General features: G+C 47.7%; 2 protein-coding genes across 6 annotated transcripts in view; both read left to right on the top strand.

Annotated features, from left to right (window-relative positions):
* Window positions 1-6,584, top strand: part of PPP1R12C (protein phosphatase 1 regulatory subunit 12C) — a 45,004-nt gene extending 38,420 nt beyond the window's left edge. For all 5 annotated transcript variants that reach the window (XM_048517077.1, XM_048517080.1, XM_048517078.1 and 2 more), the window contains 5 exons: window positions 1,320-1,419; window positions 1,525-1,629; window positions 2,684-2,734; window positions 4,417-4,467; window positions 4,613-6,584. In XM_048517077.1, coding sequence (XP_048373034.1) covers window positions 1,320-1,419; window positions 1,525-1,629; window positions 2,684-2,734; window positions 4,417-4,467; window positions 4,613-4,699 — 394 coding nt within the window. In that variant the 3' untranslated portion in view covers window positions 4,700-6,584. The remainder of the gene's footprint in view (window positions 1-1,319; window positions 1,420-1,524; window positions 1,630-2,683; window positions 2,735-4,416; window positions 4,468-4,612) is intronic.
* Window positions 6,585-15,424: 8,840 nt separating this feature from the next.
* EPS8L1 (EPS8 like 1) lies at window positions 15,425-53,647 on the top strand. The gene is made up of 21 exons (XM_048517084.1): window positions 15,425-15,556; window positions 23,415-23,468; window positions 24,770-24,807; window positions 26,382-26,440; window positions 27,524-27,685; window positions 27,804-27,953; window positions 28,919-29,001; window positions 29,696-29,832; window positions 31,388-31,440; window positions 33,070-33,196; window positions 34,409-34,497; window positions 34,916-34,990; window positions 36,538-36,686; window positions 37,566-37,707; window positions 39,290-39,318; window positions 44,695-44,788; window positions 46,432-46,602; window positions 47,443-47,542; window positions 49,538-49,709; window positions 50,447-50,579; window positions 51,983-53,647. Exons 2-21 carry the CDS (start codon window positions 23,452-23,454, stop codon window positions 52,049-52,051), a joined length of 2,049 nt encoding a protein of 682 aa, XP_048373041.1. The 5' UTR covers window positions 15,425-15,556; window positions 23,415-23,451; the 3' UTR covers window positions 52,052-53,647.
* Window positions 53,648-54,056: the final 409 nt, after the last annotated feature.

Raw genomic sequence — 54,056 nt, 5'->3', positions numbered from 1 at the left:
GAGCAGTGTTGGAGACCTGCCCTCGCTACCATATGGGATCTAGGGGTGGCAGACATAGAGTGGTGTAGTTAAATCCCTGCTTAGCCAAGAAGCCCCTTGGGGGACCTCCGATGTGCCTCAACTGTTTCCCAGAATTGTTAAGAAGCAACCGTCTGAGCTCCTTGGATGGGGACCGGGACCAAAAATACTATAAACTCCTTAGACCCCATATCTACAGTGCTGTCACAAAATATGTCATTGTCTAGGGCCGTGATGGCGAACCTTTGGCACTCCAGATGTTATGGACTATAATTCCCATCAGCCCCTGCCAGCATGGCCAATTGCCCATGCTTGGCAGGGGCTGATGGGAATTGTAGTCCATAACATCTGGAGTGCCAAAGGTTCACCACCACTGATCTAGGGTGTTGAGGGATTTCCAGGATGTCTGGCCATGTTCCAGTAGCATTTTCTCCTGACATTTCACCTGCATCTGTGGCTGGCATCTTCAAAGGATCTGATGATATTAAAGCAAGTAAAGTATAGATACCTGTGGTAATAAAGCAATTGGATATAGATACCTATGTCCACAGGTACATATACTCCACTTGCTTTACTACCATTGGGTCCTCTGAAGATGGCAGCCACAGATGTACGGGAAACGTCAGGAGAAAATGCTACTGGAGCATGGCCACACAACCCGGAAAACCCACAACACCCTCGTGCTTCTGGCAGTGACAGCCTTCGACAATACATATATCATAGTCTGCTCAGAGTTTTGCTTTTATTTTGTGCTCATGGCTCAGTGTTCAAAGTGAGTATGACGGTTTGGTTTTGCCATTAGCCTTTCCACTTGGTGTGCTTCGTTGTCAGTCCTTGACAGGCCCTTCCGCAGATCGTAAGAACATAAGAACTAGCCTGCTGGATCAGACCAGAGTCCATCTAGTCCAGCACTCTGGTACTCGCAGTGGCCCACCAGGTGCCTTGGGGAGCTCACATGCAAGATGTGAAAGCAATGGCCTTCTGCTGCTGCTGCTCCTGAGCACCTGGTCTGCTAAGGCATTTGCAATCTGAGATCAAGGAGGATCAAGATTGGTAGCCATAGATCAACTTCTCCTCCATAAATCTGTCCAAGCCCTTTTTAAAGCTATCCAGGTTAGTGGCCATCACCACCTCCTGTGGCAGCATATTCCAAACACCAATCACCCATTGCGTGAAGAAGTGTTTCCTTTTATTAGTCCTAAGTCGCCATAGATTGTGCCACCTGCTTGAATTGCAGAGAGCAAGGAGGTCCCTCGCCCCCCTCCCCCCGCCCCCCCCGGTGACTCAGTCTCTCTTTTCAGTGAACACATGAACAGTGTCCTGCCCAACCGGACGGCTCCCTGCCAGAGACGAAACAGCCTATCGGGATGCAGAGAGGAGCCCGATAACTATTACACAAAAGTAAGCGATCATGGGGTTGCTGGAAAGGGGGGGGGTGTTGCCCGGGGAGGCAGTGGGCGTGGCTGTTCGTGACCTCAACACCTGCTTTGTGTGTCTGTCCTGAAGCTGTATGAAGATCTTGTGATTGAGAACGAAAAACTGAAGGAGCAGCTGCAAGAGGCTCAGCTGCAATTGACCCAAGTCAAGCTGGAGCTGGAAAGAGCGACTCAGGTACGAGGGGACGGAGAGGGGGCAGAGCTACCTGATATAAATCTGCCCAAATGGAATATTGTCGATGGTAACAACGCAGGTTTCGGGAAGTGGTGGGTTCAGACCTAGTCTGTGGCTTAGATTGACTAGAGGGCCTCCAGTGTGCTGCCATTGAGAGCCAGCGTGGTGTAGTGGCTAAGAGCAGGGGGATTCTAATCTGGAGAACCGGGTTTGATTCCCCACTCCTCCACTTGAGTGGCAGAGGCTTATCTGGGGAACCAGATATGTTTCCACACTCCTACATGTAGGGTGACCGCACTCCTACATTCCAGCCTCACCTACCTCACAAGCAGAGGTGGGATCCAGCAGGTTCTCACAGGTTCCCGAGAGTAGGTTACTAATTATTTTTGTGTGCCGAGAGGGGATGACTAATTGGTGATTTTGCCACGTGATTTTTGCCTTAGTTACGCCCCTCCTCTCAGCAGTAGCGCACAGAATTTGAAGCAGTCTAGCAGGAGGTGCACCGGCGTGCGTGGCAGCCTGCTCCTGCGTGCATTTGTTTCCCGCCCAAGGACCAGCGCAGCGGCTGCGTCCTTGCCACAGCCCCGCCCAGGAATGCCCCGCCCCTGGAATCCCCGGCCATGCCCCCATCATGCCCCGCCCAGCCCCATTGGCGCTACGCCACAGTTTGAATCCCACCACCATGGGAACCTGTTACTAAAATTTTTGGATCCCACCACTGCTCACAAGGTGTCTGTTGTGGGGAGAGGAAGGGAAAGGAGCTTGTAAGTCATCTTGAGTCTCCTTGCAGGAGGGAAAGGTGGGGTACAAATCCAAACTCTTCTTCATTTCTCTCTGGCTTCAGTCTGCAAAAGCGGGCTTGACAACATCATCTTGCTGTCCAGGTCCTTTGCGAAGAATATGGACAACCCGAAGCAGTTTGATCCCTTGAAATGCTCTGCATGCATGCTTATTTTATTACCACCAGCTTTCTCCCTCCCAGTCGCGCTTCGTTGTTTCGTCGTTACGTGTGTGTGTGTGTCACATTGTGTGTTTTGTTTCGTTACCCCCTCAGAGGCAGGAGCGTTTTGCCGAGCGGCCTGCTCTCCTGGAGCTGGAGAGATTCGTAAGTACTTGTTCGCTCTTCTCGCCTCTCTTTCCCCTGCTGTTTTCAAAAAGCTGGAGCGTTCTGGGAATGTGCCAACTCTGTGACTGTGGTGAGGAAGGCGGTCCTTTGCTGCGGGCTGACAAATGGGGGGAGCTACACTATTCCTCATGTCCTATAGCCGTGGTGGCGAACCTTTGGCACTCCAGATGTTCATGGACTACAATTCCCATCAGCCCCTGCCAGCATGGCCAATTCGCCATGCTGGCACGGGCTGATGGGAATTGTAGTCATAACATCTGGAGTGCCAAAGGTTCGCCACCACTGTCCTATAGCAAAGGGCAAGAAGGTGGGCGCAGTCCACCAATGGAATACTGGCCAGTTTTCCAGCAGATAGTCACGAACTTACTGAGAAACTTGCATAGGATGGGGAACTAGAAGGACCTTGGTCTGATCCAGAAAGGAAGCACTTTGTTCTTACCAGTGTGGCATAGTGGTTAAAAGCAGGTTCACTGTAATCTGGAGAACCGGGTTTGGTTACTCGCTCTGCCACTTGAGCTGTGGAGGCTTATCTGGGGAACCAGATTAGCTTGTGCACTTCCAACACATGCCAGCTGGGTGACCTTGGGCCAGTCACAGTTCTTCAGAGCTCTCCCAGCCCCACCCACCTCAGTGTTTGTTGGGGCGGGGGGGCAGGAGAAGGGAAAGGAGATTGTAAGCCCCTTTGAGTCTCCTTACAGGAGGGAAAGGTGGGGATATAAATCCAAACTCTTCTTCTCACCCAGGAACATTTAGCAGAGGCAAGTTATGCCTTGAAATTCTGAAGCGAGCTTGAGAGTACGTCCTCTTGCTTCCTAACTTTAAAATGCGCCCAAGGGTCTGGAGACCAAGCCCAGTGAGGAAAGGCTGGGGGGCTTGGGGATGTTTAATCTGGAAAAGAGGAGGTTGTGGGGGACAAGATTGCTATCGTTAACTGTTTGAAAGGCCATCGCTTGGCAATAGGGGAAGAGGGCTGTTCTTGTTGGCAACAGAAGATAAGACTTGCAACAATGGGCATAAATCAGTGGTGGGATTCAAATAAGTTAACAACTGGTTGTTTACAAGCACCGGTTTAACAACCAGTTCTGCTGAAGTGGTGCGAACCGGCTGAATCCCACCACTGGTATAAATTATGGGCAGAAAGGTACCGGCTGGATATTAGGGGGAAACATTTACGGTAAGAGTAGTTCAGCTGTGGAATCGTCTACCTTGGGAGGAGGCAAGCCCTGGCAGTCTTCAAACAGCAGCTGGGCGAACGCTTTCCAGGAACTCTTTAGGCCAAGGGTGTCAAACTCACGGCCCTCCAGATGTTCATGAACTACAATTCCCATCAGTCCCTCTCAACAGGAGCATTGGCTATACTGGCAAGGGCTGAGGGGAATTGTAGGTCATGAACATCTGGAGGGCCGCAAGCTCGACACCTGTGCTTTAGGCTGATCCTGCCTTGAGTGGGGGGGTTTGACTAGAGGGCCCGTCTACCCCCTCCAACTCGGTGATTTAAATGGATCAGGGGTCTGCAACTGCGGCTCTCCAGATGTTCATGGACTAAATCCCATCAGCCGGTTGTAGTCCCATGAACATCTGAAGCTGGAATGCAACCCTGAAATGGATACTCAAAACTCCCTTTCCACACCCACTTTCATCTCTTTGCCTCTCCCCACCAGGAACGCCGAGCTTTGGAGAGGAAAGCCGCCGAGCTGGAGGAAGAGTTGAAGGTAATTCCCACCTGGTTACCTCAGCCCTTGGGGTCTCGTCCTTGACGGGGAGGCCTTTTTGACCGGTCTGGGATTGTAAGAAACGAGGCTCATCCCACGATCTCGAAGGCCTCTAAACCTGTGTTTCCTCTCCCCCGCCCCGTAGGCTCTTTCAGATTTGAAGGCGGACAACCAGCGTCTCAAGGACGAAAACGCCGCTCTCATCCGTGTCATCAGCAAGCTCTCCAAGTGACCGCCGCTGCAGCCCCCAGATGCCACCACAAAGCCAGGGCCTTACCCCTCCCACCCCCCAATCCCGCCCACCCTCCTGTCAACCAGATCTTCAGCAGGGGCAGGAAAGACGTGCAAAGGACCACGGGGCGGCCAGTTCCCTCGCCAAAACCCAGACACTCCAAAGGCGGACTCCCGCAACCCCCAGCCAATCAGACGTCTGTTCTTTCCCACGCAGGGCCAAGCTTGTCAACAGAGGTGATGCCTCAACCTCCCCGCTCTCCCCCCGCCCTTTCCTTTTCTCCTCCTTTCTTTCTTTTTCCTTCCCAGAGACAGTATTTATTTTATGGCTTCCTTAAAGTGACATTCCTGACTTGTTTTTTTTTATTATTATTATGTTAACACACGAGGGGAGTGGCGTTACAGGAGCCAGTATTTCTGGGTGCTCAGATGAGTAGGCCAGGACGCAGCGCATTTTTTTTTCCTAACTGTAAGGGAGGAGAGACCAATTATTTTAAGATTCAGAAACAAAGTTCAGACTTGATCATGGGGAGAGAAGGGGGAAATCGTTTCCCTTTTGTTTATTTTTTTAAAAGAAAGAAGGACCCTCAGAGATTCATGCCGCTTAAAGCGTCACCCTCTAGGGGTGGTGTCAGGCTCAGCCGCCTAAGGGTAGAAGCGTCCCCACCCTTGGCTGAGGGCCTCTCCCCCTCCTCAACAAACAGTACTTTAATCATCAGCCTCTGCTGCATTCTCACAGTATATGGTGGGAGGTGGCCCCTGGAAGCCGGGTTTTATGGTGCTTGTGTTGGCAGCCATCCCGAGAATTTAAAAAAACGGAGCAGTCGGTTCAGAACTGGTCAGGCGGCGGTAGCCCAGGAGGGGTGGGAGGTGTCAGCCTGACAGGGCGTGTGATGCCCCGGGGTTGTTTGGGGGCTCGATTGTAAGTGACGCCGTGGGACCGGAACGACCCTTGAATGTAAAACCGGTTTGCCGCGGTTGCCCGCCAGCAGTCGTGGGGAGTAGAATGTCGTCTCTGAAGGTCTGCGAAGAGGGGTGATCCTTTAAGGGCCAAGACGCGATTGGCTGCGGAGAGAGGATCGAAGTGCCGTAGCGGGAGAAGGGGCACTGAAAGCGTGTGGCTGAAATGGCTCCGCCGCTCCGGAAGGGGGAAGGGGAGGGGAACTTCCGCTCCTGTTTGCACTCCGCACAAAAATCTTGATATTTGGAGAGCAGTCCTTGACCCTTTTCAATCCCGGCAGGTTCTAAGCTTAGACCTGCCCCAAGGTCTCTCCTCTCTCTCTCTCTCTCTCTCTCTCTCTCTCTCTCTCTCTCTCTCTCTCTCTCTCTCTCTTTGCCGGAAATGGAAAACCAGGGAGTGCGTTTTCCACGCCTCCCACTCTGCTCCTGGACAGAGCCTAATATCCATCATCGGCGTGGATTTTGCTGGAACTTATTTCCCGAGGGCAGAGAGGGGCTTGCTAGAGGTTGCATGCCAATTCCCCCCAGCCAGTGCTGCCTCTCCACTCGACTTCCACTGCTCCTCTTCCGCCGCCCGGAGCTGCTTCTTGACCGCTCCTGCCCCTCCCCCCCCCCGGACCCCTACACGTTCCTTGAGGACTTGTGGGCTTCTAGCTTTCCTCGCGCTCCTCTTACATTCCTTTCCCTGCACGCACACAATCAGATATTTTTCAGTTGTTTTAAACCTGAGGGCTAGAAGTATTTCCAAGTGAAACTGAGGGCTACAAGTAATTCCAAGAGAAACGGGTCCAAAGTTACTACCCTGAAAAATCCCGTGTGTGTAATTTTCTTACCTGCGCTATCATGAGCCAAGATTTCCTCTGCCAAAAAAGAAAAAATAAGTTACTCCTCCCTGTTTCTGTCATGTCGTCCTCCATGCCTCCCCCCCACTTGTCCTAGTTGGTGAACAACCTCCCCGCCCCCCCGTCCCCAAACATACCTGTACATAACAGAAGTATTTTCTATATGGCTGCATCGCCAACAGAAACAAGAAGGAAAAATGCAGAAAAAAAACTTAAATGTGCAATATCGCATGAGTATTTTTTTTTCCAAAGAAGTCTCTATATTGTACTTGTTATTCAGCAGCGCAGCTGCCTTTGTTTTAAAGAACAGGGAATTGAAATTACCGTGTTTAAATATAATTAAAATATTTTAAAAAAAACGATGAGGCTTCGGAAGTGATCATTTCATAATATGCCGGGAAAGGAAATCCCAGCGGATGGCTGAGGAGTAATGAATAGAATATATTGGCCAAGCGCTGGAGAGGCACGGATTCAGAGCCACGTAAAGCTCACGGCGTCGCCATCCGCCGCTACCTCTCTCTCCGTCTAACCTACCGTACAGAACTGTTGTGAGGAATTTTAAAAATTGTGCCAGTTCCTGAGGGGAAATTCAGGGTTAAAATGTATAATAGACTTCTCCATGTTCAAGAAGTTTACCCATTTGCTCTGGGTTAGTTAACGTGGAATAACTACCACGGATCCTGGGGAAACGTAAGATTCTCCGCTGCTTAAATAATTTGTCTTGGAACAGAACGTTCACTATGTGAACATAAACAGCATAAGCATAAGCATTTTATTGTCATTGTGCAAGCACAACGAAATTTACAGCAGCATTCCTCGATGCACACAATTTCAGACGCATACCCCATCCTCACTTTCCCCTTCCTCCACCCATCCCGACACAGCCCCAAACACATCAACACAAAGCCGCAGAGTTTAGCATAGCCACAGCTCTAGAGTAGAAGCTGTCTCTAAGCCTCTTTGTCCTGGTTTTGATAGACCTGTATCATCTGCCGGATGGTAACAGTTCAAAAAGAGAGTGTGCTGGATGAGACGGGTCTCTCAGAATAGCTGCTTTCGGTTGTGATGGAGCACAGCTAGAGCAGGAGTTCCTGGATCTTTATTCCCCACCAACTTCCTTTCCAGGCTAGAAAGTATAAGCCCGACTCCTTGGATCCCTTCGAAACCAGAGCTTGTGCTCGCGGAACCGAGTGAGCGGGTACCACCTTGGGGGGCTGCCGTTCCACACAAACTCGACACCAGTTTCCTTCTCCACTCTTGACCCGTCCCCAATAGCCACACTTGTTTCCAGCGTTTTTTTCAGCCTGGGCCTCCATTGGAGGCAGTTTCGAGCCATTCCTGACTCCCCAAGAGACTCGGGATACCCATTTGTACCCCAAGGGCTTTCTTTGATCAGGTTATTACTCCATATGTCCCTACTCGCCATCTGCGCTCAGCAGAGGCGAATTTACTGGTAGTCCCCGGCCCCTCTGTGATGCGGCTGGCAGGCCTCCCGCAGCAGACCTGGTGGAACAGTCTCCCTCAGCTGTCGGGCCCTGCGGATCTGGAGTGAGTTCCTTGGGGCCTGTAAGACCGAGTTGTTCCACCCGGGCCTTTGGGAGCAACCAACGCTGAGTATGCGCCCTGTTGATTGCATCAAGATTATCCTCCTATGGAGGAGTCCGATTGCTCCCTAGGGGAGGGTTTTAAAGGAAAGGATTCTCCGGGTGCCTTTATTATGATATTACCGCTGTTTTAATGAAATTTAGTATGTTTTAATGTTGGAGTTTTTATGGGCTGCTGTTGTTTTATTTGTACGGTTTGCCCCTAACTTGTTTGTATTGATTTTGTTGTACGCCGCCCGGAGCCCCTCGGGGATAGGGCGGTATAAAAATCGAAAAAATAAATAAATAAAATGAATAAATTATGCACCAGTTCACCCAACCACACCATTAAGAACATAAGAACATAAGAACAAGCCAGCTGGATCAGACCAGAGTCCATCTAGTCCAGCTCTCTGCTACTCGCAGTGGCCCACCAGGTGCCTTTGGGAGCTCACATGTAGGATGTGAAAGCAATGGCCTTCTGCGGCTGTTGCTCCCGAGCACCTGGACTGTTAAGGCATTTGCAATCTCAGATCAAAGAGGATCAAGATTGGTAGCCATAAATTGACTTCTCTTCCATAAATCTGTCCAAGCCCCTTTTAAAGCTATCCAGGTTAGTGGCCATCACCACCTCCTGTGGCAGCATATTCCAAACACCAATCACACGTTGCGTGAAGAAGTGTTTCCTTTTATTAGTTCTAATTCTTCCCCCCAGCATTTTCAATGAATGCCCCCTGGTTCTAGTATTGTGAGAAAGAGAGAAAAATTTCTCTCTGTCAACATTTTCTACCCCATGCATAATTTTATAGACTTCAATCATATCCCCTCAGGACGTCTCCTCTCCAAACTAAAGAGTCCCAAAGCGGCTGCAGCCTTTCCTCATAAGGAAGGTGCTCCAGTCCCTCAATCATCCTCGTTGCCCTTCTCTGCACTTTTCTATCTCTTCAATATCCTTTTTGAGATGTAGTGACCAGAACTGAACACAGTACTCCAAGTGTGTGGGTGACACCGTCTGTCTTTATATAAGGGCATGACAATCTTTGCAGTTTTATTATCAATTCCTTTCCTGATTATCCCCAGCATAGAGTTTGCCTTTTTCACAGCTGCCATACATTGAGTTGACATTCCCATGGAACTATCAACTAAGACGCCTAAATCCCTTTCCTGGTCTGAGACTGATAGCACTGACCCCTGTAGCGATGTATGTGAAGTTTGGATTTTTTGCCCCTATGTGCATCACTTTTGCATTTTGCTACATTGAACTGCATTTGCCATTTCAGTAGCCCACTCACCTAATTTATCAAGGTCGGCTTGGACTCCTGCATAATCCTTTGTGGTTCTCACCACCCTACATAATTTGGTATCATCTGCAAACTTGGCCTGCACGCTACCCACCCTACTTCCAGGTCATTTTATGAATAGGTTAAAGAGCACTGGTCCCAATACTGAGGATCCTTGGGGACACCACTCCCCACATCTCTCCATTGTGAGAATTTCCCATTTACACCCACTCTTTGCTTCCTGTTTCTCAACCAGTTTTTTAATCCATGGGAGGACTTCCCCTCTTATTCCTTCATTGCTGAGTTTTCTCAATAGTCTCTGGTGAGGAACTTTGTCAAAAGCCTTTTGGAAATCCAAGTAGACAATGTCCACTGGTTCCCCTTATCCACATGCCCTATTTACATCCTCACAGAACTCTAGTAAGTTTGTAAGACAGGATTTGCCTCTGCAAAAGCCATGCTGACTCTTTCTCAGCAGGTTTTGCTTTTGTACATGTTTTATCATTTTATCTTTAATGACAGATTCTACTAATTTACCAGGAACAGATGTCAAACTGACTGGCCTGTAATTTCCCGGGTCCCCACTAGATCCTTTCTTAAAGATTGGTGTGACATTGGCCATCTTCCAGTCTTCAGGGATGGAGCCTGATTTCAAGGATAAGTTGCATATTAAAGTGAGAACATCAGCAATTTCATGCTTGAGCTCTTTAAGAACTCTTGGGTGTGAATGCAATCTGGGCCAGGGGATTTGGTAGCATTTAGTTTATCACTGGCTGCCAGAACTTCTTCCTTGTCTACCACTATCTTACGTTAGTTCCTCGGATTAGCCTCTCCTAAGAAGCTTGGTTCAGGTGCAGGAATTTTCCTCACCTCCTCTTGGGTGAAGACAGATGCAAAGAATTCATTCAGCTTCTCTGCAATCTCCCTGTCATCTTTTAGCACACCCTTTGTTCCTTTGTCATCTAACTTGGGCCTACCGGCTTCCCTTGGTGGCTTCCTGCTTTTGATGTACTTGAAGAACTGTTTGTTGCTGGTTTTGATGTTCACAGCCATGCGTTCCTCATAATCCTTTTTTGCCTCCCTTACAGCTAACTTGCTTCTCTTTTGCCACCATTTGTGTTCCCTCTCATATTCTTCATCAGCCAAACTGGACTTCCATTTTCTAAAAGACATTTTCTTTTTCTGATAATTTCCTCAACCTCTCTTGTTAACCATGGTGGCTTTCTTTTGGACTAGGTGCTGCCTTTTCTAACCTGTGGAACACATTCAGCTGAGCTCTTATTACTGTGTTTTTAAATAACCTCCAAGCATCCTGGACAGTTTTGACTCTCTTGATTTTCCCTTTCAGCTTCCTGCGCACTATCCCCCTCATCTTTGAGAAATTTCCCTTTCTGAAGGCGAATGTAACTACATTAGTAGTTGCCACTTGTTAGCATGCTGAGATACTGAATCTGACAGCATTGTGGTGGCTGTTCCCTATCGGCTCAACAACACTGACTTCCCGCACCAGGTCCTGGGTCCCACATAGAATTAGATCTAGGATCACATCTCCCTGGTTGGTTTCTACAACCATCTGCTCTAAGCCACAGTCATTTAGCATATCCAGGAATGTTCTCTCCTTACTATGACCTGAACATGCATTTTCCAGTTTATATGGGGATAGTTAAAATCGCCCATTACCACGACATTTTTGCTTTTGTTGGCCTCTCTAATTTCTTTTTCCATCTCAGAATCCTCTTGTGCGCTTTGGTCAGGGGGACGATAATATATTCCTAATGTTAAACTATGCTTCACCCCTGGTATTGATATCCACAGTGCTTCTGTAGAGGAATCAGCTCCCCCTGCATTGTCTATTTTATGTGACACTATGCTCTCTTTGATGTAGAGGGCCACCCCACCCCCAATACGCCCTGTCCTATCCTTCCTGTAGAGCCTGTAACCTGGGATAACAGCATCCCACTGGTTCTCCTCATTCCACCATGTCTCTGTGATGCCCACTATATCAATGTCCTCCTTCAAAACTCTGTACTCCAGCTCCCACCATTCCCACTATCTGGGCCTGTTAGGACAGGGCTTTCTGATCCAAGCTTACATAATTATCGTGCTCACGTTTCCCTCCTCGCCCAAACTGCAGGGAGATCATCGGAGCAGAATGTCCCCAGGGGGGTGACTCAAGTCCTCTATAAACTAAAATTAGAGCTGGCCATTGGCACGCCCTTTTTTCCTCCGTAGTCCAAGCCTAACCTGTTGGTAAGGATGCCAAAGCGAGGTGGTGCCACCGCAGGTAAAGGGGAAGGTACCAGATTTGACAGTCTTCCAGGCAGGAATCAATTCTCTGCAGGGCTGGCGTCCCCTGCCTCTCCCCCCAGGGCTGCCTTTACCTTCCCTCCAAAAACCCAGGAGTTTCAGCTAGCTCGGGTAGGAAACCTGCGGCTCGAGAGCCGCATGCGGCTCTTCTGCCCTTGCACTGTGGCTCCACGAGCCGAGCCACCGGCCCCATCCTTGCCAGCCCTGCAGGCAGCAGGGCGGGTGCACCAACTGCCCATGGTCGGCTGGGCCATGCCGCGGGCTTCCCCTCTCGCCTGCCCCATTGGAGCAGGGCAGGTGCTTTCCCGGCGGCCGGCGAGGCCGAGCCACTGGCTTCATCCTTGCCCGCCCTGCAGGCAGCAGGGCAGGCGCATCCATGCGCTTCTCAGAATGAGCAGAGTAAAAGGTAAAAAAAAAACCCTATATATATAGTGTTATCTTTATTTTAAATGTCAAAAATTATTTGCGGCTCCAAGTGTTTTCTTTTCCCGTGGAAAACGAGTCCAAATGGCTCTTTGAGTGTTAAAGGTTCCCTACCCCTGAGCTGGCTGCTTGTAAGCGCCCCAGACCTGTGAGCCCTCTGCCCCTGGGCCGCGGCTCCCGAGCCTTCCGGCTGCATCGCAGCGGTTAGTAAACAGATATATAAAACGCTCCCCGCCTCTTCCGCAGGCCAAAACAAATCACGGTACAAATTATTGCCCCAGGAGAAGAGATCAGATTGCTGCGGTGTAACCACTGGAAAGTGAGAGCGTGTGTGACCAATGCGTTCTGTTCATTTGCATTTACGGCCGGTTGTATTGACACCTGAAACTGGGAGGGTAGTGCAAGCACACCTGGCCTGAAATACCTGCTCAGCCCAGGTGGCTTTTTCGTAAAGCAAGAAAGATCAGAGTTCCAGTTGTTCACCGGATGAATGTTGATGTCTCATTTCCTTGCTACCTGACCAGAAGCCTTAGCAAGTAGCTCCCTGCTCGGTCACTAATTGTTTATGGCTGAATTGTATCAGTGTGCATCCAGGCACAACTGGATTCTGTGCTGTCGTTGTGCGTGCTGTAGCAATTATTCACCGCTGAACAGTGCACGGGAAAATTTAGTTGCAAACAATCGCTATAGCACGGCAATCATGAACATTCCAGCAATAGGGTGGGTTCGGCTCCGGAGATGCGCCCCTTTCTTCACCTCCCAAAACTGGAAATCAATATGATCTTATTCCCCAAAGATCATAGGGGCTCAGCATCCTCTTCTGCTTAGCCAGGATAGTCAATACAGTTTTATGTATTGTCGAAGGCTTTCACAGCTGGAATCACTGGGGTGCTGTGTGGTTTCCGGGCTGTATGGCCGTGTTCTAGCAGCATTCTCTCCTGACGTTTCGCCTGCATCTGTGGCTGGCATCTTCAGAGGATCCTCTCAAGATGCCAGCCACAGATGCAGGCGAAATGTCAGGAGAGAATGCTGCTAGAACACGGCCATACAGCCCGGAAACCACACAGCACCCAACACAGTTTTATTTGCAGAGTGGATCCTTGCGTGCGCTTTATGCGAGCAAGACTCCCGGCACGCTGCAGTTGTTAAAATCTATACATGTGAAGTATTGTCGAATTTTAGGAAAAACGGAGCTACAGAAGGCCAAAGAGCGGAAACCAAGAGAGAGTTCAGCATTGGGGCTTTTGAATCCCTTCGTGGCATTGGGGCAGGTTACCTGAAGGACGGCCTACACCTATTTGTATTTTGTATTTGTAATTCGATTTATACACTGCCCTATCCCCGCAGGGCTCAGAGCAGCTAACAACATAATAAAACGGTATACATTATAACAAAATAAATGCAGATAAAATACATAAAACTAAGAATAAAGATCACATTACAGGTTGCTGCTTAAACACATCAAGCTGAACAATTTGCTAATAATAACACCAACACTATAACAAAACATATCAACATATTTATTTATTGTTTGGATTTGTAGACCGCCCCATCCCCGAAGGGCTCTGGGCGGTGCACAACAATATCCATATATATACAATTTATCATTACAATCAGTGCAATTACTAAAACCAATAAAATCCATTTAAAAGCAGCGGTCAGTACAAAAAATATCGGCATCCCGAAACCCAATTTAATTTAGAGGCCTCCCTAAGACAGGGGTCGGCCGAACTTCCCTCTCAGAGGGTGGCATGATGGTAAATCCAGTATGTGGGGGGGGTGTGTGTGTGTGTGCATATCCATATACATATCCATACCGTAGCAGTGCAATAACAATAGATCAACAATAATTACAGGGGAGACAGCCTTCTTGGTGGTGGCTCCTGGACTCTGAAACATTGTTCCTACAGAAGCCTGGCCTGCTCCTTCCTTGCTATACTCCCTTCATCAGGTGAAGACGTTTTTATTTCAGACAGCATTTAACATGTAGAGCTAACTATTGAGATCCTAGCAGGCATCAATTTAGTTTTTTAAAGTGAATTGTATTGTGTGTTTTATTGTTATATGGTATTGTGTGATTTTATTGCATTTTATTGTATTTGATTTTATTGTTCTTGGTTATTGTTGGATTTCATTGTCTTCTGTGTGCCTCCTTGAATATGGACAATAGAAAGGCGGGGTATAAAATACTTCTAATAAATAAGTAAAGTTTCAGGGGGATCAGAACAAAATTCAGCCTTGGCAACAGCGCTAAAAAAACCCCCAAGCGAGGGCTTCCAAATAGCCTAATCCAGGGGTGTTCAACTCTGGCGCCCCAGATGTTCATGGACTACAGTTCCCATCAATCCCTGCCATCATGAACATCTGGGGTGCCAGAGTTGGACACCCCTGACCTAATCCGACCAGCTCCTAACTAGCTAACTAGACCTCTGCCCAGGAGACATTTACCAAAAGAACCTAAAGTCCTGGTTCTCTATCCTTTCCCTACAATAAATTACTAAGGCTCATTCCGCACATGCAGAATAATGCACTTTCAAACAGCTTTCAATGCTCTTTGAAGCTGTGCGGAATGGCAAAATGCACTTGCAAACAGTTGTGAAAGTGGTTTGAAAACGCATTATTTTGCGTGTGCAGAAGGGGCCTAAGATTCATTCCCTTTCAAGGCATGTCTTATCTGTCCTACAACTGAACCACCCCAAGAATCTATTCATAGAATCATAGAGTAGGAAGAGACCCCCAAGGGCCATCAAGTCCAACCTCCTGCCATGCAGGAACACATAATCAAAGCGCTCCCGACATATTTCATCCAGCCTCTGTTTAAAAACCCCCAAAGAAGGGAGAGGGACCAAATCAGTGCCCTCAAATAAAAGGCAAGTGATCTCTCTGCCTTTTTTTGAAGTTTTTTTTTTAAGGGAACACAGTTGCTAACACTGGGAGATTTCACTTGCAATCATGGCATGTAACTTCTTCGAAGCACAACAGTTACAAAGGTGAGTGTTTTATGCACACTAAGAAACCGTGCTCGACTTCCCAGCGCACACACCAGGTGGCTACTCGGCCAAAACGATATCTGACCATCTCCACTACATAGAATCATAGAGTTGGAAGAGACCCCAAGAGGTAAACTGGCGTCAATTGAATGTCTCTCCTTCGCTTTGTAGTGCCAACCAGCAAAGCCCAGTGACTCTCAAAAGAACATGTCATTCCCCCCACCCCCCCCGCTTGAGTTTCAAGCACAGCCTTTTCTTTTAACGGCAGCTCGCTGAGGTTTTGCGACCTGCCAAGGTATGCGAGAGGTGTGGTCCATGGGACAGGCTTGTTTGCTCAGGAACTCAGATCACACAGACAGTTTCCAACTTCTGCTCGTCGACACAGGGTGTCACCAGCTCTGGCCCCGCGGAGAGATGGTAGAGGTGCAGAAGCCGCTGACTGAGTAGGCCTATTTGCTAGCAGCACCTGACAGGTAAGTCTACATGTCTGATGGGGCTTCAAGGGAGAAAGAGAATTGAGAACTCGGGTTTTGAGGCGAGCGGAAGACCCTGTGAAGCAGAGAGAGGGGACCTGGAAATTGAGATTTTTTGGGTCCTTCGGAGGATTTTAATAGGATAATGGAGGATTTTAATAGTGGAGGATTTTAACAGGTGGAAAGGGGAAGGAGAACTCCCAAGGTTCTTTTCATCAGTTTATTTAAGGTTCTTTTCATCAGTTTAGGTTCTTTATTTAAGGTTATTTTTATTTAAGGTTATTTTCATCAGTTTAGGAAGTAAGGGAATAGGATTCCTGATTTTTTGGATTTTAGCTCAAGGTTATTTAGGGTTCTTTTATTTAAGGTTCTTTATTTTATTTAAGGTTCTTTTCATCAGTTTAGGAAGTAAGGGAATAGGATTCCTGATTTTTTGGATTTTAGCTCAAAGTCCAGCGAATCGCGAGATCCTCTGCTGGGAGCACAGTCTTGATGAGGAATAGCAGCACAAGTACCACGCTGGGAATACAAAACTGGGACAGAGGATCCAGAGTGGACTTTGTGAGAAAACCACATTCTGTGTTTGCAGGTTGCTCCCACCACTAGTGCTTATTCTATTATTCGTTCAAACTCTTCTGGCAGTTGTTTCTGTGAGCCGGTCTGAGGCTCACCCTTTTGAAATCCTTGCTTCGGAGCTGGAAGGTTCCAGACTTTTACAAGAAAGAGAGATATTCAGAACCACTCCGGAGGCGCCTTTGAAATCTGGGCATTTCTCTGCCAGAGCTGTTCAGTAATGAGAGAACCTCTGGGCAAATGTCCAACGGGGAGCGACCGCAGCCAGGATCGGGGGCAAGAGCTGTCCGAGTTCATGATTTTAAGCTGAAATAAGCCTCGGCACGTAACACCCCCTCTCCGAAAAAGTATTAGTTGTTAACCAAAGGCTGGAGGTTTTTTTTGAGGCAAGGCATAAGATATCGCTTGTGGCTGGCATTCAAGCAGGCTAAAGGCATTTAATGCATTTTCTTTAGAGCTGTGGATAACTGGTTTGGTTTTTGAAAAATATCTTTTCGTCATTTAGAAATATCTTTTGGTCACTGTTGACTGTTATTGTACCCTATTGGGTAGAAAGGCAAGATACAGATGTTTTAAAAAAAGATGAAGAGGAGGAGAAATCTAGGAGCTGAGATTTCTGGGGTCAGGATGATTTTGGAACAAAGGGGTGCTTCTTAATTTCCTCTGACAGGTGTAGCAAGGGTTGGCCTTCCTACTTTTCCCAACTTGTGGCACAGAGACCCTTTAAAGCTGAGCATTTGGTGGTGGTTACTAATACTGAGTGGCAAGGAAAAATACTTTGCGCATGCTCTAAGATGCTTCCAGGCAGTGCTGGATATAGATGAAGAGGGATCCCAGGCTATTTTGCTTGTGAAGACCCTCCCAACCTCCCAACTAGAGGGAGATGCCAGAGCGTGTTAAACAAAACTGAGTAAAGCCAAGGACGATGACGAAAGTTCTGCAATTCACAATTCTTCCCATAAAAGCGATAAGATATGATTGTTAAATATCACAGTGGTTGAAAAAAATGCATAAATAAAATGCATACATCTATGACAGTGTCAAAAATATTATACACCTGGGTCAGAGGCCCCCTAGATTTTGAGGCCCTAGGCTCCAGCCTGCTGTGCCTATAGGTAAATCCGGCACTGCTTCCAGATTTGTTTGCTTCCTTTTGTATAATCTGTTTAGCAAACCTCGATATTACAAAGTGCAAAAAAAAAATCCTTTAACAGTGCAGAAAATCAATGTCACAACCAGTTATCCATTCATACATACACCACATTCATGCCAACAAACTCTCAAACATCAGATATCACTCTTACAAAATCTCAGCTTATAATACCTCTAATTAACTGATATATGAATGCACCACTTAAACTTGTTACAATCAAGAGGGAATAAGTTAATTTAACAATTATTCAGTACAAAGAAAGGTTCTACCCAGTTTACAAAATCTCAACTTATAATACCTCTAATTAACTGATATATGAATATACCAAACTTGTTACAATCAAGAGGGAATAAGTTAATTTAACAATTATTCAGTACAAAGAAAGGTTCTACCCAATTTACAAAATCTCAGCTTATAATACCTCTAATTAACTGATTATAAATATACCACTTAAACCTGTTACAATCAAGAGGAAATAAGTTAATTTAACTTTGTATTGAATAATTGTTACATTCATTCCTCTTGATTGTAACAAGTTTAAGTAGCATATTCATATATCAGTTAATTAGAGGTATTATAAGTGGAGATTTTGTAAGAGGGATATATGATGTTTGAGAGTGTTGGTATGAATGTGGTGTATGTATGAATGGATAACTGGTTGTTATATTAATTTTCTACACTAATAAAGGATTTTTTGCACTTTGTAATATCGAGATTTGCTAAGCAGGGTGTAATATATCTTTCTCTGTTCAGGTCTTTCGCTGCCGCTAGCACTGTTGTTATTTTACATTTGTATAACCCCCAAACAGGTTTTCACATTCAAAACGGACCCCAGGGTTCAACCTTAGTTGAAAATTAAGTTCCAAGCAACAGCAATTAGACCTTCAAGACCCGCAACACCTAGCAGTGATTTCCTAGACTCTCTAGGAATACAGTTGCCATCTCTTTCTCAAGCAGGGCTGTTGTGTCTTCACAGATTATTTAAAATGCATACTGCCTCTCTGCTGGAACTGCCCAAGGCCATTCACAACATTAAAATCCAATTAAAACAGCTCATAAAAAAATCTTGCCCCTTGCAGAAACCAACCAGGGCATTTAAAAACTAAAATCAACAAACACCACCCAATTAAAATAATAGGAACGCCCAAAAGCAAAACAAAGTGGCAGTGAAAGAAACACAGGCCTGGCATAGGGCAAGGAGGTCTGTGGGGCTACCACCGAGAAAGTCCTTATTGCTGGTGGGCCCCTGCCTCTTTTCAGAAGAGCAGGGACACATGGTATGGTAAGGGTCACGTCGTGGAATGACAGGCAGCAGAATTCTGCACCCACGAAATTTCTATCTTGGTATTGCAGCCAGAGGTGGGATCCAGCAGGTTCTCACAGGTTCCCAAGAGTAGGTTACTAATTATTTGTGTGTGCTGAGAGGGGGTTACTAATTGGTGATTTTGCCACGTGATTTTTGCCTTAGTTACGCCCCTCCTCTCAGTAGCGCGCAGAACTTGAAGCAGTCTAGCAGGAGGTGCACCGGCATGCATGGCAGCCTGCACCTGCGTGCATTGTTTCCCACCCAAGGACCGGCGCAGCGGCTGCGTCCTTGCCACAGCCCCACCCCGGAATGCCCCGCCCCCAGAATGCCCATCCACACCCCTATCGTGCCCTGCCCAGCCCCATTGGCGCTACGCCACAGTTTGAATCCCACCACCATGGGAACCTGTTACTAAAATTTTTGGATCCCACCACTGATTGCGGCTCTGGGGAACAATCGCGTTTTAGCACCACAGGAGGCTTGCCTGTAAAACAGTTGTCGGTCTGCTTGGAAGCTCACCTAGCCTTTACAACAGCGAGCGTTAACTTCTTGGCTGTTAAACTAGACACCTGATAACAAGCCTCCCAGCCATCTCATACTATCCGTCTGAATCAATATTAACTTGGCTGCCTTTTCCATCTACGCCCAAAGGGCTGCCGGACCTTGGCTCAAATACCTCGCTGACAAATCTGTGGCTGGATTATAAGCAAATTTTGGAACAAGGCGGGGCATGCATTTGTGGCTGATTTTCTTGGCATGTGACCCTGTGTGGGCCAAGGGAGGAGTCTCTGCTCAGCTGCAGGTTTTATGACACTCGATCGAGTTGGAAGGTAGAACTCCGCCTTTAATAAAGTTGTCTTGCTGGGCGAAATGCAGCAGATGTGCCAAGGAGCTTCTGCAAGAACCTGAGACCTGATGAATGATTTTTAGTGAGAATTTTTATTTGGTGAGGGGTTTATTTTGAGGGGGGGTTGCCATATATGCACCCCAGTGTTACCCCATATAGAGGGAACAGGATAAGTTACCCAATTCAGATTTAGAGAATCAAAGAGACAGACAAAGAAAATGATTTCAAGCAGTTAGTAAGTTTATTAGAGAGGAACAGGTTGCAATAGCACCCTGGGAGGAAAGATTCAACTTCGGCTTTGGGGACCGTCCCTTTTATAGAAAAGTATCGCATGCGAAGTCATTAAATTCCGATACATCACAGAATTCTTGACACCTCAGGGTCAATTACAGGACAATCCTTAAACAATTTTCCACTTTATTAAAACAACTTTCTCCCAAAGCTTCTCGACCCCTGGCACCATCTCAGTGCCCCTGCCTTCACCCTTTAGATGGATGGTAAAACACAGAATCTGACAGGAGGAATGCACTGAGAGAGGCAAGTGTATTCCTAACTAATAATATGTGTCCCCTTTAACTTAGTTCCCTTTCTCCGACCCTGGTTCAGTCAGGAGGATTTACTGCTGAACGCTCTGGCTGGTGTACCCTTAAAGGCCTTCTTTTGTTATGTGTTGGGGGCTTGTTTTAGGCTATGTTTTACCTATGCCTTTAGAGTCTGCCGAATCAGCAGAAAGTGTAGACTTCCATGTTGTCTAGCTCTCCGCCATCCAGCTCAAGTTGGGAGCTGAAGGCCTTTCCACAGTGAGCAACTCAAAATAGCTAGTATAACATAGGAATAAGCATATCATAATTACTGAATATAAGTGAGTAATAAATGCCACTAAATATGACTAAATGTGATTAAATGCAATTATACTTTCAGTGCTAACACCAGTGCTCCAACTTTTCCAGAATAGCAGACACTTAACACAAATATCAGGCTTCGTTCTAAGTGTACGTTGAAGGGTGCAGGGCCAAGCTAATCCCTCGCACTGTTCTTTAACCACTTGAGTGGAGCTTGAGTAGGGAAAGAGTTATTTGAGCCAAGTTTCATGAGTGGTTGTTTTTTTTTTTTAGGGTGGGGTAGGGGAATGAGTCAGGCTTTATAACACTAACTGGAACCTGGATTCCTAGGTTAGTCTAGAGGCCCCTTCCGCACATGCAGAATAATGCACTTTCAATCCACTTTCAATGCACTCACGGCTGGATTTCACTGTGCGGAATAGCCAAAATCCACTTGCAAACAATCGTGAAAGTGGATTGAAAGTGCATTATTGTGCCCGTGCGGAAGGGACATAGGCAGTGGCGTACCTGGGCAAACTGGAGCCCTGGGCAAAATCTGAGTTTGATGCCCCCCCCCCAACAACAACAACAACCTTTATTAGGCATTGAAAGAATAAAAGAAAGAAAGAAAACAAGCATTGGCAGGAAGGGGGTGGATTTAAAAGGAGAATCTGGGGAAATTTTTAGGGTGTGCCTGCTGTCAGGGGTGCAATTATTAAGATAGCAGCACCAAAATTTCAGAGGATCTTCATGAGCCCCTACTGATGATACCACCCAAGTTTGGTGAAGTTTGGTTAAGGGGGTCCAAAGTTATGGACCCTCAAAGGTGTAGCCCCCATCTCCTATTAGCTCCCATTGGAAACAATAGGGGGTGGGGACACTCCCTATGGGAGTCCATAACTTTGGACTCCCAAACCAAACCTCACCAAACCTGGGTAATATCATTAGGATAGTCTCCTAAAAAATCCCTGAAATTTTTGTGCTGCTAGCCTAAAAACTGCGCCCCCTGCAGGCCAAAACACTGAAAATTCAAAAAATCCCACCTGCATTTTTGGCGCCCCCCACAAGGTGGCGCCCTGGGCAACTGCCCACTTTGCCCAATGGGAGGAACGCCTCTGGACGTAGGTGCTTCATGGGCTACTGCGGGAGGGGAGCTGAGACAAAGCCAGGACTCAGTACAGTTGCTGAATTAGAGAAGGGGCAGGAGGAAGACGATGGATGGGTTTCCATTCTCCACCATGGGAGGTACTTTAGGGTTACCAACTACCAGATGGGGTCTGGAATTCTGGCACTTCAGCTGGTCTCAAGACTAGGTAAACCATTCCCCCTGGGGGAAATGACAGCTTCAGAGCTTCTATAGGGCATAGGAGCATTGGGAGTCCCAGAGTGACACCCAATCCTGCCCCTCTCTAGGCACCCCGCCGCCCACCAACATCTCCAGGAATTTCCCATGCCAGAATCAACAACACTACTTTTAAGGTCAAGAAGGTGCAGTTCGAGCAGGCCAAACCCAATGTGGCATGCCGTATGGAGCTCCCCAATTTTTTTTTCTCCAGTGGGACCCCTGGGTTGGGTTGTAACCATTGAGGATAAATTTAAGGCATTTTCCCTCTCTTGGGCTAGCCCCATGGAGCTGATATTTCCTCCGGTGACGCAAATAGCGTATAGGTTGACAATGACACCAATGTAAATATCTAGCTTCTGTTATTCAAAGGTCCAATATATAAAAGAGTTTACAGTCCCAGGATCTCAGCTGGAAGGTTCTGGAGAACAATTTTGCTCGGTTTTGGACCCTGGACCATTTTTGTCAATGGTTTGAAGCAGTTTCATCTATTCCTGTGGTGGCAAATCTTTGGCACTCCAGATGTTACGGGCTACAATTCCCATCAGCCCCTGCCAGCATGGCCAAGGGCTGATGGGAATTGTAGTCCATAACATCTGGAGTGCCAAAGGTTTGCCACCACTGAAATTAAAAGCTAATTCAGAGCATGGCTGCCCTCACAACCATTGTCTCAGTACACAAAATGAGCCAGAACAGTTAGATACTATAAAAAGAAAACCTCCGTCTGACTCAAAGAACAGCATTAAAACGAAACCTTTAATAGAAACCTTTAATAGAAATAATTAAAAAGTCTGTCTCAAAAAAAACCAAACAATAAAGAAAAATTACACAATGTGGATAACACAATGCAAACAACAAGGGGAATCCCAAAATGTACGCTTAGAACTCAAAGTCTCTGTATAAGTGATATCCCTTTGGGGGAAATCTAACAATAGTACGAGTGGAAAGGATTCCAATAGTCAGATGTACAGCTGGATTCCTCTCAACCATCCCTGGAGGCAAAGGGAAGATGTGTATAAACATGCTTACAATGGATCAGAGGCAGATTTTGAAGTTTCACCCAGAGGTGGGATCCAGCAGGTTCTCACAGGTTCCCGAGAGTAGGTTACTAATTATTTGTGTGTGCCGAGAGGGGGTTACTAATGGGTGATTTTGCCACGTGATTTTCGCCTTAGTTACGCCCCTCCTCTCAGCAGTAGCGCGCAGAACTTGAAGCAGTCTAGCAGGAGGTGCACCGGCGTGCGTGGCAGCCTGCGCCTGCGTGCATTCATTTCCCACCCAAGGACCGGCGCAGCAGCTGCGTCCTTGCCACAGCCCCGCCCTGGAATGCCCGGCCACGCCCCCGTTGTGCCCCGCCCATCCCCATTGGCGCTACGCCACAGTTTGAATCCCACCACCATGGGAACCTGTTACTAAAATTTTTGGATCCCACCACTGGTTTCACCCCCTGATTTAGCAAAGCCGGCTTTCCTGCGGCTGTCTTGAACTTGTGTGTCAAACTGTTTCCGAGTCATGGCAACCACAGCCTTGATCTGCCAACATTATTGTCTAGGAAACCTTAGCTGAGGTGAATCTGACCAGAACTAGGCGGGTGGCGCTTGAAAGCGAAAGAGCCGGGTGCCAGAAATCGAGAGTTCTCCTGAGCTGTTTCGGGGGAAAGGGCTTGCCTTGAATTTTGAAACCACACGTCTAGCAGAAGAACGGAAGCCAGCAGCCAGGGTGATTTAGTTGGTTGTGACTGGCACACGCGGACGAAGCTAGCAGGTTCCCTAGTTCAGTGGACAGTCTGCTAACTTTCTCCTCTTGAATTTATCAGGTTGTGTTAAAACCCTTAGAGCTGGTCTCTTGGCAGCATGAGCAACTCAGAAAGGTAAGTATGGTTTTTAGGATAATGATCTTATTCAGCCCGTCGGTGTCAGATTTATATAGCAACATTTCCCAAGGACAGCAGGCTAAGCGGCTAGTTGTCTAGAACAGTGGTGGCGAACCTATGGCACGGGTGCCAGAGGTGGCACTCACAGCCCTCTCTGTGGGCACGCATGCCTAGAGTTCATCATGTGGGTGGGGCGGAAAATCACACACACACACCCCCCCACACACACACACACATCAAGGCTGTCCTGGGCACAATCCTTTACCTGGGAGTAAGCTCGGTTGCTGGCAATGGGGCTTCTTCTGAGTAAACCCTCCTAGGGTCATGATTCACCCATTCGAAGCGTTGCATGGTTGCTTCACCAAGCTTACTCCTGAGTAATGCACACTTCGGACCCAACCGTTTTTTTCTAAACTAAAACCTCAGTATTCAGGTTAAATTGCTGTGTTGGCACTTTGCGATAAATAAGTGGGTTTTGGGTTGCAAAAAGGTTCGCCATCACTGGTCTAGAGCATCGCAACACAACAGTTGCATCATGCCACTGTGCATACTGCGCATAAATCTCCATCTTTAGCTACTGAAAGGAGCCCCACGGGCCACGGCACACAGCAGAAAGTTGCAGTGCCCGAGTCCAACCTCGACCCACAATGCCAATATTTGTCACCGTTTCAATATCGGTGCCGATCAGCTCTGCGAGTCTCTTCGGGCTCTGTGCCACATTTGGCTAACGAAAAGAACCAGAATGCATTGTAAACCGCTGGTCGCGGCCTGATCTCGACAGCACTTCACCGGCCTGTGGAAGTATGTTGAATTTTCTCAGGCGAACCTCTAATCTCTGACAAACATTTAGTTTTTCAGACCACGATTACAGACCGATGGCCTCTTTCCTGCAGACGTCAGTTCCTCTCAAGGAGGGGGCAGAGTCTATTCCAGTTGTGGCGAACCTTTGGCACTCCAGATGTTATGGACTATAATTCTCATCAGCCCCAATTGGCCATGCTGGCAGGGGCTGATGGGAATTGTAGTCCATAACATCTGGAGTGCCAACGGTTCGCCACCACGGGTCTATTCTCTCTTTCCAGGAATTTCTCAACCCAGACTTGGCAACACTAGGAGGGCAGCTAAATAAATGCTAGTGCAGTTTTTCCCCCATGATGCTTGTGGATAACATCAGCTCAGGATTCAGGAGACAGGGCGCTCCCAGAGTCTTAAGGTGCCAGAGGGTCTTGATGGAGCAGGGGGCAATAAACAGTCTGACAAGAAGACCCCTTGTGACTTGCCCAATTTTTTCCCAACAGTGGTGACGTCCCTAAACCCAGCGCCAGAACCATCTATGGTGAGTTTTTTGCGGGGGGGTAGGGGGTGTCTTTGGGTGATAAGAAGGCTCAGAACTGAATGGGGTAGGGTTGCCAACTCTATGGGGAGCCGGAAATCTCCCCCGACAACCAAATTTCAGATCCTAAGCTTGTTGTGATTGAAGATTCCCAAACACTAAAAAAAGCCACATCAGCTGATGGGGCTGTAATAGCTATAAACAATACGACCCGGCTTTGCAAATTAGTTTGTCCAAAGCGGAGCTGCCCTTCCGGCACTGGCTTGTCTGAAACAGTTTTCTCCACCCTTGTTATGTGAGTGGGTGATGTAATGTTAAGAGGCCTTTTGTGCAAAAAGTTCCAGGTTTTTTTCACCTGAGCTGGAGATAGCGAATTGCTCTCCGCCCTGAATAATTAACTTGTGCGCCTTAGTGCATGAGCTAGGTGATCGATGGATGATTGATGGATTGATGGAGCAGCAGTGGCGCAGGAGGTTAAGAGCTCGTGTATCTAATCTGGAGGAACCGGGTTTGATTCCCAGCTCTGCCACCTGAGCTGTGGAGGCTTATCTGGGCAATTCAGATTAGCCTGTGCATTCCCACACACGCCAGCTGGGTGAGCTTGGGCTAGTCACTGCTTCTCGGAGCTCTCTCAGCCCCACCCACCTCACAGGGTGTTTGTTGTGAGGGGGGGAAGGGCAAGGAGATTGTAAGCCCCTTTGAGTCTCCTGCAGGAGAGAAAGTGGGGATATAAATCCAAACTCCTCCTCCTCCTCTTCTTCTTCTTCTTCTTCTTCTTCTTCTTCTTCTTCTTCTTCTTCTTCTTCTTCTTCTTCATCATCTTTTTACTCACACACCCTCTTTTCTGTTACTACATGCAATCAATCAATCAATCAATCAATCAATCAATCAATCAATCATATGCTGGGGGCAGGGAGGGAGAAGTCGGAAGAAGGACCAAGAAGGGCTGACTCTTATGTGAGCGAGTTCCTCCCAAGCTAAACTGGTTCCTGCAAGGGCAGACACGAATTATCTCCCTCTGCTTGAGGCAAGAGAATGAAGTCTTCGGAACCGAAATGTCTTCCTTCGGGAGATAGATCCTTGGGTGGGAAGGTGAGGTCTTTTGAACTAGACAATCCTGTTTCATAACTAGCATTATTGACATGGAAGGTGGGACTTTTACATAGGGTTTTAACTCTTCTCCACCCACCCCACAAACAGACTGAAGGGCAGTATGTTGGGGACATGTTCAACAGGTGATGCTTTCCTCAGCGTGCAGAAAGGGAAACTTCATCTGTTGGATTTCTGCCTTTTGTGTCACTATTAAAAGCACAGAGATGCTGCTGCCACAAAGGAGCTCAGCTTTTTCCTCGCTGGAGAGGAAAGGGCCAATGGAAAACACGGATCTTACCCTCTGCTACTAGTCAGTTACAAAAAAGCCACCTCCTTTTTAAAAGGACTTAATATTCTATTCACACATTTCCATATTTCTTATAAACCTACAGAATCAACACGGAACTTCCTGGTCTACTTTATTGTTGTAGGTAAACATTACAAAGCAGTTTTACCTATATGATATGTTTTCTGTCCTTCTGCAGAACAGAGGAAAAAATATTCCAGCGTCATCATGGCGGACGTCTCCCAGTATGCAGTCAACGTAGGTGCTTCTCTGTCTCTGTGGGTTCTCTGGGTGGAGGAAGATCTATTTAATGAGAGTGGGGAGGGCTGGGTGGGGCACCTTCATTTGGCATCATGTTTCTTACATGATGCCAGCATGGTGTACTGGTTAAGAGCAGGTGCACTCTCATCTGGAGAACCAGGTTGTGAGGGGGGAAGGGAAAGGAGATTGTAAGCCCCTTTGAGTCTCCTACAGGAGAGAAAAGGGGGGGATATAAATCCAGACGACGACGAAGAAGAAGAAGAAGAAGAAGAAGAAAGAAGAAGAAGAAGAAGAAGAAGAAGAAGAAGAAGAAGAAGAAGAAGAAGAAGAAGAAGAAAGAAGAAGAAGAAGAAAGAAGAAGAAAGAAGACGACGACGACGACGACATACGGAACAATGCACTTTAAATCAGTGGGATCCAAAATTTTTAGTAACAGGTTCCCATGGTGGTGGGATTCAAACTGTGGCGTAACGCCAATGGGGCGGGGCGGGGCACAATGGGGGTGTGGCCAGGCATTCCAGAGGTGGGGCATTCCTGGGAGGGGCTGTGGCAAGGACGCAGCCACTGCGCCGGTCCTTGGGCGGGAAACGAATGCACGCAGGCGCAGGCTGCCACGCACGCCGGTGCACCTCCTGCTAGACTGCTTCCAGTTCTGCGCGCTACTGCTGAGAGGAGGGGCGTAACTAAGGCAAAAATCACGTGGCAAAATCACCAATTAGTAACCCCCTCTCGGCACACACAAATAATTAGTAACCTACTCTCGGGAACCTGTGAGAACCTGCTGGATCCCACCTCTCCTTTCAATCCACTTTCACAATTGTTTACAAGTGGATCTTGCTGTTCCGCATGGTAAAATCCAGCTGCAAAGTGCATTGAAAATCGATTGAAAGTGCATTATTCTGCATGTGTGGAAGGCGTCTGAGCTTCACTCCCACATCCCGGAAGGGATAACTGCGCACCTTTCCAAACAGGTGGTCTGCCATTCCCCCGAGATTCCTAGTTCAAACAGCAGCGAAATGAACGAAGGGCCTCGGTGCTCGGCGCAGTCTGGCCAATCTCTCTCTTGCAATCTCTTCCCAGCACCTCGTGACTTTCTCCATTGGCGAGGAGGATGATTTAGGAACTGTGGAAGACGCTGTAAGGAAACTGTCTGTCATGGACGCCCAAGGGAAGATCTGGGCTCAAGAAATGCTGCTTCAGGTCAACGGGTCAGCCGTCAAACTCTGCGACGTCAATTCAAAGGTAAAAGAGCAACCGAGGACAGAGTGGAAGGACAGCGGCGGGATGGAGCAGGGGCTGATGGGAAACTCCCACGTGGGCTTTCTGGTACGGCGTTCGGTGACTTTGTTTCCCCTTGCAGGAGGAGCTGGAGAACTATGGGTTGGCCGCCGTGGCTCGTTGCGAAGCAGTCCGATCTGAGACCCGGTCCCGATCCCTGCTCCTGCTGGTGTGCCAGGAGCCAGATCAACCCAAGCCGGATGTCCACTTCTTTGAGTGTGACCACGTTGGGGTAAGGAAGTTAAGAAGGGCAAGAGCCCGGCTGGATCAGGCCAAAGATCCATCATGTCCAGTACCTAGTTTCCCACAGCGGCCTATAGGGTGTTTTCTGAAGGCTCACAGCCCTCCAACAATAGGTTTTGTTGCCCTAGGGGTATACTGCTTCTGGACATGGAAGTTCTATTTCACTGTCATGGCTACTAGCCATTTGGGAACTTTAAAACCCTAGGGGTTAGGGGTGTACTGCTTCTGGACATGGAGGTTCTATTTCACTGCCATGGCTATAGCTGTTTGGGAACTTTACAACCCTAGGGGTTAGGGGTATACTGCTTCTGGACATGGAGGTTCTATTTCATTGCCATGGCTATAGCCATTTGGGAACTTTAAAACCCTAGGGGTTAGGGGTATACTGCTTCTGGACATGGAAGTTCTATTTCACTGTCATGGCTACTAGCCATTTGGGAACTTTACAACCCTAGGGGTTAGGGGTATACTGCTTCTGGACATGGAGGTTCTATTTCACTGTCATGGCTACTAGCCATTTGGGAACTTTAAAACCCTAGGGGTTAGGGGTGTACTGCTTCTGGACATGGAGGTTCTATTTTACTGCCATGGCTATAGCCATTTGGGAACTTTACAACCCTAGGGGTTAAGGGTATACTGCTTCTGGACATTGAGGTTCTATTTCACTGCCATGGCTATGGTCATTTGGGAACTTTAAAACCCTAGGGGTTAGGGGTATACTGCTTCTGGACATTGAGGTTCTATTTCACTGCCACGGCTATAGCCATTTGGGAACTTTACAACCCTAGGGGTTAGGGGTATACTGCTTCTGGACATGGAGGTTCTATTTCACTGCCATGGCTATAGCCATTTGAGAACCTAAGAAGTGGACCTTGCTAATCTGTTTTAATTTAAAGGGGGATTCCGTCTGCCCTCCTCAGTCTTTTCCCTTGCTCTTTCCTCTCTCCTCTCCAGGCCGAACTTATCCAGCAGGATGTTCACAGTGCCCTGTTAGACTTCCAGTCTGGAGGAAATGCCCAGAGGAAAGAGGCACTCAGGTAACCAAAGAGCGGCTTGTCAGCTCAGTCAAAGGGTTTCCTCTGCCAAAAATCTACCTCTTCCAAAAGCTCCTTAGCACAAACTTTTATTTCTTGTAACCTACTTGGAAACTTGCTTTTCTTTCTCCCAAACTGATCGTGAAAGACGTATTGTCGAAGGCTTCCACGGCCAAAATCAACTGGGATTTGTGGGCTTTCTGGGCCACGTGGCCGCAGTCTGGTAGTTTTTGCTTCTAAAGTTTTGCCCGCATCCAGTGGTGGGATTCAAATAATTTAACTACCGGTTGTTTACAAGCATCACTTTGACAACCATCACTTTAACAACCGGTTCTGCCGAAGTGGTGCGAACCTGCTGAATCCCACCGCCACCCGCATCTTTGGCTCGCATCTTCAGAGGGACATACCTTACCTTGACATGCCTCTGAAGATGCCAGCCGGAGATGCAGGCAACATGTTAGCAGCAAAAACTCCAGACTGTGGCCACGCAGCCAGTGGATTGGGAAAGAGTTTGAGAGTTCAGGTGGGCTTCTCAGCTGGCAGAGACCTGATTCTCAAGCAGTTTGGGAGGGTGATAGGGCTGGCCTATTGCCACCCACCCTATGTAGCGTGGGGTAGAGGATTACAGCTGGAGTGACCGACGCGGAGAAATGACCCAGTTTCAATCCTGTGCTGTTCTTTTGTCTCTCCTTTACAGAGCTGCTCAGAACTGGCTGGGCAACCAAGCCGAAGAGTCTCCATACGCCGTGGCTCAGCCCAGCAAGCCTTCCCGGACAAAAGTCATCACCCCCCTGGCCCCTGCCTCGGATCCAGCTGAAAAGCAACCTGATAATGGTGAGAGCCCAGGGCTTAGTCAGTTCCCAGCCTTGCTTGGGAGCAGCAGTGGCGTGGTGGTTAAGAGCAGGTGCACTCTGATCTGGAGAACCAGGTCTGATTCCCTGCTCTGCCACTTGAGCTGTGGAGGCTTATCTGGTGAACTAAATTAGCTTGTGCACTCCCACACATGCCAGCTGGGTGACCTTGGGCTAGTCACAATTCTTCAGAGCTCTCTCTCAGCCCCCACCTACCTCACAGGGTGTTTGTTGTGAAGGGGAAAGAGAAAGGAGTTTGTACGCCCCTTTGAGTCTCTTTACAGGAGAGAAAGAGGGGATATAAATCCAACTCTTCTTCTTCTTCTTCTTCTTCTTCTTCTTCTTCTTCTTCTTCTTCTTCTTCTTCTTCTTCTTCTTCTTCTTCTTCTTCTTCTTCTTCTTCTTCTTCTTCTTCTTCTTCTTCTTCTTCTTCTTCTTCTTCTTCTTCTTCTTCTTCATTGGGCCTTTGGTTTAATCTATGCAAGACTGCTGAGAGCTTTAATTCTTTTTTAGTTTCTTTTATTCTCACCCAAACAGTACCAGGTTTTCACTCCCCCTTTCCTCTTGTTTCCAGGGTTCGGGTTTATTTTAAGATAGCTTTGTGTGTGTGTCTGAGCGCCTGTGGGCAGGAATCTGTTTCTTTTATTCGTATATTTCAGGCACACTTATGAATGATAAATTGAATGGTGATGAGCTGGAGAAGGAGGGGGCCAGGAAAAGTCAGAGCGGCCTGCTCTTTCCCTGCCTTTTTAATTTGATAACATACAATACATAATAATACACATATAATACAGAATGTTATATCCATGGCATAAAAATTCACAACCTAAACAAGGTTCAGTATTTTTAACCAATTCTGCACACTTCTTACTGTTCCAAAAAGTAACAAAAAGGGACCAAATTTGTACAAATCTATTAGAACTTCCCATACGCGGCTATTTCCCCAGTTAACATGTTAAACTGCTGGTTTTCAATCTGGGGTACACGTACCCCCAGGGGATGTGCATCAGAGCATTTGGGGGTATGCAAAAAATTACCTAATGGGTTTGCTAATGTGGGGGTGCAATTTTAGGACAATGGGTGAAAAAACGTTGGGAACCACTGTGACCCCTTCCGCACCTGCAGAATAATGCACTTTCAATCCACTTTCACAATTGTTTGCAAGTCGATTTTGCTATTCTGCACAGCTGCAAAGTGCATTGAAAGTGGATTGAAAGTGCATTCTTCTGTGCGGAAGGGGCCAAACCATCCTTTCCTAAGCTATTTTGGAATGTTTTTCTTCTGTCTCCATCATTCAGCTATTAACATTCTGGGTGTAGTACACAAATTTCCCATTAAATATATCTTTATTAGCTGAAATACCTTTGGGCCTAATGTTCAAATGAGCTACAAGTAAAATCTTTTAGTATTTCTATTTGCACAATTTATCTCATGGGCTTCAATACCTTATTCCAGAAGGCTGCAGCAGTTGCTGTTAAAGACCCAAACATCGTCTCTGGTTGCAGGCTGGTAACCCTTTCTAATCTTTCTACTTTCAGCTGATTCACAAACTCAGCCGGACCTGGCCCTCATCCGTATGGAGCAAGATATGGTAAGTTGACTGGAAAGGCGTGGTTTGCAAAATCAGAAGAGAAGACGAAGAGAAAAAGAGTTCGGATTTATATCTCTTCTTTTTCTCCCATAGGAGACTCAAAGGGGCTTACAATCTCCTTTCTTTTCCCTCCCTCACAACAGCCTGGGAGGTAAGTGGGGCTGAGAGAGCTCCGAAGAACTGTGACTAGCCCAAGGTCACCCAGCTGGCATGTGTTGGAGAGCACAAGCTATTTTGGCTCACCAGATGAGCCTCCACAGCTCAAGCGGCAGAGCGGGGAATCAAACCCGGTTCTCCAGAGTAGAGTGCCCCTGCTCTTTACCACTACACCACGCTGGCTAGAATGACTAGAGTGGTGGCCGTGGAGGAAGGTCTTACAGATCTGCCTGTGCTTCTTCCACTTTTGGACGTACCCAGTCGAATGGCTACCTCATCACCTTCCAACAAACGTTTAGCAGAGGCACTGTGGGCAGGCACAAGTGACAGAGTAGTGTGTTGGAAAGTCATACCTGTTGATTTCCGCCCTGCTGCACAGATTTTCAAAGTGGAGTCTGGGCACTTTGGCATTTCTGGATTCTAAAAATAATATTCAGATTCAGATATAATATTCAGATAATATTCAGATTCAGATATTTTACATATCGAACACTTTTTTTCTGGAAAGTATTTGGATGCAACCCAGTGAGCTGCTTTTTGGAAGCTGCGGGGCTGTCTGTGCATATAGCACACGAACTATGTGCTGCTGCCCACTAGTGGCGAGATGGGTACACTGCCTCCCCAGTGCCGTGTAGCGGTTAAGTGCAGGTGGACTCTAATTTGGAGAACCGGGTTTAATTCCCCACTCCTCTATCTGAGCTATTAACTCTTACCTGGTGAACCAGATGTATTTCCACACTCCTACATTCCTGCTGGACGACCTTGGGCTAGTCCAGGGGTAGGGAACCTGCGGCTCTCCAGATGTTCAGGAACTACAATTCCCATCAGCCCCTACCAGCATGGCCAATTGGTTCTCAACAGTTCTCTCAGAACTCTCTCAGCCCCACCTACCTCACAAGGTGTCTGCTGTGGGGAGAGGAAGGGAAGGAGTTTGTAACCTGCTTTGAGACTCCTTACAGCTGGGAAAAGTGGGGTATAAATCCAAACTCTTCTTATAACACGGGATCCTCTTTCATCTTTTCTTCTCATGGTAATTCTGTAAGGCAGGAATAAGCATAAAGCCCCAAATTTGACAGCCGGTGTGGGGTAACCCTTAGAATGAATGGTCAGGGTTTTTGACATGCTGAGCCCAGAAGGTTCGCCATCCCTGTTTTAGATCAAGACCGTTTTCACTTCGCTATCTTGTTATTTGCCCTCCTTGATCCTGGGCAGGAGGAACGGTCCATCAGAAAGACTTTTAAAAAATCACGAGCTGCTCGTGTGACGTGCGTTTTTCCTAACTGAGCAATGGCAAATCAACCCCCAGAGTCAGGTGGAGCTCATGGATCAATCGGCAGGATTCGTTTTTGATTAATTTTTAGCAATCTCTGTCATGCCGGTCCTAATATGGGTTGCCCTTTCCACATTGTTGAACTGGAGCTGCATTTTCGTCATCGTGCCCTCTTTCTTCCTCTTTCTCTGCATTTCTGCCAGGATCTTCTGAACCAGGCGTTTGACGATGTGGAGGCCTTCATGGGGACGTTGCAGAAGGCCGCCGAAGCGTTCCGCGTGCTGGAACAACGGAAGCGCTCCTCAAAGGGGCGCCGCCGAGGACCAGGCGGTGAGATATGATCTCCGGGCTTTCCCAGGGCTGTGGACACCTGCCTCACCCCAGCTGGGTAACAGCTGGAGCCCAAGATAGGCGGGGCACAGATGGAGGTGCTGAAAACGCCACCAAATTCAGCGCCAGTTGGATTTTGGGATACAAGTTCAGGTTCTGAACTGTATATGCCCATACAGGTCTTCCATGCAGGTGTGACACGACTATACAGGCGTGACACAATCATATCATAGTGCCACACACGCACAAGGGGCACACACGCCCTTCTTCGTTGCTCCTTACAGCTTTGTCATCTGCTGACTGAATATCGGCCAGTCCCCTCCTGGGGGGGTTAATGCCGGACATCATCTACTTATTTTAATTGTGGAAGATCACTGCTGCTAGTGTTTTAATGTTTAATTTATTTATTGTTTTAACTGAAACTATTTGTTGTATTCAAATGTTGATTGGTTTGTGAACCGCCCTGAGCCCTTCGGGGGTAGGGCGGTCTATTAAATTTAATAATAATAATAATAATAATAATAATAATAATAATAATAATAATAATAATAATAATAATAATAATCTTGAAAAACATCTGGAAAACCTAAACTTGGACAGAACATCAGTCCACATGCTGCAGAAAGCAGCACTTCTAGGAACTGCACATATTCTACGCAAATACCTCTAATATCCTAGGTCCTTGGGAAGGACTCGATATTCAGAGATGAATTCCAGACACTTGTGCTGTGTTGTTATGTGTATTATAATAATAATAATAATAATAATAATAATAATAATAATAATAATAATAATAATTATTATTATTATTATTATTATTATTATTATTATTATTATTATTATTATTTTGTGCCAGTGAGGCACGCAGCAATTTTGAGGAAGCTTCTGGAATCCAAGATGGATTCTGGAAGTTAAGGTTCCAGCCTCCAGGTAGAATAATTTTGTGTTGTATATATACTGAGAAAATATATGAATCATAGAGTTGGAAGAGACCCCAAGGGCCATCAAGTCCAACCCCCTGCAATGTAGAAATAAACAAGCAAGGCACTCCTGTCAGATGGCCAACGAGCCTATCTTTAAAAACCTCCAAAGAAGGAGACTCCCTCCCCCCACTTGGTTGGAGCCGGGAATTGTAGTGAGGTAGAATTTCAGTGTCCTAATTTGTAGCGCTAGATTAACCCAGATCATGTTCTCCCTTTGCCTTCTCCACAGTGGGGCTCTTGACCCTCCGAGCTAAGCCACCTCCTGAAGAAGAATTCGCGGACACCCTGGCTAAGATTAAATATTCCTTCAGCCTTCTGGTAAGTGTTGGGGGCACGCCTTCCTTTCCTCCCAGTGAGGGGAAACAGAGAGCCAGCGTGGTGTAGTGGTTAACAGCAGGATTCTAATATGGATTCTAATATGGAGAACTGGGTGCAGCCACTTCCCACCTGAGTGGCAGAGGCTTATCTGGTGAACCAGATGTGTTTCCACACTCCTACGTTCCTGCTGGGTAACCTTGGGCTAGTCACAGTTCTTTGGAACGCCCTCAGCCCCACCTACCTCACAAGGTGTCTGTTGTGGGGAGAGGAAGGGAAAGGAGCTTGTAAGCCACCTTGAGTCTCCTGACAGGAGATAAAGGTGGGGTGGAAATCCAAACTCTTCTTCTTCTTTACCTAGTTTCCATTAACCACTTAGACTATCCTTTACTTGTTTGTTTGTTTTCTCCTCCCAACCCAGGCGAGACTCAAATCGAATATCATGAACCCAACCTCAGAGGAGCTGACACATTTTCTCTTTGGTCCCCTGAGGACGGTAAGTGACCTGTCGGGAAGCCGACCTCTGGAAAGCTGAAAAGAACTAAAAAAAACCCCCACTTTCAGAACCCGTCTAAGGGCCTTTCCCCACTTTTCCCTCTACCGCCATCGCTGCGCGCTACTCACTGCGCGCGTCATTTCTGGCGTGCGTTTTCTCCAACGCCAGGAATGACACGCGCTGAGGGGGTGCGAGAGAGGCAGCTTCGGGGCGGCTGGGTTGTCGCCGCCCCTGCAGTGGGGAGTGCCCCAGGACCCCGCGCTACTTGAGGAATGTAGCGCGGGGCTTAAGGTAAGTGGGGAAAGGCCCTAACACTGCTGGTTAAATCTCATGCTGCCGGCAGGCCGAGGGCCAATTTTGAAACGGGGGCCACGGAAAAGCTTCCTGCCCTGCGGCAAATAAAGAACAATCTCTTCCTGAGGACTGTTGAGAAGCAATCTAAATTCAAGTTTGCTCTTGCAGCATAAGCAGGTGACAGGGAAAGCAAATATTGCATGGTCCAGTTTTTCCTGGCCTGTTGGGGAGCAATATGTTTGAAAAACCCCTTGAACACAGAAAGCCACTGTACCATGCTAGACGTCTAGAATACTTCTCCCTGACAGGCTAGTCATCTGCTTGCAAGGTGCCTTTGGTAATACCCAGCATATGTAAGAGCTCTCTGTTGGCAAGGCAACGTAGTACAATCTGTATTGTAGTGTTACCAACCTCCAGGTGGGGCCTGGAGTTCTCCCTAAATTATAACTGATCCTCGGATGACAGAGATCAGTTCCATTGGAGAAATGGGCACTCGGGAGTGTGGACTGTATGTTATTATACCCCACTGAGGACCCTCCCCTTCCCAAACCCCGCCCACCCTAAGCTCCTCCCCTAATTATCTAGGAGTTTCCCAATCCAGGGTGGCAACCAGTGGTGGGATCCAATAATTTTAGTAACAGGTTCCCATGGTAGGTGGGATTCAAACTATGGCGTAGCGCCAATGGGGCTGGGTGGGGCACAATGGGGGCGTGGCTGGGCATTCCGGGGAGGGGCATTCCTGGGCAGGGCTGTGGCAAGGACACAGCCACTGCGCCGGTCCTTGGGCAGGAAACGAATGCATGCAGGCACAGGCTGCCACGCACGCCGGTGCACCTCCTGCTAGACTGCTTCAAGTTCTGCGCGCTACTGCTGAGAGGAGGGCCGTAACTAAGGCAAAAATCATGTGGCAAAATCACCAATTAGTAACCCCCTCTTGGCACACACAAATAATTAGTAACCTACTCTCAGGAACCTGTGAGAACCTGCTGGATCCCACCTCTGGTGGCAACCCAGTGGTGGGATTCAGCCGGTTCGCACCACTGCGGCAGAACCGGATGTTAAAATGGTGCTTGTAAACAACCAGTTGTTAAATTATTTGAATCCCACCACGGTGGCAATCCGACTGTGGCAAATATAGATCAGCTAGGTGCAGAAAAGAGACTTGAGGATTGCACATTTCAAAAGGGTGTTCGTTAGGCACTCGTATCAGAGAACCAGGAGTTCAGGATTCTGACTTTTGCATCCTGTTTCAGATTGTGGAGACTTCCGGGGGCCCGGAATTTGCTTCTGAATTGCGCAGCCCCATGCTGACCCTGGAGGCGGTGGCCATGTTACGGAGCTGCTTGGGAGAGCAGGAAGCTGAGCTCTGGCATTCGCTAGGTGAAAACTGGACCAAGGCAAGGTACAATATATATCAGGGGAAGAGAATCAGCCTTTGTGGTGCTGAGATCTGTCCCCTCGCCATTTCTCTTGCTTACGCTTTCTCCCACGGTGTGTGGCTTGGCTTCGTCTCCCCTCTCGACCATCAGTCAGATTTTTACAATCTCCCCCCTAGCCGCTAAATTTTCTGTCTTGCCCTTGACGACTCAGTTGTGATGTTGCAGCAGAATTTCGCAGTGAAGGTGCCCCGTACTCCTTTCTCATTGGCTGAGCTGCTCTGATGTCACAGAGAGGGTTGGTGGCCTAGGCTCAACTTTATAGCGCTGTAGTCAGAGGTGGGATCCAGCAGGTTCTCACAGGTTCCCGAGAGTAGGTTACTAATTATTTGTGTGTGCCTAGAGGGGGTTACTAATTGGTGATTTTGCCACGTGATTTTTGCCTTAGTTATGCCCCTCCTCTCAGCAGTAGCTGAGTGGCAGCCTGCGCCTGCGTGCGTTCATTTCCCGCCCAAGGACCAGCGCAGCGGCTGCGTCCTTGCCACAGCCCCGCCCAGGAATGCCCCGCCCCCAAAATGCCCAGCCACGCCCTCGTCGCGCCCATTGGCACTACGCCACAGTTTGAATCCCAGCACCATGGGAACCTGTTACTAAAATGTTTGGATCCCGCCACTGGCTGTAGTTGTAACCTTTGAACTTGAATCCCAAGGTCCCTTTGGTAAATTAGACCTGGACTTGCACTATGCTGTCAGTGTGGAGAAGGGTACAGCTTCATTGGTGTGAAGACACTGATGCAGACCGCTTAACTGTTTTGACAGCTTTAATCAGAAACAGGCGGGTGATATTTGTAGTTTGACGGGTACGATTGAGGATTTCCTGATTGTATCTATTGCTGGTTCTTCCAGAGTTGACTTCCCCCGGGAATACGCAGCTTCCTACACTCCAACTTTCCAGAGCGGCTGGGAGCCACCCCGCCTGGACGCTTACGGGCAGCCCTGGGAGGACCCTGTGGAGGTACAGCATCGACACGAAGAACGCCGTGCCCAGGTGAGGATCGAGGTGAAAAGCAGGCAGGATGAGTGAGTGCCAACCCCACATCCCCAGGATGTGTGCATAGGTGCAAAAAGTCCAACGATGGGCATTTTCTCACTTACCTTCTGCCTCGGGCTACTGTAGGCAAGTAGCGTGGGGTCCCCTGGCACTCCCCACTACAGGGGCGGCGACAACGCAGCCGCCCCGACGCTGCCGCTGTCGCGCCCCCTCAGCACGCATCATTCCTGGCGCTCTTCCAAACGGCACCTTTTGATGACCCTGCACAGAGCGCGGGGTCGTGGGGAAGCCCGGGCGCGCACCAGAAATGACGCTCGCTGAGAGCAGCGCGGGGCATATGGGGGTCGTGGCAAGTGAAACGCCCCCAGACTCAGTGCAGGAAGGAGAATCGGGGTCTTCTCCCCTAGTGCAAACTACCTGGCTTGACTGGATTGCTACAGTCATCCACGCTTTAATCATAGCAACAAACTCAGGTTGCAGGCGACGTTTTGACTCCAGTCCTGCAACTTACCACTTTGCACCACAGGGTTCCTGTGGTTACTGCAGGCATTATCTAAAAGCAGGCTCTAACTTAGGCTCCTTCCACACATGCAGAATAATGTGCATTCAATCCACTTTCACCATTGTTTGAAAGTGTATTTTGCTATTCCGTGCAGTAAAATCCAGCTTCAAAGTGCATTGAAAATGGATTAAAGGACTTGAACAAAAAAATATTCAGTGCCAATGGGACTAATTTACGGGTAGGCACTTCTGTAGAGTTTTTCATTGATGCCATTTGTCCTTATCACAAACAATAATGGAGAGTCAATTTGGCTGAGAGACAAGGGGCCATGTCTACGCCGCAGACTACCTCAAGTCTTCATGGCATTTTCCAGGTAATCCCAGGAATTGTAGTTTGATGCAGGTGCGGAGATTGTGCTATGCTGCACAGTAAAATCCAGCTTATAAGAACATAAGAAGAAGCCAGCTGGATCAGACCAGAGTCCATCTAGTCCAGGTACTCGCAGTGGCCCACCAGGTGCCTTTGGGAGCTCACATGCAGGATGTGAAAGCAATGGCCTTCTGCGGCTGTTGCTCCTGAGCACCTGGACTGTGAAGGCATTTGCAATCTCAGATCAAAGAGCTTCAAAGTGCATTGAAAGTGGATTAAAAGTGCATTGTTCTGCAGCTTCAAAGTGCATTGAAAGTGGATTAAAAGTGCATTGTTCTGCATGTGCGGAAGGCGCCTTAGGGCCAGTATGGTGGTGAAACCCATAAGTATCTATAAAAGATGGACGTGGGCCAGTAGTATATTCTCCCTGTCTTAGCCTGACCAACCTCATGGAGTTGTGGGCAGCATAAAATGGAGTAGGAGAAAACACCGTCAGCTACTTTGAGCCCCTTGAAGGGTAGAGCGTTTATTCCCAAAAGGACATGGAAGAAAATCTGCTTCTGCCATGCTTGGCTGAGCGGAGTGATAGGATAGGATTCAGGGTGGGCTAGTTGAGGATGATCGCAGAGCGGGATCCTGCCTTGAGAAGAACGTCAAGCTGCAACAACGGCAAGTTAAACTTCTTCTCTTCCCTCCCTCCCTTCACAGCAATCGGCTCCCACAATTGCAGCCAACGGGTAAGTCCCTGGGCAATGGATGGCGGGTTGGCTCAGACGGTGTCAAGAATGGCAGAGCTGGAAGTCAGGACCCGGGAGGGTCAGAGAGGAGCAGGGAAATTGGGTTCAGGATTGCGAGGGATATGCAAAATCAGGAGCAGGGTGGGAGTTTCTGTGCTTTCCAGGTGTGGAAAAGCCCTCCAGAGTTGTTGGTTCATTTTAAAAAATCAGGTCTGTTTTGCCCAATTTCTGCATTATCCCAACAAAAGCCATCGGATGTCGGCTGTCCGGACAGCTGGTGCTGTTTTAAAAAGACTAACCTTAGCCATTCTTTCCCCACCCTGAATCGTAGGAATAGGGTCCCAGCATACAGAATGCACATTATATGATGCCCAAGAGTTCAGACCACTCTATGGGTCCTAGAGAAGTGGGATTTGATGGGGGAGGAGAAGGGGTGTACCACCTATGTCCCTGGGCGCACATAGACCTGGGCGCCGGCACCATCTCCAGGCAGCAGACTTGGACGCCGGCATTGGCCCCGAGCGGTAGACCTGCACACTGGCATGGGCGGTAGACCTGGGCTCTGGGCGGTAGACCTGGCCACCTGTGAGGAGGTGGGGGGAGGAGAATTCAGATCTGGGGAGCAGCTTATCAGCTCTTTTCGGGGTGGGGGAATTTGGAGGAAGGAGGGAGGGAAAGCAAGTTAGTGATGTGATGGGGAGAGGTTTTGGAGAGTGTTGGAGTAGCATGAGGGGGGACAGGTCATTTGTTCAGGGGAAGCTGAAATTGACTCTGCGTTGCCTTTTAAAAAAGAACAACACTTTTCCCCTTATCTGTCTGTCTGTCTGTCTATCTGTCTGTCATGTTCTTTTTCTTCATCTGTGTCGAGAACAGCTGGGTCCGGTGGTGAACCAGGAAGCCAGAGAAGGGTTTTAACTGGGAAAGAGGGGCAAAAGCTTGCTAGGGCTGGTGGGGGTCCATATAAGTCAGCAATGGCAGCAGTAGGCAGAGGGGGCTTAGGCTATGTGGTTAGCAGTCTCATGCATGGGGGTGGGGTGGGGGGCTTCAGATCTATATCTCTTAATATAGGTGGCTCAGAATACTGCAATGGGGGCTTCCAAACTCAGGATCTTGGCAGTTGTCACATAATCCACAGCTCTTTTTTAAAAACTTATTTCGAGTCCTTTTGGGAGAGAAAAAATTTCTCAAAAACAGAGAGTGAGGAGAGAGTTAAGACCCACCAGCAAACAAGGGGGAGTTTTTGACGCAGTTTCCAGATCTGATTTGTACCCTTCGTGCTCCTGTGTAGCCAACGTGCCCTTGAATCCTCCTCTAGATCAAGATCAAGAAACGTGCCCTTGAATCCTACTCTCGAGATCAAGAAACGCCTCAGACTTGAACAAAAAATATTCAGTGCCAATGGGATTAATTTAGAATTAGGCACTTCTGTAGAGTTTTTCATTGATGCCATTTATTTTGATCACAAACAACAACAGGGAGTCAATTTGGCTGAGAGACAAGGGGCCAAGTCTGCGTTGCAGAGTGCAGACCATGTTTTCATGGCATTTTCCACGTCTTCATGGCATTTGCCAGGTAATCCCGAGAACTGTAGTTTGATACAGGTGTAGAGATTGTGGCTCCTTCTGCACATGCAGAATAATGCACTTTCAATCCACTTTCACAATTGTTTGAAAGCAGATTTTGCTCTTCCGCACCGTAAAATCCAGCTGCAAAGTGGATTGAAAGTGGATTGAAAGTGCATTACTCTGCAGGTGTGGAAGGGGGCACAGTGTTAAACATTCTCTAGCCGCTCCACACGCAGCGCCCCTGAAACTCTAATTCCCAGCATTCCCTGGACAAAGAGTTTTCACCACGAATCCAATTTAAATGTGTAGAATAGGTCTGCCCGTAATGACTTACTCGGCGTCCGTGGCTGAGGATTCATCCCTCCAGGAAACGGAGATGAGTCATCGACAGATACCTGAAATTAAATGAAACCAGCAGAAACCTCGCACACACCTTGTGAAAATGAGGAAATAACTATCCACCGAGGCAAGCCTCGTCAGGGAGGGAGTGGAATCTCCCATTGTTCTTAAAATAAGTGAAAGCCGGATGCCGCTTTTCTGGCTCTGCTAGAAATTCTGGATGTGCGGCTGTCCTGCCTCAATGCAGAAGAGGCAAGATTGAATACCTGGATTTAAGGGCCGCGATGGCTCGCTGAAACAATCCGGGCGAGTGACCTCACCCCTTTTTCTTTCATTACACGGGGTGGATTCACACAAGTATTTATGATGAGAAGTTTGCACAGGGAAGTAGTCACAGTCCGGGGGATGACTGTGCGGTTTTGTGACTTTTTCACTCCTTGGACTATTGCAATAATCTTTCGGTTAGCATGCCAAGATTGTGGCCCTCCCCTTCCCAGTAATTCGCAAGGGTTAGATCTTTCTCAAACACACCATCAGGCTCGCATAGAAAGCCAGGGTAGAATTGTGGTTAGACTTCCAGAGAAGACTCCGGAAGGCTGAGGTGAAAATTCCCAGTCAGCCCACTGGGTCAATCTTGGCGTAGCCGCTGTATGATCTGCCTTACAGAAAAAGCTGTTGTGAGGTTCAAATACAGATCAAATAACGTACAATCCTCAAAAGAGTTGGGTATAATTGTACAGAGGGGCTTCAAGTTGCTGGATATATTCCACGTGCAGTGAATGAGGTTGAGATTCCACTTTGACCCCATGCGAATGGGTCTTGAAGAGATATTGAAAACAGAACCAACAATACTGGTCTTATTTATGTGGCTAGAGCAGGGGTGGGCAATTATTTTTTCCATGGGGCCGCATAAGAAACAGAAAATATTGTGGAGGGCCGGGCCAAAAGGCAGGGGGGCCAGTCAGGGTCATCCTGCGGGCCGGATGTGGCCCACGGGCCATATAATGCCCAGGTCTGGGCTAGAGGCTACAAGTCACTGCCTCTCCATCCAGTAAGCATGCTAAACGGCTGCCGCATAGCTCTCGCCCACCTGAGGAGTCAGAGATAAGTGCGCAGTCTGTCTTCAAGTGAATGGTGTGCTAGGTCTTAACACCGTTCATGTAAATGTTATAAGAGCAAGGTTTGTCTCAGAGGACCTCTCAACACAGAACGTTTAGTTGCTAACAATGCTATAAGCAAAGCCCAGGAGGATTCTCAAATACGGCCACATGGCTTCACTCTGAAAGTGATCTGGAGTAGACCAGTGGTACTTCCGGACCTTACAAAACCATCCCTGTTCGTTTCACGTTGCTGTGAATGCAGCCCAAAGAACAGCTTGGCTGGCAATGACTAGGTGCTGTAACCCAGGTGCCTTGCAACAGAACAGAACACAGCAAAGTCCCTTTGTGTAGGATAGGACAGGAGCCAAAAACACACCCACCCACCGAACAATCCTAGCCGCAGCTCGAGAGGGCACGGTGAACTTTTCCTCCTTTGTGAAAACCCATTCCTTAGATCGGTTGGCCGCAGCTCAGCTGCTGGGTGAACGAAGGCAGGAAAGTAGTTAAACAAAAGGAAGTCCCGTCTAGGCTGGGAATAGAGCACAAAAAGATAGGTCATTAAAAGGGGGAAGGGAACTAGGGCTTCTTGACACGAATAGGAAGAGGGGTTTCAGTCCCTTAATGGACTAAAGCATAGGTGTCAAACTCGCGGCCCTCCAGATGTTATGGACTACAGTTCCCATCATCCCCTGCCAGCATCATGCTGGCAGGGGATGATAAGAACTAATGATTCATAACATCTGGAGGGCTACGAGTGCCTAATGAACTAAGGGATAGAATCCGCGAAGTGAAGGGACTGGGAGCCAGAGGATCTGATGGGTTTTAGGTGTCAAACTCGCAGCCCTCCAGATGTTATGGACTACAGTTCCCATCATGCTGGCAGGGGATGATGGGAACTGTAGTCCATAACATCTGGAGGGCCGCGAGTTTGACACCTGTGGGTCAGAGCAATAGGGTAGACAGTGCCAACGCTGGTGTTAGGTGCGGAAAGGGAGATGCAGTCAGGATGATAAGTGTCGCAGATGGAGGGCAACGCACGGCGCAGGTCAGAAACTCTGGCGATGGGCGCAGAAGGGAAAATATAACAGGATGAAAACGAGAGGACAGCTGTTAAAAGCAAGATGGCGCCCAGAAGAGAGCCAAGAGGGGGACGCTAGGCAGCCAGCTAAGGTAGGCTGGGCGGCTAGGTGGAGGGACTTATGTGGCTGTCGTTTCTCTCCTTCTCCTGACCCCTTTTCTGAGGCATGAATATCTGTCCACTGATTTCTACTGTGACCACCATACTAACTGGGGGGGGGGGGGGGTGACCTCCAAATGACAGCATGAGGGATTGTTCTTTGGCAGAAAACAACGTTCTACTGCATGTGAGAGGCAACTGGTGAGCGCTGGTGTCTCGTGTTATCTTCTCCTGCCTGCTTTCCCTTCTCTGTTTCCTTCCTGCAGATCATAATTTGGTTTCCCCCCAGAACTTTCAGTGTGTGAACTTGGCTAACGTCACCTGCCAGTAAAAGAAAGAGAAAGCTTTAGCTGGCAACCCTTATTCCCCACGAATGCCCAATAACAAAGCATTTACTGTAATATTTTTTCTGTTCTACCTACTGGAACCGGGTTTGATTCCCAGCTCTGCTGCCTGAGCTGTGGAGGCTTATCTGGGGAATTCAGATTAGCCTGTGCACTCCCACACACGCCAGCTGGGTGACCTTGGGCTGGTCACAGCTTCTCGGAGCTCTCTCAGCCCCACCTACCTCACAGGGTGTTTGTTGTGAGGGGGGAAGGGCAAGGAGATTGTACGCCCCTTTGAGTCTCCTGCAGGAGAGAAAGGGGGGATATAAATCCAAACTCTTCTTCTCTTCTTCTACTTGGTCTGTTTCATTGCCCCTAAAAATGGGGGCACAGCCACCAAGTTTACTGTTTGCAAGAACGATGATAATTTAGAGATAGTGATACTTTTTGGTTTACATGCAGCCTTAGCTCCTAGGTTTCAGAGCGGAACCCCAACATTCTGGGTCTCCAGCAGTGGCGTAGTGCCACGGGGACGGGGGGCACGATGCACCAGGGCGGGGGTGTTCCTGGGCGGGGTGTGGCAGGGGCGCGGGGTGCACGAGTGCCCCGGGTGCAGTTCCCCCTCTCTCGGGCCCTGGTCTCCGGATGTAGACCTGATTAACTGTATACTTCATGGGATTGATCTATGCATCTGGCAAGTTTCTAGGCCTCTTTTCTATTCTCAGAATATGCAAGGTGGCTTACAGATGATGCCCAATATACCAGAACACCTTGACAAGTGCAAACCAGTCCTCATTTTCTAAAATTAGCGCTCAGCCCCTCGGCAGCCCAGCTTGTCAACTGCTTTGCGCTTTCTTCCTCCCCCTTAGGCACAAACACGACGTCCACAAGGTCAGCTGCACTTACGACTTTGTAGCCCGAAACAGCAACGAACTCTCAGTGCTTGAAGGAGAGGTGCTGGAGGTGAGTTGGCATCTCAGGACCCTTTTTCGAGAGCATCGTAACATTGGGAGACAAACCCCTCCAGTCTGGGAGGCAGGAGCACAGGTGGAGAGACGATTTGAAGCATGGGCTGTGCTAAAGAGAAGTTTTATTACCTTCAGAACCATAAAGAACGTGCCAAATTAGGGACATGCTAAATTGTAAGCAGACGGTGGCTTGGTAACCCCCATCAAGGCAAAAATAATCTCTAAGTGTCTAAGCAGAGAACTTTTTGTAAATTGGACACCGGCCTTTTTCTTCCTCTTTTTCCCCCTTGTAAGTCATATGCCACAAATAACAATATGGCTATGCATGAATGGTGGCGAACCTTTGGCACTCCAGATGTTATGGACTACAAGTCCCATCAGCCCCTGCCAGCATGCAGGGGCTGATGGGAATTGTAGTCCATAACATCTGGAGTGCCAAATGAATGCATGAATGGTGGTGAACCTTTGGCACTCCAGATGTTATGGACTACAAGTCCCATGCTGGCAGGGGCTGATGGGAATTAATCCCTTGACATCTAGGTGCCAAGAGGTTCAAATCATGCCATTGAACCCCAAAAAATATGACAGGGTCTTATATTAATTTTTGTTCCAAAAGATGCATTAGGGCTTATTTTCAGATTTCCCCCCCCCCCATGATTTTGTACCCCCCACGTGACCAGATCAGCTGCACTGGGAAATCTGTAACTAAGGCTTATTTTTGGAGTAGGGCTTATATTCCAAGCATCCTCCAAAAATCCCGAAAAATCATCCTAGGGCGTATTATACAATACAATACAACAACCTTTATTAGGCATATTAAAATAGGCTCCAGAGCATTACAGACATTTCTGAAGTACAAATCAAAAGTACATTCAAAACACAGACAGATAAACTGTATCTAGCATTGGACGTTACTTAGAAAATTCTGTCACTTCTAAAAGAAATTTTGCTACTTTTTCCAAGAGCACGGCCTCTGTGTTATTTAACAAAAGCTCCACAACAGAGTTGTCAGAGTCTCCTTCAGATTTGTCTAAGACCCGCCCAGGAGAGAAATTCCTAATACCCACATATCTTGGACAGTCAAGTATAATGTGAGCAAGAGTCTCCACTTGGTTTTTACAGCGTGGACAGACTCGATCCTGGAGAGGGATAGATAGGTAGCGAACCTTTGTAATGGCCGATGGGAAAGTATTGCATCTGGCCCTTGTAATAATCCATCTCTGTTGGGGTTCAGTGAATAGTTCAAGATATTTGGCTATGTGCCCCTGTTCTGGTACTATTCCGACAGAAAGGGGTGAGCATGATTTATTTGCTTGGCCCAACTAGATGTGGTATTCCTGTTCTAGAAGTCTGCTTTTTAAGGTTTGCAGAATCTCTCTGGGTGACAGCATACAGAGGTCTTCAAGTATTAAACCAAGAGAGTAGATTTTTGATTTAAGAAGTTGATACCATTCGGAGGCAAATAGGTCTGGGCGTATTTTCGGGGTAGGTCTTAATTTTTGAGAAACAGGGTACTAGTGCTTTCAAGAATTATTTCCGTGCCTGGTTTGGGTCTCTTCCCACAAGGAAAAGGAGTGTGAGAATTCGGTGGAATGTTTGCATTGGCTTAGCTGCCGGTACTCCTTTTTTTTTTCAAAGGTCTTGGACGACAGCAAGAAGTGGTGGAAGGTTCAGAACAGCTACGGTCAAATCGGCTACGTGCCTTACAATATCGTTGCTCCAGTGCTGACTGGAGATGGGGCCGACCCTCAGTGCCACAACACCATTGTCCAGATCAATGGAACCAACTCTGAGAATGCACAAGTACCGGTATGTTGGATGGCAGCGTGCAGGTGTCCTTTCACCTCCTGCAGGTGAGCTCCCAAAGGCACCTGGTGGGCCACTGCGAGTAGCAGAGAGCTGGACTAGATGGACTCTGGTCTGATCCAGCTGGCTTGTTCTTATGTTCTTTTAGTTTAGGAAACAGACAAGTGCAGGCGAGCCTGGTAGAAAATTATGCCTGGTGTGGAGAACATGGATAAAAACAGCTTCGTAAGGACTGCCACGGCAGTACAATTCAGGGCTACTTAATTAACTCAACTGACAGTAAGTTCAGAAATAATAGAAAGAAGAATTTTTCAAAAGACACAAGTTATGTGATGTGGGGAAATCTCCAGGCCCAGCTGTTACCATTTCCTTAGACTCCATGATCTTGGATCGTAGGTCCACCCTGATACGTCTGACTTTCTAGTCTACCCTCTTGTTTCTAACATTCATTACCACAGACAGAGATTTTACGCTCAAGTTTCAGGACAGACAAAAAACAGATCAAGCATCCCTTGTTAAAATGACCTAAGGCAGTGGTGGCGAACCTTTGGCACTCCAGATATTATGGACTACAATTCCCATCAGCCCCTGCCAGCATGGCCAATTGACCATGCTGGCAGGGGCTGATGGGAATTGTAGTCTGTAACATCTGGAGTGCCAAAGGTTCGCCACCACGGTCCTAAGGTGTGTAGGGCCCACACAGTTCAAAATATACTGAGGAAACTGAGCCAGCGATGATGCTGAGACCACTGGTGTTATGTACCCCCTATAACTTGTTGATGTCGTCACAACATAGGCCCTTCAGGAGACCCATGTGTTGACTGCTTCATTTCCTCTCCTTAGAAAACTCCTCCTCAGCCACCCCCAAAGACCCGACTTCCACACCAAAATGGCCGGCGCTGGGCTAATGCCGAAGGGTTGAACGTGGACCGGAATGATCGAGGTAAGCATTCCTTCCCTGAGGATCTAGTGCAGGGGTAGGGAACCTGCGGCTCTCCAGATGTTCAGGAACTACAATTCCCATCAGCCCCTGCCAGCATGGCCAATTGGCCATGCTGACAGGGGCTGATGGGAATTGTAGTTCCTGAACATCTGGAGAGCCGCAGGTTCCCTACCCCTGATCTAGTGAGAGTAATCTGCTTTTTGTCATTGACTTTCTGGAGAGGAGACCCAACACAGCGTGTTCCCTTTTCCCAGTTGCTTGTTTAGGGGACAAGGGGAAAAGGTTGGCTTCTGGCCTAGCTGAAGACACAGCTGACTGAACAGTGGAGCAGTCGGTGAAGAATCAATGGCTCCAAAACAAAATGGCCAGAGATCCCTACAGATAGGACTTCAAGTTCTCCCGGAATTACAACTGATCTCCAGACATACACAGATCAGTTCTTCTGACGGAACTCTTCTGTTTGGAATTATGCCTCTCTTGAGTTCCCTCCTCAAATTCCATCCTCCCCGGGGCATTACCCCCAAATTGGGAATCTGACCAGCCAGAGTTGAAAACCCTGCCTATAGAGCAGTGGTGGCGAACCTATGGCACGGGTGCCGGAGGTGGCACTCAGAGCCCTCTCTGTGGGCACGCGCAAACAGAGTCGCCCCCACCCCACCCCCACACATTTAGGCTAGCCTGCACCGCTGGGCTCGATTATTAGCATTCAACCTAAGAAATAGCTAAGAAATTAAACCCTGTTAAGCGCCGTTAAACCCCATTGATTTTCATGCGAAGAACTAAAGCGTGATTCTTTACCTGGGAGTAAGCTCGGTTGCTGGAAATGGGGCTTGCTTCTGAGTAAACCCTCCTAGGGTCATGATTCACCCGTTGGAAGAGTTGCACGGTTGCTTCAAAGCAAAGTCACCGACTACCACCAAGTTTACTCCCGCACGCCTCGGAGCCAACCGTTTTTTCTAAACTGAAACCTCAGTATTCAGGTTAAATTGCTGGGTTGGCACTTTGCAATAAATAAGTGGGTTTTGGGTTGCAGTTTGGGCACTCCGTCTTGAAAAGGTTCGCCATCACTGCTATAGAGGCACTACCAAAAAAAAACACATTGTCATTTTATAAGATGGCTAGTTTGTGTGTTCAGAACCACTGAACGTTTTATTTATCTATTTAATTTATAAACATTTATACCCAGCTTCATACCTGCATCCCTAGGTAGCTTAGGCAGGTTAAAAATTAAACAAAAACACACACAGTAAAACAACATAAATAAAATATAACCATTACAACAACAATAAAAATAGCATTAAAACAATCCCAACCCCTACTCCCTCGCCCCCGCCCCCCAGACCAGCAGCTGTTGAGGGATTTCCAGGGAAGCTAATCAAATGCATTTTAGTGGCGTTAAATTATCTAGCATTGTGGCTTACTCTCACAGTTCAACCTGGCAGATTATTTATTAGAGACAGCAGTGGCTCGATTTGTGAAAATAACAGAAAGCTATTGTTTTCTCAATGAGGAATGACAAAATACAAGATCATTCTCTTGTGTAATAGTTGTGTAACAGTTGCCACAAGCCCTTTCTCATTTCAGTTATTCCCCTAGGGCCGTGGTGGCGAACCTTTGGCACTCCAGATGTTATGGACTACAATTCCCATCAGCCCCTGCCAATTGGCCATGCTGGCAGGGGCTGATGGGAATTGTAGTCCATAACATCTGGAGTGCCAAAGGTTCGCCACCACGGCCCTAGGGCCCCTCAGGCTTCCAAAACTCTCTCTGGCTTCCCAGACAGCCTCTTCACAAAGACCTCTTCCCCCTTGGCTGACTGTCACTGAAGACTCTCCTCCTTCAAGTTTTCCAAAGGTGGATTTTGTAACACACATAAAACCATTAGAGGCGTATTGTATTCGAGGTTGGGTCATAAACTCATCTACCTGACTGTATACAAAGGTTTAAAAATAAAGTTCCGGCAACTGTGTGTGACATCACTTCCTGCCTTGACAGAGCGGTTCGACAGCGTCAACGAGGAACTTGCCCTAAGACTGGCTAACGGGACGTCCGGCCGTTGCAAAACTCTTCAAATCCAGCGTTCTCCAGACACCACCGTGCCTTTAGGTTATGACTCCAACCCTGCCGAGGTGCAAGCTTGGTTAGAGGCCAAAGGATTCAGCCCCTTGTGAGTTGACATCGGTTTCTTTTGGAAATCATTTTGGGTTGACCTTATGATCTAAGCACACATTCCTCTGCCTACCTTTCTAGGTTTGCTGCTGTTTTAAATTTCTCATTGGTGTCTTTAGGTCTTTTTGGATATTACCTAGTCATGAGAACTATATCCAGTGGTGGCCAACTTATGGCGCTCCAGATGTTCATGGACTACAATTCCCATTGGCCCTGCCAGGGGCTGATGGAAATTGTAGTCCATGAACATCTGGAGTGCCATAGGTTGGCCACCCCTGAATTCTTTTTACATACCAACTTGTCCTGCCCAGTTTTCCTAATTCACAGGGAGCTGACCACTCTTGAATGACCTTCAGGATGTCCACCACATGAGGCATCTTCAGATGTCCTTTGTGGCTTCTAATTTGCTGTCCCTCAATTGCTGTGTATGAGTTCTTCTCCAGTATGGAGGCTAGCCGAATGAGGCTTGGAAAAACACGCCTGCCCACATTTGATGTTGCTGATTGGCTACTGCTGGTGCCTCCCTGTTTTCCCATTGGTCGGTGCTAGTTTTTGGAGCCCTATAGATGCCACCTGTGCTTAATGTGGATTCTAACTGCCTTTCATCTGTGCAATCCTCAAGTCAAGTCAAGGGTTGTTTCTATCACATGTTTGTATCTGTGTGAGTGTAGTTGGCTGGCAACCCCTTTTGCCCTGTGTGACTCTCTCCCCTTCTACCTTATTTTCCTCTTCCAGGACTGTGAGTGCCTTGGGGGTCCTGAGTGGCGCTCAGCTCTTCTCCTTGCAAAAGGAAGAATTCAAAGCCGTCAGCCCAGAGGAAGGAGCTCGGGTTTACAGCCAGGTTATGGTCCAGAGAGCCCTGTTGGAGGTAAAGCAACTCTCAAGTCTCTCCTGACAGGATTGGAAGGGGTGATGCTGAAGCCTTGGCCTTTGTGGAGAACTGGGTTTGATTCCCAGTTTTCCTGTGCAGGAAAAATTGGGAACTGCGTGCTTAGAAGAGGCTACCACCACCACCACCACCACCTCACACACACGCACCAATTTCTCACTCAACATCCACCAACATCCGCCAAGTTCAAGTTTCTTTCTTATCTGGGAAGGAAAGACTCTAGAGCAGAGGTCTTCAAACTTTGGCCCTCCAGATGTTCATGGACTACAATTCCCATCAGCCTTGCCACTTGGCCATGCTGGCAGGGGCTGATGGGAATTGTAGTCCATGAACATCTGGAGGGCTATAGTTTGAAGACCCCTGCTCTAGAGCAAGGATCTTCAACGTGGTGGCCCTGGGCCAGCATGGGATAGCAGTTAAGAGCAGGTGGATTCTAATCTGGAGAACTGGGTTTGATTTCCCACTCCTTTACTTGAGTGGCAGAGGCTTATCTGGTGAACCAGATGTGTTTCAGCACTCCTACATTCCTGATGGGTGACCCTGGCCTAGTCCAGGAGTCTGCAACCTGCGGCTCTCCAGATGGTCATGGTCTACAATTGGCCATGCTGGCAGGGGCTGATGGGAATCTAAGTTCTCTCTGAACTCTCTCAGCCCCACTTACCTCACAAGGTATCTGTTGTGGGGAGAGGAAGGGAAAGGAGCTTGCAAGCCACCTTGAGTCTCCTTGCAGGAGAGAAAGGTGAGATATAAATCCAAACTCTTCTTCTGCCAACACCTTTCCTAGGCCCACCAATTTTTTTTTAGAAATAGAGTAGTGCCAAATGAGGCTTGTGCCCAGCAGGGGTTCTAATTGGTTGTGCAGATTAAGAGCAGAGTTTCAACCTTAAATGATGAAGAATTACTATGGGAATGAGGCATAACCTTTTAGACATTTTGTGGTTGGCTCCTCCTCCTGCGGTAGTCATTTTGTGGTTGAGCCCATCACTCTGTGTCAGAATTCCCAAGACGCCTGCAGGCTCTAAAAGGTTAGAGAACCCTTTCCCAAGTGGACCGCACTAGACATGATGGGATTCCGGGAACGTGGTGTGGACAAGCTGAAAAGATGCACATTTTCTGTGACACTAGGGCAGGGGTAGGGAACCTGCGGCTCTCCAGATGTTCAGGAACTACAATTCCCATCAGCCTCTGTCAGCATGGCCAATTGGCCATGCTGGTAGGGGCTGATGGGAATTGTAGTTCCTGAACATCTGGAGAGCCGCAGGTTCCCTACCCCTGCACTAGGGTTCCTCTGAAGTGTAGCATCTGTTGCAAAGCAATAGCAGTTTAAAAGGGGCGATTCTTGCAAGAAGGCCAGTTTTCATTGTGTGTTTTCTCTCTTCTAGGATTCTGGGAAAATATCAGAGTTGGAGGCAGTGATGCAGAAGCGGAAAAGGAAAGTCGAAGGCATTTGACCAGATGGAGAACTCCCAGAGTTCCCTCTGCAGGAAAAATTGGGAACTGCGTTCTTAGAAGAGGCTACCCCCAACCCATTTCTCACTCAACATCCACCAAGTTCAAGTTTCTTTCTTATCTCCTTGAAAGAGATTGCCCACTCTCTAGATTATAACCCAGTGTTCCTTTTTGAAACGTCCCATCATGGAACAATTTTGTCACTCCCTTATTCATCCCCCGTGGAAAAAAAACCCCAGAACAATTGCAGCAGCCGCCTCTTTAAAAACTGAAGACGTTTTTAACTGTATTTATTTTCTCCTTCTGCATAATTAAATAACGTTTGTGGCATTCTGAGCAAGCTGCGCTTTCCTCTTGTTGTGTGCATATTTACACATGAGTTTCCTCTGACTAGCTCAGACCATTGGTCCTTATAGCCCAATATAATGTAGTGATTGTCCTGAGCATTCGAGACAGAAAACACATGAAGCCGCCTTAACACTGAATCAGACGTTGCCCCATCAAAGTCTCTGGCAGAGGTCTCTCACATCATTGACTTCCTGGTTCTGCAGATACTGAGGACTGAACCTGGCACCTTTTGCATGCCAAGTGTATCTCCATCACTCAGCCATGGACCCTCCTTGAGAAAGAGGGAGAGAACGCTACTTGATATCCTTTAAGTGGAAATTTCAAGAATTGAACCTGAGACCCCTCCAGAATGTGCTCTGCTGCTCAGCCACTCTTCGCTGCTATCTCAGTTCTGCACTTAAATGTAGACCCTGGCAATGGTTTGCGTATGTTGCACTGCGTCATGGATTTTGTAGTTGTAAATCTGCATGAGAATAGTTGTTGTTGCACATAGGTGTTCGTTCAACGTCGTAACGTTTGCGATCATGGTTCCATCTCAATTTTCCGTATGTTGCACTGCATCATGGATTTTGTAGTTGTAAACCTGCATGAGAATAGTTGTTGTTGCACATAGGTGTTCGTTCAACGTCATAACGTTTGCGATCACGGTTCCATCTCAATTTTCCATATGTTGCACTGCATCATGGATTTTGTAGTTCTAAACCTGCGTAAGAATATTTGTTGTTGCACATAGGTGTTCGTTCAACGTCATAACGTTTGCAATCATGGTTCCATCTCAGTTTTCCATATGTTGCACTGCATCATGGATTTTGCAGTTGTAAATCTGCATAAAAATAGTTGTTGTTGTTGTTTGTTCAACATTGTAATGTTTGCAATCACAGTTCCATCTCGATTTTCTGTCAGCATCGGGTAGTAGCTTCGGATTATATTGCTAAGCAAGATCACCTCTACACCTTTTTTCTGCACTTATGTTTGGTTGTGACACAATAAACAGAGGCACCAGTAAAAGTTCGTGCACCAAACTCTTCCACCCCAGGAATAATCTATGGTTCTGCAGGGGAGATCGGTGTAAAGCTGTCGATTGGAAGCCATTATCATGCAATACCATCTGTGACCATCAGATGGCAGACTCTGTGTGAAGCAAACCCAGACTTTGCTGTTAAACCATTTCTTGAAGGAACGCTAGAAGTCTGTAAAAAGAATGATTATGTGGCTAATGTGCCCTGTATAAATAAAATATATTTAGAAGGCATTTACAGTCGTTTTTGAATTAGAAATAAAAAGAACTAAATTGTATTGCAGAAAAAAATTCATACAGCTAATACTAAAAGGTTATGGGTACCAAAAACTGCACATTTAGGAAGGGTATGCGGGTCTGAGGCCCCTTCCGCACAGGCAGAATAATGCATTTTCAATCCACTTTTACAATTGTTTGCAAGTGGATTTTGCTATTCCGCACAGCTGCAAAGTGGATTGAAAGTGAATTATCCTGCATGTGCGGAAGGGGCCTGAGTCACAGAGAAGGTAAGGTAGAGAAGCACATGGTATTTGTGGGAGGGGGATACAGGAAGTCAGGATACCTTTTGATCAATGGGTAAGGGGTGGCTCATCTGTAAGGGGTGGCAAGAAGCTATCCCATTGTAGTATGTGATTAGAGTC

This window comes from Sphaerodactylus townsendi, linkage group LG15 (assembly GCF_021028975.2).
Source record: "Sphaerodactylus townsendi isolate TG3544 linkage group LG15, MPM_Stown_v2.3, whole genome shotgun sequence".
Classification (NCBI taxonomy): Eukaryota; Metazoa; Chordata; class Lepidosauria; order Squamata; family Sphaerodactylidae; genus Sphaerodactylus; species Sphaerodactylus townsendi.
This window is presented reverse-complemented; position numbering and strand designations above follow the sequence as displayed.

Bases quoted from the DNA above. Each gene is read 5' to 3' on its own strand.
- EPS8L1 (XM_048517084.1), top strand. The intron at 27,686-27,803 runs GTAAAAGAGCAA...TTCCCCTTGCAG, and splicing joins TCTGCGACGTCAATTCAAAG to GAGGAGCTGGAGAACTATGG. The intron at 33,197-34,408 runs GTGAGATATGAT...CCTTCTCCACAG, and splicing joins GCGCCGCCGAGGACCAGGCG to TGGGGCTCTTGACCCTCCGA.